Source organism: Canis lupus, chromosome 5 (assembly GCF_011100685.1).
Source record: "Canis lupus familiaris isolate Mischka breed German Shepherd chromosome 5, alternate assembly UU_Cfam_GSD_1.0, whole genome shotgun sequence".
Lineage (NCBI taxonomy): Eukaryota > Metazoa > Chordata > Mammalia > Carnivora > Canidae > Canis > Canis lupus.
Genome location: NC_049226.1, coordinates 65,785,666 through 65,842,870, shown reverse-complemented (window position 1 = coordinate 65,842,870; position 57,205 = coordinate 65,785,666). Strand labels below are relative to the sequence as shown.

The 57,205-nt window shown below is 57.6% G+C and overlaps 2 protein-coding genes and 1 long non-coding RNA gene across 3 annotated transcripts; 1 reads left to right on the top strand and 2 right to left on the bottom strand.

Moving 5' to 3' along the window:
• Positions 1–1,711: 1,711 nt before the first annotated feature.
• LOC119871920 lies at positions 1,712–5,243 on the bottom strand. Its single transcript, XM_038538089.1, has 3 exons — positions 3,405–5,243; positions 2,916–3,007; positions 1,712–2,384 (listed from the first exon to the last, which is right to left on the bottom strand). Exon 1 carries the CDS (start codon positions 4,408–4,410, stop codon positions 3,463–3,465), a length of 948 nt encoding a protein of 315 aa, XP_038394017.1. The 5' UTR covers positions 4,411–5,243; the 3' UTR covers positions 1,712–2,384; positions 2,916–3,007; positions 3,405–3,462.
• Positions 5,244–15,512: 10,269 nt separating this feature from the next.
• On the bottom strand, positions 15,513–45,757 carry SLC7A5 (solute carrier family 7 member 5; the record flags this gene model as incomplete). The annotated part of the gene is given in 10 exon segments (NM_001284482.1): positions 15,513–15,804; positions 16,899–17,076; positions 18,818–18,967; positions 20,198–20,294; positions 20,690–20,793; positions 21,704–21,827; positions 22,249–22,293; positions 22,800–22,905; positions 33,188–33,313; positions 45,278–45,757. Coding segments are annotated over 10 exon segments (1,458 nt in total). The 5' UTR covers positions 45,750–45,757.
• A 270-nt stretch (positions 45,758–46,027) lies between these two features.
• Positions 46,028–53,437, top strand: LOC106558833. The gene is made up of 3 exons (XR_005358923.1): positions 46,028–48,089; positions 51,142–51,253; positions 52,484–53,437. It is a non-coding gene; the product is annotated as an uncharacterized LOC106558833 (long non-coding RNA).
• The last annotated feature ends 3,768 nt before the right edge of the window (positions 53,438–57,205 follow it).

The following is a 57,205-nucleotide window of genomic DNA, read 5'->3' as shown; positions in this document are numbered from 1 at the left end:
TGTGGGGCCTCCCACTGGTGACCCTGCATGGGAGCCACAGCAGAGCAGTGTGTGGGTTCAGCCAAGGGGATCCTAGCCAGGCAAACCGAGCCGTGGACCAGGGGCTGGGAGCCCAGCATCCACGAAGGGAAGGAGGCAACTATGCCCCCTCATGCCAGCCAGTGCCCATTGAACCACAATGAGCTGGATCTGTCCTTCTAGGCTGGTCCCGAAGAGGCTTGATACCAGAGGCTCCCAGTGAGGCTCAGCCACCTTCTCCGAGCCGGAGCCCTCATCTCTGACTGGCCTGACCAGGGCAAAGCGTCTGAGTTCCCTAATGGTCTGAGACAAGGCTGCTAGAGAAAGGATGTGATTCTTCAGGGGTGACAGGCACGGTCTGTCCCACACCGGGGACAAACCAGGACAGAGTACAGGGTGAGGTGGATAGGCTCCTGTCATGTGGGATCCCAAGGCTGGGAACCCAGCGGTGTGACCGCCCGGGATTTGCGCCAGGCCTGGGCTAAGAAACGTCAGGGCTTCTGTCTCTCACTGAGCTCTGCACCGGGGGCTTATTGCAGGGGAAATACACCTGACAAGATAACTTCGCTCCGGGGAAACAGCGGTGAGGCCCACTCTGTGGGGTTAGAAGTCCATTTAGGAAGACCTCGGTGCGCACCTGCCGTGTGGCCGACCCTGAGTGGAGGAGAGATGGCAGGTGAGTGCAGGGAGGTGTGCGGCGGAGCAGCCCCCACCTGCTGGAGCTCATGGGATGGGGAGCAGCTGGCCTGGAAACTGGGGAGGGGAAGGGCCTGGGTGCCGCCCGGGGCCTTGCTTCTGTGGGAGTTATTTCAAGAGCCACAGGAAGCTGCACATGTGACTGGATGTGCCTGGTCCTAAGAGTGGGGTGTGGCCCAGCCCTGCCAGCTGTGGGACCTGTGGGACCCGACACTCCGATGGTTTGAGGTAATCTGGATGGACCAGTCCCACCCTGCAGGCAGCCTGGGCCATGGTTTCTGTCTGGGTCTGCGGCTCGGTAATTAAGTCACCTAATTGATGTTGGTCTCGAAATGGAAGCTGCTGGAAATCACTTGGGCAGCAGCGTTAGCACAGCACAGCCCCACAGGACACCTCAAAGCTTCCACACATGTCACCTCTCGGGCAGGCCCATGTCACTCAATCCCCTCAGCAGCCCCAGGGCGCCACCCTCATGTTTGGGTCACAGAAGCCTCCAAGAACCCCTGCCCCGGCCTCCTCTTCCTTGCTGTCCTCTGTCCAGATTGGTTGCTCTGGGCTGGTGGGTGGGGGAGCGGAGAAAGAGGGCCCCCGATCCGCGTGCTTTATTCGCCACTCGCCCGTCAGCTGTTGTTTGCAGGAAGGGTCGTTTGGCTCCAAAGTTTAAAGTCTCTGCTCTCGATGTCGTTCGTGGTCACGTTTCCTGAGATCCCAGCCTCACCTCTGTCCCCAACACACACACACACACACACACACACACACACACACACACACCCGCCCCCGTCTGGTTCGAGCTCCTGGGTGGGCCCCATCTCCCATTGGTGGACATTTTACCAAATGCCAGGGATGTCTGCATGGACAAGATTGGAAGCATTCACTCTGGGAGAGAGGTCAAGGTCAGTGCTGACCAGCAGTTCCCTGGAGTCTGTGCTGGTTAAATGGTGCCACTGTCCCCAGGAAAAAGTTCCCATCCAGCCAGAACCTCAGAATGTGACCAATATTTGGAAAGAAGGATATTGCAGATGTAATTAAGGTATGGATCTCAGATGGGCCCTGAATCCAAGGACGGTGTCCTTCTAAGAGAAACCAGAAACACAAACACAGAAACACAGGACCGGCCACGTGAGGATGGAGGCCATAATCAGAGGGATGCGGCCATGAGCCACGAGGTGCAGAGCCAGCCCAGCTGCCGGTGACAGGAAGGGCCGCGCCGGAGCCTCCCGAGGGAGCATAGCAGCCTGTGGACACCTTGATGTCAGACCTCTGCCTCCAGAGCCCGAGCGAGGTCGTGTCTGTGGCTGAGCACGCTGTGTGTGCTGCTTCGTTACAGCAGGACACGAAGGCAGAGACCATTGGGGGCCTATGTGTTCTCCCCACTGTGAGCAAAGAAGCTTCTCCTGCGGTCTGTGTGAGCGACTGACCACGTAGGCCACCCCTGGATGCAGCTCCTGACAGAAGCGATCTTCCTTGGGGACAAGGTTTCGTCTGCCCAGAGCCCGTCCCTGGAGGGTCCGCTGCACACGAGGAAGCAGGCCGCCCTTTCTCAGCCTCCCTTTCCACGCAGAATCTGTTTATAATGGATTCATCGGGCGGGACTGTCCAGCAGGCCAACTTCACCCACAGTCGTGCTGAGTGGGAGGCCGGACATCCTGGAGCAAGATGAGTCCAAGGCCCTGTTCCAATCCAGAGAGTTATTTACAAGCGGGACGTACTGAACGTTCTCTCTGTCACATCAAACATTGCCTATCCTCACATCTTCTCCTAGGGAGTGTTTAAACTAAACACTTTGTAGTGGCTTCAATCCAGACTTTCAGTCTGGCCATCAGTGCCCAGTCTCCGTGTGCTAACAGTGCCCCATGTCCCCCTGCCCCATCTGGGGTGGGAAACACAGAGTCCCTGATGAAATCCCAGGCTTGAGCCATCTTGCTGTGGAAGGCACTGGTCAGAGTTTCCTGGAGCTGGAGATCTTGAACAGCACCCATCCTGCCAACCCTACCCCGCGTCGCTCAGACTTTTAACAGAAACTCCTGGCTGCGTCCAACATTTGCATCTGTTCTGTAATGGTCCCACCAAGTGCCATCTACCTCCTGGCTCTTAAAGCCCCTGGTGGCTCCACCCTTTCAGTCTACTGTGGGGTGATGTATCTTCATCCCTCAGAACCCCCCCAGGGGGCAGAGGGCAGGTCAGGCTTAGGTGCAGCTCACCTGTCCAGACTGCCCTTCTCTCTCAGATGCCAGGTAGGTAAGAGGTCGGCTGTATAAGAGCCCCCAGGACGCCGCGTCCCAATCCCCGGAAACTGTAGAACATGTTACAGAGGGAAAGGAATTTTATGTATGTGATTAAGTTTAGGACCTTGACAGGAGGAGATGGTCCTGGGGTATCCACGTGGGCTCAATGTCATCACAGTTCCTTCTAGAGATAGGAAGTCACAGAGGAGCCACCTGCCATGCCACCAACTTTGCATTTGGAAGAGGGGCTATAAGCCAAGAAATGTAGGTGGCTTCTAGACGCTGGAGAAGGCAAAGACGGGTCCTGCCCAGGGCTTCTAGAAGGAACCAGCTCTATGGACACCTGACCACCCCTGAGTCAGACTTCTGGCCTCCAGAACCACAAGTAGTGAATTTCTGTCTAAGCCACCAATTTGTGGTAATTTGTTTCAGCAGCCCTGGAAAAGTGACAATGTGAATACATACCTGTGGAATGAGCAGGTGCATATTTCCTTTGGGGTTGATTTTCTGCCGCCCTCTTCTGTCATGTAAATGTGTCATCGATGTGTTGTGCACGCTCTGTACGCAGCTCGTACCCTTGGAGTTCAAGGCTTGATGGGATCCACGAGGTTGCTGCCCTGGAACCAAAACCAGCACGTGACCTGCAAGCGGAAGCACCCTCAGGACCTCCCCTGTCCTGGCCCTCCTCAGGCAGGTCCTGGGGTGAAGAGTAGCCGCCCAAGCTCACGCCCACCTGGAACCACAGAATGGGACCGTATTTGGAAGCAGGGTCTTTGCAGATGTAATTAAGATACACTGAGGTCCTGCTGCAGTCGGGTCGGCCATGGATCCAAGGACGGGTGTCCTCATAGGGACAGGGAAGTTTGGACACAGACACAGAGGAGAGGCCTCGGGAAGACAGACTCCAGAGGGACACAGCCTCCAACCACAGGACTCTGGGAGCCCCCAGGAGCTGCGAGAGACAGGAAGGTCCCTCCCCTAGGGCCCCGGGGGAGCCCAGCCCTGCAGATGCCCCTGCCTCCAGGACAGCAAGGGGTAAATGTCTGATGCTGAAGGCCCTGCTTCTGCTGATCTGTCCCAGCGGCCCCAGGACCCTGACACAAAGCACCACTACTGCCTTCCACACAGATTCACTGATTCTGCCCCAAATTTCAGACTTTCTGGGAACAGGATGGTGCAGTAGGCAGCTCTCAGGGCAGACTCCTTCATGTGGCACTCCTTCACGTGGGCCCTGCTTAGCTACAGCCCATAGCTCCTTATCAATGTTTATTGTGGCGACATGTGACCATGATGTCTCCTTTCTGGGATTCACAGTCTTGAGGGCAGTTCCCGGTTTGGGTTGCTGGGCCCGGAATGACCGCAAACAGTCTCGCACATGCCCTGTGGTGCATGCGTACCCAGAAGTAGGGCTGCTGAGTCGCAGGTGAGAGCAAACACCACCTACACGTTTCAAAAGAAGGTTTGAACTCATTTACATGCCTTCATAAAGCAAGGTATGGAAATGAGGGACACGGCTGATACCGGACATTGCCCGTCCTCTTAGCCGAGAGCCAGGAGCATCCCACACAGAAAGTACACTGGGGGAGGGCAGGGGTCAGGAAGCATTGGTGGGGACCCAGGGGAGATCTATCTGAATGGGGTTTTTACCGCCCACAATGCCCTGAGAGACATGTTCAGAGCTGGACAGAAGTGGTCCAGATTGCCTCTTAGAAGAGGTAGTGATTTGCACTGTGCCCCTGCCTGCAGCTGAACAGAAGGAACATCAGGACATCCGCAGAAGCAAGCCCCGTCATCTACAACGTTCCCAGTGATGGTCCCGAGCTCCTCAAAGTTCAGTGAGAGATGCAGATTTTTCTCTGGAGTCGAAGAAGGGAAGCAGGAACCAGCAGATGGCAACAAGGTGGGGGAGCTGGACACCAGCTCCCGTGTCCGAGGAGCCAGGACCTCGTGGAGCTCTTGCTGTGCCCCGGGGTGGTATCATGCACCCCATTTTCTCAGACTCCCTGGCCTTCCTCAGACTTCTCGTGTGCACATGGGATCGGTTTTCTAGTGAAGGCAGAGAGCAGGAACCAGTGCAAGGCAGATAGACCAACTCCTCTTCCTCCCGCGGTCCTGACCATGGCCCGTGTGGCCCCTCTCCCGTGGGTTCCCAGGAGGCAGGGTCTGATGCAGGGATGTGAGGTGAGGGCTGCTGGGGTGGCCTCGCTGGGCAGAGGGAGATGCTGAGCTGCACGTGATCATGACGGAAGCCTCAGCTGACCCCACAGGAGCTTGGGGCTGAGATAGTTGCAGGAATCTTCCCAAATTGGGGTGGAGGGGCTGCGGAACATGTCCAGCCACAGTGCATACGGCTGCCTGCAGAGAGGTGAGTGGACCTTCTGGCCAAGGGCAAGTCTGGGAGGGTCAGCAACCACTTGCAGAGGCGAGGGCCAGTCCCGACAGGACATCTGGGCCACGCCAGGCAGCATCCGTTCCAGCAGCTTGAACCACTCCAGGCGACAGCACCATCACGTTGGGCAGCTCCCAGAGGTGGTGGGAGCTTTCATGGCCATGTGGATGGTACCTACCTCAGCGTCCTCGGTGTGACTGTTGTGCTCAGAGCCACACCGGGAGCCCTGGCTTCAGGACCCCTCAGCGTCCAGCAGGGAAGCCACAGGAGCTCAGCTGATCTCTGCTGTAAGGGGAGCCCAGAAGGAGGGGTGCTTCTGGCGACCGCCCTTCTGGGCCCTGCCCTGAGTGCAGGTGGTCCTCCTCATGCTGTGCTCCCCATGTCCGAGGAAGGGAGCCTTCCCCAGGAAGGCTGCACGTCCCTCTCGGGGCTCCCTGAACCATGTGCCCCTTGCTCATGAAGTGGGTGCTGGGAAGTGGTGTGTGCTTGCCCACAGGCCTCTCTGTCTCCTGGGGTGGGGAGTTCAGGGTCCTGGAAGGCAAGGCATTTCCTAGAGTGGAAAGGGGGAGGAAGTAGGAGGCATAGGCCACTTGTCTCAACCCTTATCACCCAGGAGATGACACGTGGAGAAACAGCCTCTGGGAGAAGCAACGTGCCCACAGTTGCATAGCTGGAGAGTGGTGTGCTTGGCCCCTCTGGGATCCTGGGAGGACCACCCTGCTCTATTCTGGAGTTTACATCTTAAGGTCTCCAGAATATCCAATATCCAACACGTTCTTACACATGAGCAATGAAAAGAAACCAAAGGCAATTCACAACATCCCAATAAAACTGAAGCAGTAGAGAGAAGGCTCTGCATCCAGGGAGCAGCAGCGGTGTGCCCTGTAGGTGGGACGAGAGTAGGACTTCATAGGGAGGAGGCGGGGAAGAGCAGCTCAGTGTGGAAACAGCATGTGCAAAGGCCCTGAGGTGTGTCCCAGGCACAGAATGTTCTAGCAATAAAAGAGGGCCATGGTGGACTGGAATGCAGAGGGAGGGGGAGGTGGTTGACCAACGTTTAGAAAAGTAGGCAGGTGGCTGATGTGCAAGGCCCTGGGAACATTTAAGGCGTCAGATATGTGTCATAAGGCCCAGCATTATGTTCTTTTTTTTTTTTTAAAGATTTTATTTATTTATTCATTCATGAGAGACACACACAGAGAGAGAGGCAGAGACACAGGCAGAGGGAGAAGCAGGCTCCACGCAGGGAGCCCGACGCGGGACTTGATCCCAGGTCTCCAGGATAAGTCCTGGGCCGAAGGTGGCGCTAAGCCCCTGAGCCACCTGGGCTGCCCCAGCATTATGTTCTTTACCCGTTTGATGCTGGGACCTCCCACATGTTTACCCGAGGCAGGGGTAGAAGTGGCAAACAGGGCTCAGGACAGAAACTGGCCGCACCCCAGGCATCCCACAGCCCACAGATGGAGAGGTGAACTCACTAGCTCCTCCAGGGATGGCAGTGCAGCCTGAATGTAATATCCTGCTGCAGGTCTGTGTGTCTTTGGGGGAATGAGGATCCATGAAACCTGCAACCCATGTGCCTGCCAGTCTAGCAAATCCCACCCCCCAGATCCCCCTGAAAAATCCAGGTCTGGCCCTCATGGTCAGATCGCCTCCTTTGTAGGAGCTCACACACTGTCCTGTGAATCGGCTCTGGGTGTCTCCTGGCCTGAAAGACCCGCATGTGGTGGTTTGTCCAGCCTCCCCGTTCCCTCTGTAAGGGCAGCTCAGGGGCTCCAGCTCTGCTCCTCCCGGCCTCTCCAAGAGGTTTCTTCTGCGCGTACCCTAGGATGCACCCATGCGAGCCTGCCTTCCTCAGGGGCCCCTGTGTGCTCTGCGTCCTGCTGAATAGGCCGCAGGACTCAGGAAGCCTGGGAAGAGACCTGGGATGGGGCCGGAAACCTGCTCTCCACACATATCTGAGGCTCTTGCATACATTAGCTATTCAAAACTGTGCAATTAGCAAAAACAATCAGATTTTTGTGTCTGGTGGAGAGGATGAAATCCTAGCAGGGCTTCACTCTTACCAAACTGAGGGTTTCCCACTCTCTCACTCTCTCGCTCTCTGCCTCAGTTTCTCCATCTGTAAAATGGTCACGGTGCAGCCCTTTGACTTTCTAAGTCTGTTACTCTAACTCACGGTAGCCTTGGAGATGTGGCCAGTTTCTGGAACCATCTTTGTCGTATCGCCAAGTGTATCAAATCACGATGAATCAGCCGCACACGAGCAAGCCATGTCAGGGCTGAGAGCCGCTTGGGGAGAAGGTGGAGGAGTCGGCTCAGCGTGACTGCCCGGGACAGCGAGGTGGGGTCTCCTGTGTGGACCTCTGGAGGTAACCCCAGCTGGAGCTCCACAACCCTCTCCTGGGGTGCTAGGCAGGTCCCCAAGAGGTCCTGACCTGCCTGCCCCAGAAGACCTCATCATGGTGGAAGCAGAGGTGCAGAATCAACGAAAGTGGGCTTGCCAATGTCTCAGACGCATCTGGTCCCTGACGAGTTCTCAGAGCCTCGGCTGGAGGAGTCAAGCCTCAGGAGGCAGGGTAAAGGCTCAAGGCAGCAGGTGACTCCAGGACAGTGCGCATACGTGGATGCTGATCCTGATTACCGTCAGTCTGGGATCCACCAATACAAGTGAGTCTCTGTCCCCTGCTTCCCCCCATCATGCTGGGGCCCCCTGAGCCTCACATCCAGCACCTGATGATCGAGGAGTTCCTGGCCGTGGCTGGAGAGAAAGGGATGCCAACACCCTGTCCTCACATGGCAGTGGGGGGGGGGGGTCCTGTGGTCTTTGGGGGACATCGGGCATGCACAGTGAGATCAAGGCAGAAGCCCGGCAGCAATGTGTCTGGTGCACACTTTAAAAACTGTCTGGAGGGATCCCTGGGTGGCTCAGCAGTTTAGCACCTGCCTTTGGCCCAGGGCATGATCCTAGAGTCCCGGGATCGAGTCCCACATCAGGCTCCCTGCGTGGAGCCTGCTTCTCCCTCTGCTTATGTCTCTGCCTCTCTCTCTCTCTCTCTCTCTCTCTCTCTCTCTCTCTGTGTGTGTCTCTGATGAATAAATAAATAAAATCTTAAAAAAAAAAACTGTCTGGAAAGTGCACGACCCTTCACCGCATGATGAATTTGCCAGATCAAGCACAGAACAGTGCAGGCATCTAGAGAGGCTGCTGGTTTGTAGACGCTCATTTAGAAAGTCTTGTTTATGTGAATTAGCGAATCATCCATGAGATTCAAGACCCGCAAGGAGCCAAAGGGCACAGGGCAAAAACCCATCTTCCTGCCGCATCCCCGGGACCTCCAGTTCCCCAGCTGGAGGATCCCGCAGTCGGTGATTCTTCCATCCTCAGGGAAATACATTTGTATACTCTTTACACCTTTTCTTTCTTTTTTTTTTTTTTTTTTTATTAAAGTATTTATTTGACAGAGCACGATTCAGGGTGGTGGCAGGGGGAGAGGAGAGGGAGTGTGGGGCTCGATCCCAGATCCCTGGGATTGTGACCTGAGCCAAAGGCAGACGCTTCACCGACGGAGTCACCCAGATGCCCCTCTCTCACCTTTTCAATAATAATGCTGGCACACCGTGTCCGCCGTTCCACATCTTGCTGGTCTGCTTCATGATATGTACTGCTCACAGGCTGTACAATTCACCACGTGAAGAGCACGACTCAGCGGTTTCTGCGCACTCACGAAGGTCGTGCCACCACTGCCACCGTGGAGGTGAGAACATGCTGCTCCCTGCAGTCTGCTGTCACGGCGGCATCCTACCCCACAGAGTGCTTGAGCTCTTCCCACACTGGCTTCCTATGGACCCACCAGCACTTTCAACACACCCAGGAGAGATGGGGTGGCCTTGACACCCATTTCCTGCTTCCCTGGGGTGTGTGTGTCTAATTTCAACCCCAAACACTCATTACGCTGGGAACTTTGCTCATGCATGGGCTACTGGATAATGGGGGATGGCGAGCGGCCACTACGTCCACTCGCTGCATCTGCGCCTTCTGTAGCCAGCGGGAGCCCGTGAGGAGGAAGGCAAGGTCGGGGCCTCCGTGTGTGCAGCCCCGTGAAGGGGGTTGGCAGTGGGGCACCACGGGAGAGGCTACAGGTGGCTGGGGAGGGGTCACATGCCCAGGTACGGAGCAGGACAACCCTGTCCTCATCTGGACGCTGCTGACCTGCAGGGAGCCTCCCACCCTGGACAGAGGCTGATGCTGCCAGGCTCTCTCCCTCTATGTTCTAGAAACAGCTCCTGGCCAGGGACTGCCTCGCCTACGACTAGAGGACACTCAGCAGCGACGAGGATGGACACTGGTCCTTGAACTCCCTCTGTGCCTTGGCACTGATGAGCAGAACTGCTTGACACCCCCCCACACTGTCCACAGGAGCTAGATGGCCCCCCCTTTTTTTAAATAAAAGATTTTATTTATTTATTCATGAGAGACAGAGACAGAGAGAGACAGAGACAGAGAGAGAGAGGCAGAGACACAGGCAGAGGGAGAAGCAGGCTCCATGCAGGGAGCCTGACATGGGACTCGGTCCCGGGTCCCAGATCCCAGGACCACGCCCTGAGCTGAAGGCAGATGCTCAACCGCTGAGCCACCCAGGGATCCCCTAGATGGCCCTTAACCAGACCATGGCTTCCCTTCCTCCCCAGACCCCGGCCCTGGGCCCCCTCAGGGCTAGCCAGCAGACAGCATCCAGGTGGGGAACCTGCTCTCCTGGCCCCCACAACTCCTCTGCCCTCTGCCCACACCCACCTGGGTCCCTCCAGGAGAGAAACCCTGGCCTGTCCCCCGAGCTGGAGCAGGGCTCTTTTCCAACTGCCGCAGCCCAGCCCTTCCAAATACAGTGTCTCCTTACTTAGGCCGGTCATGGGTTTTACTGGACGAGTTCCTCCCTGTGGGATTCACAGCCCAGAAACCAAACAGTAGTGGCTTCCATGGGAGAAGTCTGGGCTCAGCCTCACCCCCCAACACGGCTCTGTGAGCGCAGGACAGAGCTGTCCACCTGGGTGCCAGAGCCCGAGAGATGTCGCCACAGCCATTTCTGTAGAGAGGAACAGGACGGGGCGGGGGGGCAGTCACATCTGGGGACACCCTCCCGCTGCCCTGGATGCCCAGGAGGACCAAGCTCGGCCTCTGGGAAGCCTGGGCGAGTGTTCGCGGCCACAGAAGTCAGCCGCCTGCTTCTGTGACGTGGAGGTGGCTCAGGAACTGGAGTGGCGGGGCTGACCTCGGGGCCTGGCCTCACCCACACGCCAACTTTCCCAGCCTCAACTGGGAGCTGTGCAAGGGCTCGATACGGTGGCCTCCCCCGGGAGGGACAGGCAAGCCTGGCTGGGGCCCACAGGAGCACAGGGCGCCTCGCTACCTGCTCAGAAGTGTGGGGACCACAGGATGGCCAGGCACAGACCCACGCCTCGACTTCAGGTCCCAAGCCCTCCTTCGAGGGGGAAAAGCCTTCCCAGGGCCCCATGCCACTGTCTAGCCAGCCTGCAAAGAGGCTGCTGAGGTAAAGGAACCTTCTGGAACCTTCCATGCCCTCTCTGACCCAGGCTGGATTCGTTCTCCTAGGGAAACTGGTAGAGACTTGTTCTGTGAGCGATCTGCTCACCCGGGGCTTTGCATGTGTGCTCTTAAGCCTTTGACTTGAATCACACAGTTGAGCTCCTGCTTACAGGATTAAGCCACCCCTCCGGCTAAGAGAGAAGGATCTGGGTCTTGCCTGAACTGGATCCCGAGAGGTACAGAGGGCAGCACTCTGCCTGCTTGGCATGCAGGAATTCAGAACTCTCTGGCTGCCGGGTGAAGGGCGCCTGGGCCCCAGGGATACCTCGGTGTGGGCAGCCCCTGTGTGTCCGCCTGATTCCATGGGGTCCGCTCCAAAGGACGTGGGCTCGCCCCCTTCCATCTTCATCATCCCTGGAGGCCGTTATCGGGGGGCGGGGGGGCAAAGACTCACGAACTCTGGAGGCCACCGAAGTGCAAAGTATGCTGTATTGGGGATGCCCAGGAAGGGTCTTTGTCTGGAGCCAGGCACAAGCCCAGAGGGAGCACGAGGTGGAAGTGCCGCCCCCTCCCTGGGGTCCTCGTGACACCCCGGGGTTCCCGAGCTCTCCCACCTGGCCCAGGGGTCACCGATTGCCTCCCACTCGGCACAGAATCCCCGCTTGGCTAACCTCTCTTCCTACAGCAGGCCAAAACCCACACTCTGGTTCTGCCAAATTCCACGGGCAAGGGTTCCAGGCTCGTCGCTGCTGGCCTCATCCCTGCCCCAACTCCCTCACCAGCTCTCCATGCGAGCGAGCTCGTGGTGATCTGGTGAGTCGGCAGGACGTCCTAGGAAGTGGGGGACCTTGAGGAGTCTCCTCGCTTCCCCACTGCTCCTCCAAACGCAAACACGTTCCTCCCCTCGCACAGCGGCCAAGGGGTTGTCGGCTGTGGCATGGACGCGCCCCAGTCCCAGGCTCGTGGGCCTCTGGCTCTTCTGGCTCCTGCCTCAATGACCCACTCCCCACTTGAGTCTCTGCCCACCCATCACAGGAGGAGCGGCCCCCAGTTGGCTGTGGGGGTTGAGAACTATCCTTGGCGGTGTCAAGACCGCTTCATCGGCAGCAGGGAAAGGACCCCTCGTCCTGGGGCCAGGGCCACAGAACAGGCACAGCGAGGTTTCTTTCCCACTTCTTGCCTTTCCTCTTTTCTGCTTCCCTGGGAAGGGAGGTAGGATTTCTGAGCCCTCTTGGACGTGTCATGGGCTCCCTGGAGCAGACGGGGTGGGGGGGTACCGTACCTGGTGGGAGTGTGGGTGGTCGTGGGCGCCTGGCCCCAGGGACAGGGTGGGAGGGTGTGGGGGGCAGCAAGGCTGTACCCGGGGCAGCGGCCCCCTGCCGGCTCCACTTGGCAATCCCTTCTCCCACTGGTTAGCTCTACCCCTACTTCCCCCAGCCCACATGTTTTGGGGTTCAGTATATAGGGATGCACATGTGGGGCCAGGGTCAGTGCATAGGGGTGCACACACGGGGTCAGGATCAGCACGTAACGGTGCGCACGTGGGGTGGGGATCCGTGTGTAGGGTGCACACACGGGGTGGGGATCGGTGCGTAGGGGTGCACATGCAGGGCTGGGACCAGTACTTAGGGGTGTGCATGCAGGGTCGGTGTGTAGGGTGCACACGCAGGGCCAGGGTTGGTGTGTAGGGGTGCGCATGCAGGGCCGGGATCAATACCTAGGGGTGCGCACCCAGGTCATGACATGGTAGGCCCTGGTGCTCTCAAAGGCAGCAGTCCTGGGGACCTATGCTCTGTGGCAGCTGCGGGTGGCAGTCCCCGCCAAGCCTGTCCGCAGGCTCTCCTGCCTGAGGCATGGAGTGGATGGTCCTACCCTCGCCAAGGTTCAGGCTGTGGCCACCCCACAATGCCTTCCCCCACAGACCCATCCCGACTCTCCTCAAGGCCCTGTTCCAGCTCAGGACAGACTGTGCCAGAGTTAAAGGAGTGTCGTCTGTTGGTCTGCATAAGGCTCCCGTGGCCCTCAGCCCTGCTCCACTCTGGGGCCGGGAGATGCTCATGGATGTTGTGGAAGTGAGGGAAGGGGCTTGGCCGTCCCTGCCAACCCCAAGCTGGCATATGCCTTCCCTGCCCTCCCAGGGCTGGTCCCCAGCAGCAGCCACAGTGCGCTGCCCGCAGACTGGGCCACGCGCTCCTCCTCCTCCATCTCGACTTCAACATGCTTGGAAGAGGCAGATCCCAACTCTGGCTCAGCCCCTGCTTCCTCCTGGTCATCACCACCCATCCCCAGGCAGGGGCTGTGACCACAGGCCACCGTGTTGGGCCTCCCACGCTGCCCATCCCAAGGCCACGTCAGTGGAGGAACAGGTGAGCCAAAAGGTGCACATCACTGCTTCTGTGGGGAGAATATCCAGATCATTCCTGCACCTGGAATTTGGCGCTTAAAAAAGGACACAAAAGACCACCAGCAGGACTTAAAATTCTGATTGTTTTTCTTGAAAAACAAACGAAAAACTCTACACACACAAAAAAAAAACCCCTGAACTCCCCACCCTGCACCAGCTAAGTGCAACAAGTTAGCCACGGATGGGAAAAGAGAGACGTTATGCCACACACGCCTTTATGCAGCAGGTGTCCTGGCCATGCTGCTATAGCCAGGAAGCACAGGGATGCATGGGGACGCCAGGACCACGGGACACTGTGTAGCAGCAAGGATGGACGCCAATTCTGCAAATAAATATACACGGTGCCAACAGAAGCCTTAAGTCAGTGACATATCAGGTCAGGATGAGACAGCAGAACCACTAACAAATGCTTGCTGGTTATGATGGTTTGCTTTAAAAAAAAAAAAAAACTAGTATGCCCGACAAACGTTGAGTACTCGGGACCCCTGTCAGTAGAGAGCGGTCAGAGGAGTGGAGTCTCCACCTTGCCCAGATTGCCACCATGGAAGTGTCGCCCGGTGTCTGCACGGCTCCTTCCAAGGGGCCCTGGGCTGGGTGGGGGGCAGCGGCTCCAGGAACTGCAGCCTGGACCGCCAACCCGCCTTCACAGCATGCTGCAGAACTGCCCGTGAGCCCTCAGTGCCCCCACCTGGTGAGAAGGGACCCCCGCCCATCCCTGCAAGACTGATGATGCCCCACTTCCCCACACCCGCCTACAGGAGGCTGGGGCGGGCCGCCGCAGGAAGGCTGCCATGGTCTGGCTGGGGCCATGGGGCTCCCTGCATTCTTCCTAGAGCCAGCCCTGTGCTCTGGCACAAAGCAGGAGGGACAGCTGGCCGGCTTCTCAGCCTCCTGAGCTGCTTTCAGGTTTCTCTGGGCCCGGCAGGTCACATGGGGGTCCCGGAGCCCAGAAGGAGGGCCGCAGGCCATGCCAACGCTCACGTGGCCCTGGGGACAGCAGCCTCTCTGGTGGTAGCCTGATGTCCAAGGGCTCAGCTCAGTGGTCAGAGGACAGGACAGAGCCACCCAGCACCGAAGATCGGGGCCTGGCAAGGTACACTGGCCTCAGCTGCCCACCCCCGGAAGGAATGGGAACGACAAAGACAAGCCTGAGGAGTCACAACAGCCTCCAAAGCAGGTGTAGTTAGAGTGGCCCCAGCTTCCCAGCAATGGAGTCAGACCTGCGGAGGGCCGTGCAGTGAGGGCAGCACCCCCACCAGGAGCCGGAACCAGTTCCTGGTGGTTTGTTGGGCTGCCGGCCAGCTGGCAAGGCCAGGGAAGCCCATTAGGGGTCATGGTGGCTGCCTTTCTTATCTGGTTTGTCATAGAAGATTTTGAGTGTTGAGTCTCTGCCTGGAATAACCATAGGTCAGTCCCAATACCGGACGGAGAACAGTCCAGAAGCAGTGCTACCCACAGCCCACACCCAGTGGGCACAGGGGTTGCCCGAGTCTTCCTGCAGTTGTGCCCTTGCACACAATGGCATCCAGGATGGGATGCATGAGGTCAGAAGCCTGGTGTGTCCTGGGTGACCCAGGGCTAGCCTGGGAGCTGGTTCTGCTCTGTGGTCCGGTGGCACACACGGGTGGGAGCTCAGGACGATCCGGCTGCCCGTGACCTCTGCTCAGGGCCCCCACCTGCGTAGACACCAGGTGCAGAAAGCCTCCGTCTGCTGAGCTGGGGACAGTGTCACTCTCTGAAGGCAGCTGTTCTGGTGACTTTCTCTTCTCTCTTCTGGGGGTCGGGGAGGGGTCTACCTCTGGGTCTTTAAGGCAAAGAGATCTAAGTCCCGAGATTAGTTTCACTAAAGTCACTACGTCTACAACAACAAAAGAAAGCCAAGCGCTTGGTCTGGGCTGCTGTCTTGTCAGTGCATCTCTGAGGTCCGCACAGCGAGGCCGGAGTCCTGGTTGCTCTGCTCGTGGGACCGGAGTGTTTGGTGCTCAGAAGCCCTCACTCCCTGGGTGACGTGCTGGGCCGGGCACGGTGCTCTGCACCAGCACCTGGTCCCTTGACACATATCACACACTGCAGGGGGTGTGGGGGGACAAAACTCCCCCTACTCCTTCTCATTTCTTTAGAAAATAATCTCTTGGTAGCATCAACTTGACCCAAAATTTAAGTTAAAAAAATAATACAAATAAAGGTGGGGAGGAAGAGGGCCCAACATGGCGAACAGTCAGTCTGTGGAGGGTCGGGGGCCTGGCCTCTTCTTATGCTCATGGAGGTAAGGATGGAAGTTAGCTTTCTAGGACTGAACTCGTACCAGTGTTCACTGTGGCCCCAGCCCCCTGACCTGGTGGAGGGACAATGAGGGGCGCTCAGCTGAGCTGCCTGGATGACAGGACCAGAGTCGCTTTTCAAGGGGGTATGAGATGTTTTAACAGGATCTTTGCGCATTCTCTTTCCGGCAGCTTCCTGGCCCTTCTTGCTTACGTCTCCTGAGGCACCACCTGCATGAGCTTCTGGCACAGGACCGTCGTGGAAACTGTGGGGGGACAGCGAGTTAGGTCAGGGGCACCAGTGGGGGATGTGGGCTGTAGCTCACCACATCCCCATGGCCACATCGTCCAGGGCTGTAGGTGCGGCCAGAAACCCAGGGCTATATGTGAAAGCTACTGAAGCGCACATGTGCCCAGGGCCCGTGGGCCTCCCCGCCGCTGGGTGCCAGCCTGCACATCTGCCCCGACTGTGCAAGTCACCCAGCTGGTGTGGCCGAGGAACCTAGCAACAGGCAGGCTTGGGCCCATCCCCGAGCTGTTTCAGAGCCCAGGGCCCTTCTAAGGGTCTGGGCAGACACCAGGTCGGGCAGCTGGCAGGCCCTCCTCAGGATGACCGCTGCTGGCCCATGGTCCTGCAGAGGGGCTAGAGCAGGTGCGCGAGTCCCAGGGCCCAACAAACGCCTGTCATGCACAGACTGCAAGTGCTCACTCACTGTGGGCGATTTCAGGAGGGAGGGGGTTCCTTGCTGTGGCGTACTCTAAGATGACCGACAGGCAGGTGCCCATGAGAATGCGGGATGGCCACCTGGTGTGCACTGACCGGGGCGCAGCCCACAGACCCCGGACTTGCCTAGGAGCCTTTCACTTCAGACATGATTGCAGGAAAGGGTCTTAAATGGGACTTGTCAACGGAGCCCAGGACTGCACTACCAGGATCCTTCACTGTCCTCTGCCTTTCTAGGTCAGCCGGCTGTGTTTAAGCTGGCGACAGACGGTGGGGTTTCATTACTTGGCAAGAGCAGCCTGGTTCTCTGGAATCCCTTGTTTTGAGATTAGCTGGTGCCAAGCTGAGCGTCTTATCCCTGAAATACGCGGGCCAGACGTCACTGCCAAACACACCACAGCGCCCTAAACCTCAGTCAGCACAGTCAACGCCCGCTGCCCAATTCCAAAGGCTCAGCCTCACTGCCGGCCCCTCGGCCAGGGCCTCACAGCCACCTCTCGGCGACCCTGGCTGACCCTGGGACCTGCGCTGCTCCTCAATGGAGGGGATAGATCAGAGCTGCAGAGAGCCCTGCTCTGGGGCACGGCATGGAGGGTCCCAGAGCAGGAACGGAGGGAGGCCCCAGCAGGTACTCACAGATGCCCTGGAGGAGCCACTTGGGCTTGTTTTTCCACCAGACCCCCAAGAAGTAGACCGGCAGGCCACTGAGGATTATGGTGAAGCCAATGCCACACTCCACGGGGGTCTTCCAGAAGGAGACGGCGATGAGGAACAGGCAGGCCAGGATGAAGAATACTGGGAGGGCCAGGTTCACCTGGGGATGGGTGGGGGGGACGGGAGGTTGGAGCTGATGCCAGGCAGCCCGGCACCCCCTGCCCACACCTCCCACTGTCTGTGGTCACAAGTCCTGTCCACCCTGCTGAAAGCTCTGCATCTCCTGTGCCCTCGCCGGAAGCATCTTCTCCCTTGGGATCCCCGGGATACAGGGTGTGCTCCCTGCTCTGAGCCACTCCTACTTCCTGGCCGACCTAGGAAGGGCTCTGACCTCCAGGGCCTGTTCCAGCCTTTGCTGGCTCCAGCCTGCCTGGTTTTCCGAGTGGACCTCACCTCGTTCTCCCAGCATGTGCCCTGAGCACTTGGAGCCGGGCAGTAACCACTCAAAACACAGAGGGTGCTGATGCATGAGGGAAACACCCAGCTCAGTCCCTGAGGCTTCCCAAGGTCAGGGAAGGTCAGCCTCCCTGGTTCCATCCCAGGGTGGAGACGTTTGCCCAGCACCCAACCCACGGTCACCCAAAGGAGGGGCCCGGCACTGCTGGGAAGGCCGTGGCACCCGCTAATAACACAGCAGCACCCGCCTCCTCAGAGCCCTTGTGTGGACAGGCGGGGCCGCAGTCTGCACACCACAGGCACACGGCCCACCCACAGAGTTCAAGGCAGAGGAGCGGCGTCTGCTTCCCCATGCCTTCTGCCGGGCAGGCTCATCTCCACATGCAATCAGTCTGTCTACACGCTGGTGTCTACACACCGGCAGAAAGCCCAGGGGATGAAGGATGAGCAAGGGTTCCCCGAGGTCAGCCCACAGGGCATGCCCCACCTGGCCCTACTGGGACAACACCCACCACAGCCCTTGCTAACAAGGGGACAGTGCCCAGCTTGTGTCCAGGCTGTGAGAGAGACAGCGCCCACCACAACAAGGGCCACAATGACCCAGGCCACTGAGGCTGCCTCGGTCTCCCCAGAAGAACCCCTGCTGGACCCCACTGGTCTCTGTTGAGAGCTGGGGGGAGAGCCAGGGAGGAGGCTTGTGGACAGGTGCCAACTGTGAGGAGCCATGCACCAGAACTGGACAAGGGACGGGGCTGTTGGCCAGTGGCCACTTGCTGGCCATGGTGTGCACGTGGGGCTGTAGCTGACCTCTCAGCAGGAGTGCAGGCTTCACCAATGCCCCTTCTCAGAGAAACAAGGTCACCCTAGGGCCTAGGGAGCTGGGCCCCAGTATGGAGCTGACAAGGGCCAGCACCCTTCTTTCTTCTGGGCTGGCCAAGGCCAGGGTGGGCACTGAGGCCAGCTCCACCTCCGCCCACCTGTTCTCCCTCTTGCCCTGGCACCTGCCTCTCCCCCCCCCCCCCCCCCCCCTGCCCTGCGGTGCTCATCACGCATCCACCTGGCACTTTCTTACTCACGTCTTCTCCCCTCCTTGGAATAGGAGCTCAAGGGGGCCAGGGACACAGGGATCTAATTTGTTCTTTGATGACCCCCAGCACTTAAGAAGTTCTCGATAATAGCCATCAGGTGAACTAGGTATCCCTCTGTCTAGTTCGAACACAAGTGTGTTCATGTGTATCTTGCTGGATCCTTACCAGGACATTCTGGAGAAAGTACCCTGACCGCTGGTTTGCACTGGGAAGATGCGGGCTCAGAGGAGGACAGTGCCAACCCAGGACTCTGGTGGACACTCAGACTCTGTTTCTGGGGTGCACAACTCTGCCGAACCCTTGACCGGCCCTCGGTGTGCCGTAGCCCGTGCTGCCCCGGATCAGCCCACCCCTCACCTTGATGGGCCGCTCTAGCTCAGGCTTCTTGTAGCGAAGCCACAGCATCCCGGCGATGGCCAGGGCCACACAGAGCCAGTTGAAGAAGCTGAAGAAGTTGATGACGGAGAAGATGTCTCTGGAGAAGGCGTAAAGCAGGGTCATGATGCACTGCAAGATGAGAGAGGGGCCAGGTGAGGCCTAGGTGGGGCCCAGGAGCAGGGCAGCCTTGAGGCAGGGAAACCACGCTTGCTCACTCTTGTTCTGAAGGGGAGGCCTGGTCTGAGCAACACTTGGGCTCTCAGAGAGCACAGCCCCGCAAACAGGATTCAGTCGGTGCAGAAAGGGAACACCCAACCGCACGCTGGCTGCAGCGTTACTGTGACACCACGAGCTGTGGCACATTCAGGCACTGCACGCCATGCAGCGGTTTCAAAACTAAGATCGAACTCTGCAGCACCTTAAAACTCAACCAAGAATCACTGGATCCTTCTCTCTTCAAGAGGGGCCAAAGCCCTCTGTCCCTGAGTTGGGCTGTACCTGTGGACTTGCGCTCCTAACACAGAAAAACACAGTAGTGATGGAGCGTGACTTCTGAGGCCAGGTCACAGAAAGTGTGGTGGCTTTCTCCTTTTGCCACCATCAGCTGGCACACTCTGGGGCGCCTAGCACCATGTCGTGAGGACGCTTACACAGTACCCATGGAGCCACATCCTGCAGCAGAGGAACTGTGGCCTGTGGCTGTGTGGGGAGCCATCTGGGAAGAGGCACCTCCAGCCACAATCGAGCCTTCAGTTGGGACAGCATCCTGACTGCCATCTGGATCTCCACCTCATGGGGAACCCTGCACCAGGGCAGGACTCCCAGAATCAGATAACAGGCGATTCCCCTTTCCCCCGTGTGTGGGGTGCTGTGCTGCAGCGGCAGAGAGCTCCTAACACTGCGTATACCCACACAGACAGACGAAGACGGGCAGAAGGAAGGCACGTTGTAACGTGATCTCACACAAAAGCGGAGGCTGGGTGTGCTGTGCACACCATGAACATGCCCACAAAGCTCTGATATGTCTCTTCAGACAGCTTTTGCTTCACACACTTCCAGACTGTTTAGAGGTCTTTTGTTTTACAACCACTGCGCATAGTTTTTGGAATTAAAAAGAAAAAAAAATCCATGAAGCACAAGGTGAGGAAATGCTCACACTAATTATCTGTGCATCTGTGCTGGCCTCAGGTGGACAGTAGGGGACAGGCTTCATGGGGAGAACGTGCAGCCTCCCTCCCCCGGTCTCCTGCGGGGGAGCCCCTCAGACAGGTCCTGAGGGACATGCCCGTCTCCTGTTTCAACCTGCTTGCATTCCCCCGGGGACAGAGGACAGGATGCCGGACAGTACCGCTCGCTTACCGTAAACACAAGGGAAGGCATGGGTGTCAGCAGCTGTGGGTGGATCATGGAGAGGATGGAGGGCAGGTGGCCCTCCCTGGACCCCACGAAGAACAGCCTGTGAACAGGAGTGGGCATTCAGCCTTGCCACCATGCACCCCAGGCAGGGCAGGGAGTGGGAGGGCCCAGGCCCAAGGGCTGGGCTCCCTCCGGGGGCTTCCTGGCATCCCTGATGGGCTCGGCTGGCGAGGGGGGAGACTCAGCCTTCCTTACCTCCAATCCCCCTGGGCAGGGTTTTGAAATGAACCCATGAAAGAGTCCAGAAGGACACAGCTGTGTCACCTCTGGGCAGGGTCCGGGGGTCAGAGTAGAGTTCATGGTTCCCTCATTTCTGTATTACTCAAACATGACAAAACAAAATCCAGAGCACACATGAGAAGGCAGTGTGTGTGCACTGGCTACCCACTGCGACAGCGGAGCCTCCCACCTCCCAGAGCCTGGGTGACAGCTCACCTAGAGGACGTGAAGAGGGACCCGTTGACGGAGCCGAAGCAGGACAGGCCCACGAAGACAGGGATGATCCAGGACATGACTCCCAGGTGATAGGTCCCAAAGTCCTAGGCAAACACTGAGCATGAGCCCCGTGGCCCTGGGGCTCCCCAGCACAGGGCTCCATCTTCACCTGGACGACAGGTGTCCTCATAGCCTAGCCCTGGCACATTTCCATCTGCATGGCTTCCTACATGCTCATCATGAGACGTCTACACATGGAGTGACCCCTGGGGGTCTGGACTTTAGGGGGCAGCCCCAGAGATGGGACTTTGTGTATTAGCACAGGGCCCTGAGCCTCACTCCCTGTCCACACTCTTGGGCACTCCTCACCCTGCTATATGCCAGGCTGGCCACGGTCTCCCCCCATCAGCACATCTGCTCCAGAGGGGAAGGGGTGCACTGCTGTCCCTGGCTGAGCTCCTGGTGCCCTCCCAGAGCAGGGCTTGGTGTTTATCCAGAAGATGGAATGGCTGGTGCTCCAAGAGCTGAGTCCACCAGCTCTGGGGCCACCCGGCTTGGTCTGAGGGCTGACAAGGCACCCAGCCAGCTGCCTCCATGGGGCCTAGGTATGCTGCGCCCCGCCGCTAAAGCCAGTGTCCAGAGTGTCCAGCAGAGGAGGCTCAGGATGCACCCAGGCCGCAGATGGGACAAGGCCACCCCGCTGCCCCTCCCATGCTCAGGGCTGGAGAGACCTTGCTTGCCTGGATTCACTCTAGGCCCAGCTGTGTTCAGGGCAGGACCACCGCACATGCTGACCTAAATCTGGCCTGGGGAGGCTGGGCACCGACACTCTCAAAGACCCCATAAGTCTCACATGAGCCAGGGTGAGGAACGAGCACCCTACTCTTTCTGGGGGTTGGCAAAATACAGTTCGACCCCTCCGAGTAGGGTGTGGTTCGTGGATGGGAGGGGCCGGCTCAGAGGGGGCAGGTGGGCCTCTCAGTGACCTGGCTGGGCTGGCAGGTGGCATCTTACCACAGCCACAGCCTCTGACGTCAGCATCTGCTCTGTGGACAATGTGGTGAAGTAGGCCAGGTTCGTCAGCACGTACACCAGGGTGACGATGGGGAGGGAGATGATGATGGCCAGGGGCAGGTTTCTGGAAGGCACAGGAGGGACACATTATCAGAAGGCAGCTCGGCATGCAGCGGGACCAGATGCCTCTAACACACGGTGGCTGGGTCCTGAGCCTCACCGCGTGGGGAAGGTGGTGAGTGGCGAGACTGTTCCCGGCCCGGGTGAGTGGCTGGAAGCTGGCAGGTGGGTGGCTGGGTGACCCTGGGCCAGCAACTCAAGCCCTCCAGCCTTGTGCCCTGATCTTGCAGGGGAGCCTTGTTCCAGGTCACGCGGCCACCGTGCGGCCAGTGTGGGGACAGAAACCAGCGCCCTGCCCTAGCATGGATCCTAACCCCAGAGCCCCCGGAAGGTCTTGCGCTCGTCTGAGGCAGGGCCCCTGGGTGGCCCGGAGACTGAACCAGGCTCCCTCCCTCCCTCAGAGAAGTCTCTGTTCGTACCCATACCTGTAGGGATTGATCATCTCCTCTGTGACAAAATTCAAGTAATTCCTGGAATTGAGAAAGCAGAATTTAATTATACGTCCCTCCCACCATCACTGGGGGGAAGAACACAGATCCCACGGGGGCTCCTCCTGGCTGTTCTGGGCTCATGGATGGGGATCCCCGCACCCACCTCCAGAAGCCCCTCGGGGAGCAGCTGGGGACACAGGGGACAGGAGGCATCATAGCAAGGGCTGCAGACAGGCCCCTCGCTCCTGGGGAGGAGACGTCAAGAAGCTCCAAGCCCAGCACTTCGCGTCTAAATGCTTTATGCACGTCAACAGAGGTCTGTCTATAGGGACAGCTTCTCAGGGGCCCAGGTGCGCTGCGAACAGTGCCCAGGGCTGCCCCGCACGCCTTCCGTGCTCTTCTGGGTTGCAAATGGCTCTAAGAGGCTTTCCCACCACGCTCCGAAACTGCCCACAGATGGCCAGGAGACCGGATTTTGGGATACTTCAGGGCCCACCCACCATGTGTGTCCCGAGGGCCAGAGACCCAGACATTCTAGAACTTACCATCCCCCATAAGCAAAGAGGCCACTGTACAACGCCAGCACAATGTTTCCCACGTCCAGCTTGGTGCCCTCAAACGAAAACTTAGGATCCAGATTGGACACATCACCTGGCAAAGGCCAAACAGACAGAAAGGAATGCCGGGTTAGAGAGCACTGCAAAAAGGTCACACCACAAATTCTGGAATGTTCCTGGAGCAAAATACAGTCACAAACAAAAATGCCAGGGTGAAGGCTTTCCACGGCAACAAATTGAATGCACCTGCTGAGCCAGCTAGCCACAGCATTCCCAGACTTACCCGGGGTCAGGAGCAAGCAGACGCAGGTGAGCAGGATTCTGCTGTGACCCAGGGGACATGACCCCCAAGAGGCCCCTAGCTCACCCAACACAGGGAGGCAGCTCCACAGACCCTCGGCCATTCCAAGTGCTAGCCGACCGCCCAAGAGCTGGGGGATGGGATGCCCCAATGGGCCAGTGCAGGGGCATGTATGCGTCCACCTGTGGTTCATGCAGGCAGGAGCAGGGGCTGATCAGCCTTGGTCACACTCCCTGCAGAACCCGTGACATGTGTCCCAGCTCAGGGGCACCCGGGCTCGAGTCTTTGATTCCCCTTAGTGCTGGGAGAATCTTGGGCTGCTAACCCCAAACCCAGGCTCCCTGCTTATGTGACAGAGCTCAGAGTGTGACCCATCCGCAAGGGTCAGCACGGAACTTCCTGAAACCGACTCAGATCTGTCCCTGGACACGCTGCTCCTGAGAGACTGAAGTGGCCTGAGGGGACACAGGGATGTGCCTCTGGGAAGCATGGTGTCTGCAGGGACATTCAGCGCAAGCACCTCCCAGACAGCTGTCCCTGGGGGCATCGCAGCCTCAGTCCTCCTCCTGGGCAGACGGCACCAGGGCCCTGCACAGCTCCGCCCAGCACTCTGCTGACCGTTTCAGCCAGGAGCGGCTCAGGTGCCCCCATCTCTGCCCCCACCCTCTCGTGGCCTCTCTGCTGTGTCTCCCCTTTGTGTCTATCAGAACACGTGACACTGGATTTAGGGCCCACCCTGATTCTTCCCACAAAGACATCTGCAAAGACCCTTTCTCCAAATAAGGGCATAGTCACAAGTCCCTGGGAAATGGGTGTGTGTTCACACCCGACCTGGCACACACAATGGGAAATGTGGGTGTTGGGAGGGACTCTGGCTACGGGGGTTCTTTCTGTGGCTCAGCAACACTGTCCATAACATGGCTCTGGACGCTCAGGCCCAGAAGCCCTGGCTCCATAGTGAGGGGCCAGCCCCACACCTTTTCAACACCTGGCTCCCCTGCTTGGGATGGCTGCAGCAGGGACATGTACATGAGATAGCAGGTGCCCAGGGACACAGCCAGCCCAGCCCCTCAGCCCACCTGCTAGTGGCCAGCCTTCCAGGCACACACAAACCTGGAGGGGCTGCATGCTTGGTCGGGTGCGGATCACTAGAGCACTGCAAAAAGGTCACACCACAAATTCTTCAGGGCTCTGGATGTGAAGGTCTGTGTCCCCGTCCAGCTGAGAAGCCATGGGCCCAGGCTGGGCTGGGGCTCGGGGGCCCCACACGGGTCATTGTCACCCATGGTGGGTGGGTCTGTAGGACCCTGGGGAGCCCAAGGCCTCCCACTTCTCCCAAAGGTGACAGCCTCCTGTTAACCCAGAACAGGACCCGGTGGCAATATGGGAGGAGGTTTGCGGAGGGGAGCATGGAAGGGAGCTTCCCATAAAGCCCTGTCATCTTATGCAGCAGAAGCCTGCACTTGCAAAGCAGCTCAGGTCTCCAGCACACAGTGCAGTGGGGAGGGGCAGGACGGACCCCAGAATTCTTGTTTCTGGATCTGCCTTCCTGTGGCATTCCCGCCCCCGCCCCGAGCTTGTTTGCCCGGCCACCACAGGTCAGCTTATGCCTTTGATCTCAAATCTGAGCTGGGAAGTGGACATGGGACCTGAGAGGCGCCCAGCCCCCACTGCCCTGAGGCCATGGTCTCATGATGAGATGCACAGGCCCCGGGGTGGCCGGCACCTCACCCAGGCGCATGGGACCTGTCTAGGAGGCCCAGGTCCTGGGACTGCCTGGTCACAGGGTAGTCAGCAGCCTGGGTGGCCGGGGGCGGTGCAGAGAGCTGGCTCAGGACAACATACTCTTCATCCAACAGCACCCAGAGCCCCTCTGGGCTCCCTCCTGGTGGCTCCCCCATGGAAACAGGCCGGAATGTGCACTCCCTCACACCTGCAGAGCACTGCCACTTCCCCCGGCCTTGTCCACGTACGTCTACTATCCAACAGCTAGAGAAACGGTGGCTCAGGCTATCTGCCCTGGGGCTGGGCAAGCGCCCACGTGCATGGGATCCAGGACCACGACTGGAGACTCACCTCGTGCTTGAGCCCGAGTCTACACCACCCCACTCCTCCCAGAATGGCCTGGCTGCCCCTAAGAGTCTGGAGGAACCCGCTGAGACGGCTCCCACTCCCCCAGACTTGCTGAGGACTGCAGGTCCGAGTCCCACAGCCACTTCTGGAGCATGGGAGGCTTTCCACAATAAAGGCCCCTCCACGTACTACACGGGTGTCTGGAGCCTATACTTTCTCATTGATCTACTCCATTTCCTACTGAAGTACACCTCTATGTATCCTGTCTGTTACTCAAAGTAAAGTTTTTTCCCCCATATGTAGTGATATAGATTTTGGTGCAGCTGTTAAAACTGGCTCCCACCTGAAGTAGTGACACTGTGTGTGCACATGTGTGTACCGTGTATTCACGTGTGTGCACATGTGGGTCGGAGACATTCCATGCAGAGGGATGGCTGTTGCTTTTGTGGCTTTGGGGTTCCACCAAAGCCTGGTACAGGAGATGTAAAACGTGGGTGCCCAGAGGGTCCCTGGCTACCAGGGGTACAGCACTGGGGCAGGGATGAAATTCAAGGCGTGTAAGAAGCAGGTGCTTTCAGCCTCGAGAAGGTCTGTGCAGCCTCAGTTTCCCGCAGGCGCTACTCCCACTGTGGCTACCAGCTCAGAGCTGGGACATACACAGTCGTCTCCCTGAGATGGTCATACTGGGGGTGGAATTCCTGATGTACAACAGTACTGTCTACATTTACAGCCTGATTTTACAGCATCTAAAACTCCAAGAAAATACTAGCTGCCCTGACCAAACACAGATGGAAGGATCTCCCTGGGGGCCTCAGCCAGTCCCCTCCCAAACAGCCCACAGAGACTTCTACTCCTAGGACAAGTGTGGCTGGGCCATCTGCTGGGACCTTCCCTGGTCATCTGAGAGCCCATTACCTGCCTGCGAGGTGCCCCAAGTCCTTTGGAGGAAAGCAGGCAGCCAGGTGCACAGAGGGACCACACTCCCAGACCCTGCAGCACTGAGCGTGACCGGTAGACCCAGTTTCTCCCCTGGCGTGGGGTGAGGGAACATGCAAAGCTCTGCCAAGGATGTGGCTGCCAATCAACCCTCTGCCAAGTTCCTCTGGGCTGTCACTCACCCGATCATCTCCCATAAACGCAGCATGCCGCACCCTAGAGACAAGGGAGGGATCTGCAAGTCAACTGTCCAGAGGGGGAGGCACACATGCGCCCCTGCAGGGCTCCTGGGTTTGTTCAGACTAGCCTGTGTTGGACACCAGCCCAGAAGGGAGGACCATAGCTTCTCCAGGCTCCTGACCAAATGCCGGCCAAGCATGCTGCCCCTCCTTCTCGAAGGCACCAGGGAGCAGGCACTGGGTCTGGGTGGCCGCTAAGAGACAGGGGCCACGCCTGCCCTCGCTGCCCTGGTGTCCTGCTGGGGCTGGAGCCCTAATTGCAGGGGGGCTTTAAGGAGGTTTGCAGAATTGGCAGGAGGGCCCACCCATCTCCAGGCTGGCTCCAGCGAGAAGCGGGTGAGGCAGCCACACCTCTGCTTCATGATGGGTGTTAGCAGCTGTGCCTTGCCCAGGGCCACTGAGGTGGTGAGCAGGGGCGCAGAGGAGACGTGGAGCCCTCCTGGGGGAGGGCAGGTTCTAAAATCCACGTGTAGTCCCAACCACCCACCTGTCCTCTGCAACCAGGGGGCATTTGGCGATACCTGGAGACACCTGGGATTGTCAGGGCTGGGGTGGGGGTGCACTGGTGCATGGAGGCAAGCAGTGCTGCTCCACTCTCTGGGATGCAGAGGGCAGCTAACCCGGATGGCAGCAACACAGGGCAGGGCTCTGCAGCTCTGGAGGGTAATGACACATGCTTGGCCTACAGGCCACGGCTCCCACAGTCGGGGTGCATCGGACACAGATGAATGACAAGTCCCCCGGAAGGCCACCGTGCTCCAAGCTACCCTGTAGCTCTATGTCACTCCGAGAGCAGGCAAGAATATGATCGTGATGGGCAGAGAGAAGTTCAGGTCCTCCTGCTGGCTTCAAGAGTGGGGGATAAGCACCTCAGGACCCCACAGTTTAACGGAGTCCCCTGTGCCATCACCCCTTGTCTGGGGCTTCTATGCAGACCTCAAAGCTACCTCTAACCTGCTGTCCAAAGAGAAGGGAGGTCAGCTCAGGGTGGGTTCCGACCCTCTGCTCACCTGCATTGCAGGCAAGTGCCCCGTAGCCCCCGTACCTTCAAGTCTGCCTCTTCCAGCCCTAGAATGCAGCCACTGACAGTACTCTCCCAGAAGGGCCGCGGGAAAGGGAATGCCAGTGCACAACCAGATGCTGGGCCTGTTGGCAAACTGCAATGTCACAGCAGGGCCTGCCTCCCGCCCACTGGGACCCCTTTTGAGAACTGGGGTAATTGGGGTGGGAATGCTCCAAGGCCCCAGAGGACAGTCTCGGGGAAGCCAGCCCAAATTCCTGTGTCACCCAGACACGGACCCAGGAACCATCAACGGGTGTCCAGCAGCTCCGAGCACGTGGGGACAGGAGTGGGCCTTCTTCCCGCCCAGGGAGCGTGCCAGCCCCATGGCTGCTGACTGGACCAATGCTCCCCACAGGGCCTGCCTGGCCTCTCTACATGGGGGAAAGGCCTGGTCTGATGCTCATCAGGGCTTCTCCAGGGCCCCTGGAGCCTGTCAACGTCCCGATCTGGAGACGGGCGGTAGAGGCAGCAGCAGCAAATCCCAGAACCTTGGGGCTGGCGAGGCCCCAACCCACCCACTGCTTTCCCATAGCCAGAGCAGCCCTGGGGCACCCCTCCTGGGACAGGAACACTGTGAGAAAGTCAGCCCCAAACGGGGGAATATCCACCATGCTGGAACCTTCTGCTTCTGGTCCCACTCTATCCCTCTGGGGTTCCATGGGACACTCATTTATGTCATGAGATGTGAACAGGGTCCCCCCAAGAACTCGTGTCAACCTGGAACCTCTGAATGTGGCCTGGTTTGGAAACAGGTCTTTGAAGATGGAGTTAACGTCAGGATGTGGAGATGAGATCACAGATGAGGAGAGGGCCCTGAAGCCCACGACTGTCCTTACAGGATATAGGAAGGGGCCACAGGGATGAGCCAGAGAGGTCCGAGAGGTGCAGCACAAGCTCGGGGACCATCAGGAGCTGGGCTGACAAGGAGAGATCCCCCAACGAATTTCAGAGGAGTACAGCCCTGACATTGGACTTTCGTCCCCCAGAACCATGAGGATACAACAGGACATTGTTTGCAGACGGACCCCCGGGCCTCACTCACCAGGTCAGACTTCGTGGTTTCCACTGTGTGTGGATGTGGCCAGGACAAGGTGTGGCCTGGATCCTGCTTTGCAATCACCAGCCAAGGGAGGAGGTGTTTGGCCTCAGGCTCCTGCTCTGTAGAATGGGCTGTCATGTGTGGGACCACAGGCTTTGGGGCTCTGAGTCCCACCTGGCGAGTGAGCTCTGTGTGACTGGTGCTCTAACAGGCTTGGGCAGCCAGTATGGCGACGGGTGTCTGGTTCTGTCCTCGGAGAGGATGCTCCTCTTTCCCATCTGCCTACCCCGGGTTGAACACTAGGTGTCTGCTCGCTGCCCGTCCTCTGGCTCTGCCTGATGTCTGCCAATGGTAATGGGGCAAGAATCTGGGTTTGGGGAGGTTGATGGGAGGTCAGTGCATGCTCACCTGTCCAACACCTGTCCCTGGAGGAGCTGGCCCCATGGAAGCCAGCAAACCTCCAATTCAATTGGAAAGGGCCTTCTCTCCCCGGGAAGGCTACAGGAGACCCCTGAGACCTAACCGTGCCCAGTGCAGGGCTCTGGCCACCACCCACCATTCCCCCTGCACTTCCGTCCGCCTGGCTGGCTGCAGGGCTGAGCCGAGGGCCGCAGTGGGAAAGAGCCCAACTCTCCTGACTGATTTCATGCCGCAGGGCAGCACAAGCAAAGCATGTGATCTCAAATCTGTTATGATTCTGGATGCTGAATTAGTGCAGAGGCGTGCACAGGCCCAACAAAAAAGCTTCAATTAAAAATTATCAAAGAACAGAGGCGCCTGGATGGTTCAGGCAGTTGAGTATCTGACTCGTGATCTTGGCTCAGGTCATGGTCTCAGGGTGGTGGAATGGAGCTCCCCCTCATCAGGCTCCGTGCTTGGGCGGCGGGGGGTGGGGGGTGGGGGGAGTCTGCTTGGGATGCTCTCTCCCTCTCCCTCTGCTCCTTCCCCTGCTCACATTTTCTCTTTCTCAAATAAATCTTTAAAAAAAATTACCAAAGAACATCCAGGGGAAGAAACAACCAAACCTGCCTCGATGTCTTCCCACGGTGGCCCTGTGATCTGCTGCTCTGGATGGACACTCAGTGAGGAGCAGATAGGCCACGGGGCACCAGCCACCAGGTGACGACCCTACCCTACCCCACGGCCCCATCCCTGCTCCTGGGACACAGGTGACCAGTGTGGAGAACCAAATCCTGGCCCTACATGGCCCCCTGCTAGAGCACCCTGCAGTCCCAACATGACCCCAAGCCCCTGTGAAATGGGCTCTGAAGTCCTCTGCAAGGGGAGACCTAAGATGCCTGTCCCCTCCCTCAGAGAGTCCACTTCACAGGGCTGCCTGCTGTAAGGGCTTGCCCCTTCCTGTTGGGCTGTCTCCTGTGCTCCCCCAATTCTGAGATGACCCTGTCACTTTGGGACATAGGAGATAATCAACAGGGGGTTCAGGAGCCTCCTCTTGCAGTGCAAACCACACGCATGTCTCCTGGCGATTGGGGCCAATGTCCCAGCAACAGGGTGAGCTCATGGGAGCTGTGCATGGCTTGGGGGCAGGGACCTGGGGGGCAGGACTGCTTGATGCACAGAGACCTGGCCTCCCACGGCCTCCTTCCGCAGAGGATATCCTGCTGAGACGCAGTGTGGGAGGAAGGAAGTGCTCTAGAGGCCGTTTTTATCTGTACAACTGGGCAGTCCACACTGTAACCACTCTCCCACCGATGCTGCAGCGAAGCAAAGCCACAAGGGTGCCATTGTGTGTCCTCTGGCAAAGACCTAGGCAGAGGGACGCACCTTCCACACCCCACTCCCATCTCTGGTCTTGGGAACAGCCTGACCATAGGCTGTGGCCCCTGTGGGATATCCTAAGTAAAGAGGTGACAGATGTAAAGGGACAAAGCAGGGCGAGGCAGCTGGCAAGTACAAGCCTCCCACTCTCTCTGCCTGCTTGTCTGCAGCCTCCTTGGCCCAGCCACCCCACCCACAGATCTGAAATGCTGACCTGAGCTCTGTCTCCCTTTCCGAAAATGCTGAGCAAATCTAAACACCTCACATGGCGCCAGGCCTGCATGCCCGACACTGTGGGCACCCCTACCCCCAGCCACAGGGCTGCTGAGCTGCTCCCACATCAAGATCCCAGCCTAGGGCCATGCAGAGCAGTCCCTTTGTCCCCGACTCTGTGCCTTCATCGAGCTGCTCCCTCCCACCTCAAGTCCTGGTTTGGGCTGGCGCCCCATCCGCCTGTCTGAAATTCTGTTCATGTGCCGTCTGGTATCCCCACCCCACAGCTGAGCTCTGGCCAACAAGGCCAAGTCCTAGTTGGGGCTCAGTGTAGCATCACACTCAGGGCCTCAGAAGGTTCTGGTGAAAGATTGTGGGAAGGACAAATGCAGATTGCTCATGGGTCTCAAGGGAATGAGCCCAGCAGAGGCCCAGTGGCTGACCGATGGCCAGCTGGGCTCAAACCCCCCTGCAGCCCTCGGGGCCCACGGGTGCTCGGTGGGGGAGGAAGACCTACCCCCTCAGTGCCAGGTGGAGCGGGGCAGCCAGGGTCTGTGCAATGATGTGGCATAGTCAGAGGGTAATCTGAGCAGCACTGAGCCGCACCCCCATCCCAAGGGTCCGGGCCCTCCTGCCCCAGGGATACAGCAATGGGCAGCTGCCCAAGGGGAGAAGAGTCAGACCACAGATTCTATTGGGGAAGGAGGTCCACGGTGTGTCCCCAGAAGGGAAGGCATTCATCTGAGATCAACACAAATCTCCCCAAGAAAACCAGGAGCCATATCCCATGTTCAGAGAAGAACTGCTTCAGGGGAGGATGTTTTCGACAGCAACAGAATGATAAACATATTAGGTATTCTAGTTGAACAAAAGCTCTTTGCTATCCCCAGCAAAATTTGTTTTTACAAAAGTCAGGTCACCCCCTGCACATTCCTCATCAGCCTGTAGCTAATCGTACTGCCCGAGCAAATACCTTCGCAAGCAAACCTTCTATCAGATGACACGCTTCCTGGCTGCACAGTCTTGTCCGCCAGGTCCTGCCCGGCCAACCTCTTCATGGCGCTGCAGGGTTACTTAGCCTGACCAGGGTCCTCAAGACTCGAGAGATAAGCAGGAAGACAAAGTCTTGTCTCCAGAGGACACTGGACCCTGGAGCCGTAGAAAGGCACTTTGGGTGCTGGGGAAGCATCCGGAGCAACAAAGGCACAGACTCAGGCCAGATCCCACCCCTCTTAGCCCTAGGGTCAGCTCACCCAGGGCAGGAAAGTAATCTAACATGCTCCCAGGCTGAAGGTCAGCTCCTGAAGCAGTGACCTACCTGCCACGGAAAGTGGTCTGGAAATCAGGTGGAACTCTCCCCTCGATGCTGATGACGATCATGGCTCATGGGTGCTGGGTTCTCGTTAGGTGCCAGAGCCAAAGCTTCACATGTTTAAATAATCAACAGAGCCCGTCTGCCCGAGTTATCTGGATTCTTGCTTCCATGTTACTAGGTCAGTGTAGACCGGCAAGTGGGCTTCTCTCCCGCCCAGTGGGCCTGTATGTTCCTGCATCATGAATACCCCCCCATTGAGGCCCACAGCCTGTGGATGCTGGGTTCATACAAAGTGTGGGGCCCCGCATGGCCATTACAGCAAAGGGAGGAGAGAGCCTGGAACCACAGAGCAGATTTCTGGGTATCAGAGGCAGACGCCTGGAGGACACCGCAGATACAGGCCATCACGGGTTTTGCGCCCACTCAATTCATAGCAAGCCAGCACTGAAGCACGGGAAGAGGGTGGCTGGGGTGAGGATGCCCACAGAGGCCGTGTGGGGTCCCCAGCACAAGAGGGGCACACAGCCCTGTGTTGGCAGGGGATCTTGGAGGATGCAGACCCAGCCCATGTCCTGGCTCTTTCCACAGGAGCTGCTCTGAGCTGCCTCTGAAACAGGGTGAAGCAGCTAGTGGCACCACTGCAGAGCTGGGGGCACAGGATATGGGAAAGTATGTAGCCTTCCCATACCCCAGGGCTCTGAGAGCACTCAGGGACACAGAACGAGGCCGTGCCTCTGCATGTCCCCCCCACACACATGGCTGCGCATCCTCATGGTGACCCTCTGTGAAGGGGCCCTCAGAAGGTCGCCTGGTGCCAGCCCCCGTGGGATCGCTGGTCTGTGAAGGCCAAGCAGACGCCCACCCTGCTGGAGAAACCATACTTCCATTCCCAGCACCGAGAGGACGTGCTGCCACCAAGTGCCACAGCATGGGTGACCCACACAGATAAGACAAAGTGGTGGACCATGGGGGAAGGGTCAGCATGGCCCAATGCTGGGGCTGGGATATCCTCCATCCTCCCCAGGGACGGCCACACTTCGCCCAACAGGCACTGAGATTTGTGCTCCCATGTGTGAGATCTGCCTCGGGAACAGTCCCATCCTGCCTTGCTCTCCATGTGCAGGATGCAGCCCTGAGGTCCCTCTGTGAACCGCCGTGTCACCATCCTACCCCTGCCCTCCTGTGTGGGTAGGAGTGGCGTTTGTTGGGGACAGGGTGGGATTTAAATTTCTGGGTGATGTTTAGCCTCTGTGATGTCAGCACCTCTCACCGGACAGTGTCACTGGCTTGTGTGAAACCCCGCCTGCTGGCACGGCAGACTTTTGGCCAGGGGCAATGGGGCACGGGGACCACCTGCCTCCCCCAGCCCAGCAGGGCTGCACAGGACACCTGTCAGGGCGCCCAGAGCTTGCACTCACCCTTCCCGATCTGGATGAAGCCAAGCAGAATGATCAAGGCCAGTGCCAGGAGCTTGGCGGCAGCGAAGGCATCCTGGACCCGGGTGGCGGCCTTCACGCTGTAACAGTTCACGGCCGTGAGCAGCACTGTGGAGAGAGGGCAGCAGTAAGCTCCGTGGGACGGGCCACAGGGTATGCGGGCAGTCTGGCGGGGGGCAGCCCCCCTAGTGGCTCTCCCTTCTGGGCCTTGTTCTGCTATAACCGATGGCTCTCCATGCTCAAGGTCAGAGGCTGAGAACCACACTTCTTGGCTCAAAAAAGCTATGATCCCACATGCCCCTGGCTGCTATGAAGAGTTTTAGTGAAGGAATGTGAGCCTCCCACTGACCCCAGCCACGTCCTGCCCCACCCCTACCCCACCTGCTGCACCTCAGAGCCACTGGACAGAGCTGTGCTCACCAGGCGGGCACCTCTCACCATTTCAGCACAGCTTAGCTGTCCACACAGCCCACCAGGTTCCTTTCAGTACAGAGAACCTTCTAGAGTCCCACAGGGGAGACCGGTGAGGAAGGTACTGTGTAGCATGAACCCATTCCATGAGCCAAGAGGGGGTACCGTGGGGGCAATCGTGACACATGAAACTGGGACTGCAGGGGAGGCGGAGCCCAGGGTGGGGGTGAGGTGGGCCCAGCAGGTACAGGACAACAGGCCAGCTCCCTGGGCCAGCTCCAATCCCAGGGCTGTTTGAACAGCAAATGCTACCAACCAATCACAGACGGGGGGGTGGAGGGGGGTGGACATGGGGCTGGGGGTGCAAGGGGGCACAGTGGGCCACTAAGCCGAGCTCCACACATGCCCGGACACGCACAGGCAGGCCCCCCGTGAAACCCCCAGGCCCTGAGCCAGAGCAGAGCCATCCATATGCTGATGTGTCAGGTGAGCAGGGACTGTCACAGCCACTTACAGTGAAGCAATTCTGTACAAAAGCAAAGGCAACAGGTACGTGACACCCAGACCTTCCATTCACTGTTTCTGCCTGGAGCGCTCTCAGGTGCTCTCTGCTGCTGGAAGGCAGGTGCCCGCCATCAGGGGAGTGCTCACACCAGGAAACCTGCCTTTCTGGGAGGCTGGGACTGACCCTAACCGGCAGGCTGTGGACCTGGGAAGGACCTGTCCACGGGCCCCCCACACCTGCCACTTCTCCAAGGGCCACCCTTAACATAAGAAACTGGGAAAGTCTGCACGTCTCTTCTCTTTTCACGCAGAACGGACCCAGGACCGGCAGACGCCAGGTGGCTTCTTTCCCCACCTAAATAAATGTAATTTTACAATTTGAGGAGTAAGACCCAAAGAAATCAATCTGCACTGATGAACTGGTTAAGACCCGGCAGTAGGAGAGGCAGGTAGAAGCGAAGCAGGAAGTCTCCCAGAGTGCTCACCCTGCCACCTGCTTATTGCTCCAGGAAACAGACTGACACCTTAACAGCACCCCTCCCCCGCTGCCATGCTCCCCGGCGGCTCCGGGCTCTGGCTGATGCAACGGCTGACCACGACTGCATTCTGCCCTGAAAGTAGTGGCTTCCAGCTGCCACGCCAGAGGTGAAATACTCAGGGGTTCCCTGCAGTGGGAGTGACAGCACATGGCCCGCCTGGACCCGGGCTGCCTGGACCCCGGCTGCGCCCCTGGGGCTCCAAGCCTGTGATATGCACCTGCCAGGCGTGCAGTAAAATGAGCTGCCTTGGGTAGGTGGGGCTCCAGAAATAGGAGCAAGCCTGGCCAGGAAAGGCTCAGATGAGGGGCTGATGTGCGCGCAGGGCAAACAGCACGGGGACCGTCACTGTGTGGCCCCCAGGGAGGGGGCACATGCTCAGTCCAGGCCCTCAGAACCAACGGCGACATGGCTGTCCTGTATAAACCATGTCAGCACTGCCACTCTCGGCACAGAAGAGAAAACGGAGGCTCAGAGTGGCCCCCTGTCCCAGGGTGTTAGGGGCAGACCCTGGACTGAGATGGAGGCCTCTGGGGTCCCTCTGACATCCCCACAGTGATCGCAGTGGAGGGCAGGCAGAGGAGAAGTAGCAGAATTCCTCTTCCTAGGCTTCCAGGGGAATGCTTGCAGTCCAGTGCTACTGGTCCAACCTGCCGTGTTGCTGGGATCGGGATGGAAGGGCCTCGGGGGGCCTGTTCCTTCCTGCCACCCGATCCCAAGGAGCTGCAGCACAGCAAGAGGGCGAGGCTGGGGGCTTTCTGGGACAGCCTCAAACTTCCTTATGGGTGAGCCCTCCCACAGGGGCACAGATGCCTCTGGCCCTTCCTCACCAGGCACAGGTGGCTAGCACTCTGGACGCAGATGCGCCTCTGGCAAGAGGCCTGCTCATTGCATCAGTCCCCCATTCATGCCTCAGGGAGGCAGGGCGGCGGGGGAGGCGTTGCCTGTGCGCTGGGAGGCAGCTCTCCCCCGCCCCGCCTGCTGGCCACTCTGCCCAACGCGGCTTCCGGCAGGCTGGTCTCCTGGCGGCACGCTGCTGCTGCCGCTGCCGCTGCCACTGCCACTGCCACTGCCACAGGCTCCAGGAACAGCACTGTCAGCCCTGCACAGCCAGCTCTGCCTGCCACCTCCAGTCCACGTGCTCCTCTGGGGTCTTTCCACCCCTTCTCCCATTTCACAGAGGACAATTCAGGTTCCTGGAAGGGGAGCAAGCTTGCCCAGAGCCCCCAGCGCATGGTCTGTCCTACTGTGGTGCCCACAAATGCTGCGCTCGTCCTAGTGGTCGTGGGCCAGGACAGAGGCCCAGGGTCCCTCCTTTTCCACACCACTGCCGTCCAACAAGTGGTGCACACCCCGCCCATGCCCAGACCTGACCCGCCGTTCCCCTTAAAGCACCCTGGGCCCTGCCCAGCAGGTGGCAGGGAGCCTCTGTTCACTCTGACGCAGCTGCGACACATTCAAAATAACCAAGTCACAGACAGGCAAGGTGGGGCGGGGACCCGGCCACGGAACAAGCGGGGGAGAACCCTGTAACACTCTATTTCTTTTATAAAAAGAAGAACTGAAACATTTGATGAAACTTTAATGTTCACTGACTTTGGCCAATGAATAAACAAACGCTTTAGTATCCTCCACGGTATTCCTTTCTCAAAAAGTTTCAAATTGAAATATAATCTTAAGTAAATAAATGCATTCATCAGGAGCCCACTGTCTTCTGGCCTCAGCAGAAGCTGGTTGTGCATCTTGGCTGCCTGGCCTGCAGCTCCCAGACCTTGACAAGATGCCTTCAGGAGGGGAGGCTCTCTCTTGTTTCTGATGGGGACACTGGCATCCTGGGGGTAAGGACAGGTGGTGCTGAGGGCGAGCGGTGTTGTCATGGGCCCTCCACGCCCTAGGGACAAGGAGAAAGCTCCTGTGCTGCATGAGTGGGGTGGACAGGTAACAGCAGGGCACGGGCCCTCTGGCTGACAGAGGCAGAGGTGCTGTTGGGAAGGCTCCCCACACTGGCACCCCCAGATAAGCTCACTGTGCTCCCATGTGGTGACAGCTGGGGCCAGGTCGATAAGCTGGCGCTGGGCTGCCTGCGGACCACAGGGGCAGGCTGGCCCGGGGCTTGCCTCACTGCCCTTTAGGTTTGTGTGTGTCCCATCCCCATCCTGCTGTGACCTGGAACACCTCGCAGCTAGAGGAGCACCCTGGGTAGCCTCAGCAACACCCACCACCATGGTGTGGACCTTGACAAGATGCCTTCCCCAGCCCCAAGCGTGGGGTGCCCGGCGGTGCTGCCACGGGTGGTGCTTGACGTACGTGACTCAGGACACCCCTCACAGTGGCTTCCCCATCCCAGGCAGGGCCCCCATGCTGCAGACTTCACAAGGGCACAGCAGGGCACAGAGCAAGGTGCTGAGCAGGGAGGGCACACTCAACACCGGCACACGGGGCACCAGCCACTTCTGAGCCCTGGCCTCTGCCTCTGGGAAGGCAGTTTTCTGAACAGGACTCAAAGGCTCCCTCCCTGGCCTGGCCGCACCTGATCTCTCACCCCCGAGCACTGCCAGGTACCCCAATCATCCACCACAGACCGGACTTCTCCCAGACAGCAGCCTCGTGTTGAATGTACTCACCCATGGGGGCAGGGCTGACAGGCAAGGGGAGCCTGTTTTCATTTAAAAGTACCAAAACAAAACACAAAAACCACACCAAGTGAGGGTGAAATGCTGACGGACGTATCGGACCCTGTAACCAGGGCTGTGCTTCCTCAGGACTTTGTGGATGCTGGTACCCAAATCAGCAAGGATCTTGATAACAAGAGCAGTGCACGAGTACCTGACACAGACTCACTCTATCATTCAGTGCCTTCGGCACAGCCTGGGTGGAAGGCTGACCCTACCCCCTCCGCTGACTTGAGGTCAAGCACACCAGGGGAAAGGTCACAAGTAAGCCCGACAGAACCACCCAACACACAGCATCCAGGTGCTGGCTGGTTCTTACTGGTCCGGAAATCAGTCCAATGCCCCCCTCCCAGGGGGCTGCAGTGATGGAGCCCACCCCATCCCAAGGCTCTGCAGGGACTGTCCACCTTGCCACCCCCACCCTGATGGAAGAGCCCAAGGGTCAGAGACCCCAGGCCTAGAACCTCACTGCCAGAGTCCTGCTTAGGAGCCACTGGAATGGGTCTCTCTAAAAAGGGTGCTTTCTGCGTATGATTTTAGGGCAAAGACAATCGGGCGTGTGAGCGATGCCACCTCACATGGGGCAGAAGATGGCCAGATGGGGCTGAGATGGCAACAACAGGCAAATGAGCGCTGTCTGACCTAGAGCTTCGCCAGCAGGGCGAGGAAGTGGCCCCCCAGCAGCACGATTCCAGGAGGCTCCGCCAGCCTGGTCCCCCAGAAAGCAATGCCAGCTGATGGCTGTGACCTAAGCGGGGTCCAAGCGGACCCAAGACCCAGGCCCAGGCAACCAGGCAGCCTGCCGACCTGGAGCCTGTCCCCCACGCTGCCCCAGGTCAACATCACAGCGCTCACTCTATGTTTAGACCCAAAGCCTTGGTGGCAGGTGGGCAGGCTCCTAGGGCAGCAGCCAGGGGCTGTGGGCTTGCTCAGGCACCGAGCAGAGGCTGGCACGGCCCAGGCAGCTGGCAGGGCAGCCACCAAGGGGGGGTGCTTGGCTGCTCCGCAGGATCTTGTCCTGCCTTCCCCCTCCTTATGCAAACCCACCCAGCACACGCAGGGGCCCGGAGAGTGTGGGTGCCCAGTCATCAGCACCACCTTCCTGCCCCTGGAGGTCCTCTGGGCTCACCATGAGCCCCCTCCGCACAGGCAGCCAGACAGCCATGATCATCTGGGCCTCCCCCACCGAGCACACCATTCCAGGAACAGATAGGATCTCACACTCCCTGGCATTCCAGAGTCCCTGAGGGCCTTGCAGGACCGTTGGTGGGGCCCCACCCCATAGCTTCTGATTGGCAGGCCTGGGTGGGGCCTGAGCGTCTGCATTCCTAACTGCCCCCAGGGACACCCGTGCTGCTGGCCCAGAGAGCCCATTTGGAGAACCGGAGGGTGACTTCACCTTTGCTGGCTGCAAGGCAACAAATGTCCATGACCTGACGGTACCCCAGAGCACCTGACAAGGCCAACCTCCCCCCTGGAACGTGTTAGAACACGGAGCCAGGTCAGGTCGACGGCCCTGCTCCAGACCCACCCAGGGGCAGGAAGTTGTACAGACAGGGCCCAAGGCTCCCTCAGCCAAGAGGTCACTGCCTGTGGGAGAGGCCGAGCAGGAACACTGGCTCTCGAGCCCCCTGCCCCCAGTCTTGTGGATTCACTGCTTCTCTGTGCAAATTACTGGTAGGCCAGTGTCACATTTTCAAATTCCCCACCACCAGCCCTGGCACATGTGTCTCCATATTTTTTCCCATCTTTAATGTGACCACGGAGCTCACCAGGCCCGGAGGCATTCACATTCAAGGGGCTGACACATTCAAACACACCAGCAAGGGGTAGATTTCATCAGCTCGGAAAGCCACCAGCCAGCCGCCCGAGTCCTGGGGCAGCAGGAGACCCCGCACAGAGTGGCGTCTGCTTCATCAGGCTTTTCTGAGGCACCAGTCCTGGAGAGCAGGACTCAGGGACCACCTGCCCCAAGAACGGCCAGGACACACTGGAGGGTGAGCCCCCTCCTTGGCTCTGAAGTCACCTCGAGTCCTGACATGCTGTGTGATGCTGGGCAGGTTACTCAGGGTGTCTGAGCCGGCCTCCGCATAGCTGCTGGAGGAGTGAATGAGCACATGAACGCACTGTCCAGCACCCCACCAAGGGCTCCTGATAAACCGACCAGTCACTGCCAAGCGTGAAGATCTGCTCAGGACAGACCAGGCTGTTGCTCAGGAGACTCGGTGCTTCGGGCTCTCCCCTGTGGCCCGGAGACTCCCTCCCCACTCCCTCTGCTCCTCCAGCAGTTTTACTGAAGAAGGAGGAAGGAAAACCTGCTGTGGTCACAGTACCTGCGGGTTGAGGGAACCGTGGAGCATCCAGTCTCAGATCCTCATCTGCTAGTTGGGTAAATGGAGCTCAGAGAAGTTGTCTGACTCGTTGAAAGTCACACAGCCCCAGGGACTTACAGAACCTGAGGGCTGGGGACAAGGCCCGGGACAGAGCCCCACCCAGGCCCCTGCAGGATGTGAGTCTGTGCTGTGCTGAAGGCCGAATCCCATGCCAGCCCTGGGACGCGGCATGGATGACACGCGAGGCTGGCCATAAGGTCACAGTGGGCCTCAGGCCCCTGTTTCCCTGCAGTGCCTCAGTCCTATACCGGCTACATTTTGAGTAACTGACAATCAGAGACAATCAGCTGGTCTCAGCAGCGACAGTTGTCGGCCAGCAACCAAGGTCAGGGTAACTTAGAGCACAGATCAGGTTGCGAATACCGTGCTCCCTCCAAGAGCCCAGAGGGGAGGTGGTGCCAATTCCTCACATGGCGGGAAGGGCGGGTGTGGCCCCAAAAACAGCCCTGCAGGGAGGGAGGTGTGCGGGGACAGGCAGGGGCGGGGGGGGGGGGGGGGGGTTAGATGCCTCCCTATGGCACACGGGCGCTGGAGGGCCTCCCGGGATAGCCATCCTCCAAGCAAGAATTCACCATGTGCCAGGAGCCAAAAAGCTGTTGGACTGGACAGTGGTCCGGGAAAGGGCAGGGTAGTTCTGTGAGCGGGTTAAAGCCCGGGGTGGGGACAAGTGTTCTCTGGGGAGCACTGTAGGCCAGCAATCCAGAGAGGGCCCAGGCAGGTCACGTACCCTAGGGGTGCAGAATCACATAGTCCCCTGGTTCCCAGCACCTGCTGTGGGTCACAGAAGGCCAATGGAGCTGGAGGTCAGCCTGGGCACAGAAGGGGTGTGCCAGCAGGCAGCTGTGGCCCTACCCTGCCCCAGAAGCTCCTCTGCAAGGTAAAGATCTAGATGGAAAGAAAAAGGAAAGACAAAAGGCTCCCCAGCCAGCTGTGCATAAGGGGTCTGGCACCCCCATCCGGGGGACAAGCCTACACTCTTCCCAAAAAGTCTTGGATGGGACAAACCTCAGATCCCCACATCTCCTTACCTTGACTGATGGGATGCCTGGATGTGGTATCCAGGCGTGTCCAGGACACCCCAGGACCCTGGCATGGGCCACTCCCGCCAAAGATGCAACCATGAGTCCCCACACGTGTGATGACAATAGGCAGTTCAGCAAGCACAGTCCCAACTCCGGGCCCTCATCCCACCACTGCCTCAGTTGCCCTGGCCATAGAAAAGGGATGACAGCACTAGTTTCAAAGGCTGGGGCAGGAGCATGTGAGGAGAGGTGTGAGTCCAGGCACACACGCCAGCTGAGAGACGCCAGATCCACTTCTGCAACCCTTGGGGGGTGCGGGTGTGAGATCCCCTTGGCCATGTACACTGTGGAGTTAATATGCCTGGCACACATTTCTGGGCCGAGTCTGCACATTCCATCGGATTACCAAGGGTCTGTGACCCAGGGAGAAAAGGGTTAGACATGCCCACCCAGCACGTCCCGTTTCCTTTGAGGTCACGTGCTTTTGTGAAGTCGCCCCAGGCCTGAGCCCTAGTCCTGTGATCAGCGTGACCTGCCTGGTGGCCAGAGCACGTTCTCGTCTGGCTGGGAAAGTTGGATTTCAGTACTAATGAGTGGGCTGTCGTCTGCACTTAGCTCACAGCTTGTGACTCTGGGGTCGCCAACAACTTGGAAACACCCGAAGCCTTTGCCTCGTGCAGAGAGGGGCCCAGCCCTGGCGGCTGGCAGGCATTCAGACTTCCTGAACCAGGAGGCCCAGGGGTGGACACATTGTGCAAGTGCCCCACACCCCTAGGAGTAGAAGACCACCTGGTGCTGATGGAAAAGACTCGGCAGGGGAGGGTACAGCCCTGGCCTCCCCTCCCCCTCTGGTCATCACCCAACGGACTGAGCCTCACATCGGACTGAGCCTCACATCGGCTGGCCCCAACCCACAACCAGCCAAAGCCACCCCGATCTGTGCCCCTCACCTACAGGACAGCCAAGCTCCTGCCCCGAGGCGGGAAGGGATGACTTCTTGTGTGACAGGCATTTCGCAGCTCAGACCCCAGCCCCAGAGGGAGACGCTGGCATTTGCCTGTGGCTCGTTCCTGCCCTCTCTCCATTCTCTCTCCCTCCTTCTTTTTGCTAAACCAGAGAAGAACAAGTTCTAGAGCAGCTCAAGATGTGAGAAGTGAACAGCAGAGGGTGGCGTTTAGAATAAATCGCAGCCACTGTGTGGCCAGGGCCCCCCATGTGCCATGTCCTCAAGCACATTGTGGTCGAGAGTCCTCGCAGTCACCCAGGCAGAGCTGTGACCAATTCCCACTTCACGGATGTGGAAACTATGCTGAGAGGTCCACGCGAATTTCTGGGAGCAGAACCCAGGTCTGTTCACATGCAGAGCACAGGCTCTACCTGACAGCAGGTAGAAAGCATCTAAGGTCATATGTCCCCAGAGGAACCTCCACCCCCACCACACAGGGATCTGCCCGAACCAGGGGCATGGTGGGGTCCTACCCACTTGAGGGGAGCCTTGGCAACCCCATCTGTCTCCCATGAGAAGGCAGATGAATGTGCTTTCCAGACCCCACAAAGGGCCTCCACCCTGAAGGGGACCCAGAGCCACCAGCAGAACAACCCGAGTTCTACAAGCACCTGGCTAGTCTGAGCCGTGACTGTCCCAGTGGGCCCAGTCGCACCCCACACACACCCAACAGGGAGAGGGGACAGGAGGGCAGGCGCCCAGCCATCTGCAGCCACCTGCCTGACCCCTCTGTGTCTAGGATAGGGAGTGACCATGAGGGACATGGCCCTTTCCGACCCTTGTAAGGGCCTCTCTCTTGACATAAAGGACCCAAGCAGGTTTCTGGACTTGGGCCAGCTGGCACTGTGTGCTCCTACCGCGGGACCCATTTTATGGAGAAAGCTGGCCCAGGAAGGTTGGATACACTGAGGCTGGCGAGAATCTTGATTCCAGTCTGAGGGACTTTTGCCCCCAAATAAAAGCCAGCATCATCAGTTTCAAGCAAATGCTACCAAGTTTTTGTTCAGCGATAACGTAAGCTATCCCATGCCCAGTCCCATACAGCCATCAAGATTCCCAGAGCAAGTTTTTCGCATCTTCCTGGTGGACTGAGAAACACGAGAGCCTCATTGCCATCAGACCGACAAGAACAGGGCTTTTGGGATGCCTGGGTGGCTCAGTGGGTGAGCGTCTGCCTTTGGCTCAGGGCGTGATCCTGGGGTCCCGGGATCGAGTCCCACATCGGGTTCCCTGCAGGGAGCCTGCTTCTCCCTCTGCCTATGTCTCTGTCTCTCTCATGAATAAATAAATACAATCTTAAAAAAAAAAAAAAAAGGACAAGGCTTTCATTCCCATTTGTTTTACCAGCAGGACCATACCTGTTTCAGAGCACCAATTCTTAAGAAGCAGAAACTGGTGGGTTGCGTCCAGGGCACTGAAAAGACCAACCAGCAATTGAGAACTTTGCTCTAGCATCCCTGCGACTGGACACAGGAAGGCGTGGGCCACCAGGACCCCCATGGGGCGCTGTGGGGCCCGGGGCCTGTACCATTGTGGGGATGGGCTCCCAGGAGAGGGGGTAGAATGCCCTTCCTCTTAAGTAGAAATCCTAGAAGCCAGCTTTTGTGCCATACTTAGAGGACACTCGGAAACTCTTCTGTGGCTCCTCACTGCCTTCTCAGGCACCCCAACAAGTGTGGGCCTACCTCCCTGGGCATCATAACCTCTCCCCGTGCCCAGTTCAGAACAGCTCTGAGTTCTGTGAACCTTGGACCAGCCTCTGTTCCCCAGAGAGTGAGGCCCTAGGCAAGCGCTTACCCTTGCAGACACCGAGTCCCTTTCGGTACCTGAAAATCTTTCCATCAGAGAAAGCCACCCATAACCCACGTCACACACTCATAAGGTGGTTCAGGGAAAAACAGCCACAAAGGCTGATCAGCACATGGAAAACCTCACCCTTATTCACAACTTAAACTGGCAGGGGTACTGCCAACATGCTCCTGGCCAGGCCCAGGAGTGACACAGTGACATGGGGGCGGGGGGGGGGGGCGGCGGGGGAAGGCTGTACTTACTGCAGTGCCCCTGCAATCTGTCTACTTAAACCCCAAAGTTTAAACAAGGAACTTTTTTTTCCCCCACCGCTCCAAAAGGAACTTATTTTTACAGACTAAAGAACAGGGCTTTAAAGACTATCTGTTTCACTACATACTGGACACAAACATTAAATCATATTATAACACAATAGTATCCTAGTGAGTCATTTTCCCTTTAGAGGGGCTCTTCCTTTCTCAGTTCAACATGTCGGCCCATAAAACCCTCATCCCCAAGCCCCACCAGAAAGCAGATCAACCTCCTAGGTTTGGACAAATGTTTTTTCTTAAGCTGAGATCCACTTCACTGAGACCGACCCAAAAAAGGCAAATAATGCTCCTTCACCGGCGTGGCTGCTCTGTTCAGGGTCTCGGAAAAGCGTGTGATGTGAGGCAGTCAAGCAGAGCTGCACTGACTTTCACCACTTCATCAAGTGTGTGTGCCCCCACACTACCATGTGGCTCGTGTGGGAAGCTCGGTCCACACACGCCCAAATCCCCACAGCACCAGCAGGCACTGCCGATCAGAAGCCACTCCTAATAACTACATGGTCCCTGAGTTTTGGGCTGGGACCCCAACCCTACATGTAGCCCTGCTAGCTCTGGACCTATATGCACTATTAACATTCAGGCAAATCCTCACATCAGGTGGCAGCTCTGAAAGCAGGACACTTCCATCTTGCAAGAGTCCTTAGAGGTTGGCCAAGGGGTCGGTGTAAACAGTGCCAACAGCCAAAAAAGAGAAGAAAATCACACGACGTTTGGTACAAAAGATTTTTTTTCCCCCTGAAATTCCACAAGCAAACTGTTTTTGCAAACCATTGACAGACAGTTCACCAGGACGGTATCCACCAACACACCCAGACCATGCCCATCACTAGCAACAGGACGGGGGGCTGTTTTTAGTACAATGTGGGACCTCCCCCTGAAACCCACCCTCCGCCCCCAACACTCAAATTTAATCTGCAGCCAACTGCACCCCATCTTTTACTACTTACTCTGACACCGCTGCCTAAAAGAGCACCCCCGAATTCTGGCACTATTGGTTTTGTACCAGCCAGCCTCTGCTGATCCCTGATAAGCCCTTTTCCAGGGCCAGAAATGAATGATTTTTTTTTTTTTTAAACTACAATTTCGGTCTGAGCAGTCGGGCACTGGGACTCTCAGGCAGGAAATGCGCTCTTCATACCGGCACGGAGGCTCCCAGAAGGCAGGGGATGTGAGCTCAGCCTCCCCGTCCACACGTGAATGGAGAAGGTGAGGAAGTGGAGCACCCCCCACCCCCGCCCCGGACTGGGGCAGGGACCCTGCTGACTCACCGCCCGGCTCCCCAGAGGAGGTGCCCGCCGATGAATGGGCGCCACGTGGGCCGCGCCGGGAGGCGGCCGCCGGCGGCTCGGGCCCCCGCCCCGCCGACCCCCGCGCCCGCGCCCGCGCCCCCACCCCGGCCGGTACTCACGCACGCAGAGGCAGGCCACCAGCTTGGCGGCGCTCTCGGGCACGGGGCAGGTGGGGAAGAGCGGCTTGAGCAGGTAGGTGGCGAAGACGAGCGCCACGATGTACTGCGAGGAGGGCCGGATGATGAGCAGCTCGATCCAGAGCTTGAGGAAGGCGGGCAGCGAGCCGTACACCTCGAGCATGTAGGCGTAGTCGCCCCCCGACTTGGTGATGGTGGTCCCCAGCTCGGCGTAGCACAGCGCGCCCACGATGGAGAAGACCCCGCACACGGCCCACACGACCAGCGCCAGCCCGGGCGAGCCCGCCTCCTTGAGCACGCCGGTGGGCGTCACGAAGATGCCCGAGCCGATGATGGTGCCCACGATGATGGCCACGCCGTTGAAGAGCGTGATGCTCCGCTGCAGGGTCACGCCCTCCGCGCCGTCCCCGCCGTCCCCGCCGTCCCCGCCGTCCGCGCGCTTGCCCGCCAGCATCCGCTCCCGCGCCTGCCGCTCCTCCTCCTCGGCCGCCGCGGGGGCCGCGGACGCGCGCCGCTTCGGGCCGGTGCCTGCCATGCCGCGCCGCCCGCCCGCCCGCCCGCCGGGCCGCACCTCCGCACGCGCGCCGCCGCCCAGCGAGGACCCGCTCCCCGCGCGGCTGCAGGCCGCTGCGTCAGGCCGTACGGCCGCCGCGCCTTTATACGCCGCCGCAGGCCCCGCCCCCGGCCCGGCCACGCCCCGCCTCGGCCACGCCCCCGGCCCGGCCACGCCCCGCCCCCGGCCTCTGCGGGTACCCGCCGTTTGGCTCCGCGAGGTCTCCTCTCGCCTGCTGCGGTGTGGCGCCAACTTACACCTGCTGGCGGGGCGGGGGGACTACAGGAGGTGTGTGCGCGCCCCCCCAGGCCCCCGCGAGGCCGGGCCCGCCTGCCCAACCCCTGGCTCCTGCCTGCCCCTTGCCCGGGCGCTCAGGCCGGTGGGGCGCGCTGAGCCGCGGTAATGGGCGCCCCGGCCCGGCCCACGCCTGTCGCAGACCTGGGAACTAGGAGCGCGTGGAGAACCGCCCCTCCCGGGGGAGCTGGAGCTGTCCAGGCGGGGCCCGGGGTGCTCCTTACACACAGCACCACTGAGCGCAGCGCCCAGAAGAGGGAAGGGCCAAGGCCACAGCCTGAGTTCCTAAGGGGACTCTCCCTGCCAAGGAGCAGAGTTCAGGCCATGCAGCTTTAGAAGCAGCGACCTAGACTCTGGGAAACCAGAAATGGAGCTCGATTCTATTGACTTGAAGGGGCAGGGGTTCCTGGGAGCAGCCCCCTGAGGACCCTGCTCCCAAGTCTAGCACAAGTTCAAAAGCAGACTGTAGGGTGAAGCGTCCTTACTCTGTTTCCTCAAGATGAAAATGGCTGCAAGGTCCCAGGTCACCATTTACCCTGGGCCTGGAAGCAGGACAGGATCCCCAGTACTTGCTGATGACGCTGACATGTGCACAGGGAAAGACCAGAGTCCCATCATCCCTGGGGAGTTTAGCCAGGGCGCATCACCCTGGACTTTCCTCCCCTGGACCACCAGCGGATCCCCCAACACGGTGGCCGAACATCCACTGCGTTATAACTAAATGAAATCCCAGCAGCTGAAGGGTCACACAACACAAACGTTCCCTGGCAAGACCCGTAAAGTGGCGGCTTAGGGGAAATAAAAATCTCTCCGCTCTTGCTCTTCCTGCAGTCCTTTCAGAGTGGGCGGGCCTGAACGCGGATGGCCAATGGCCCAGCAAACTCACTGAGCCCGTGTGAGGCCCCAGGTGCTGTGTGGAGGCAACAATGTGCACAGACTGATTAGAGCCATTTTGTAGCTGAGAAACAGGGCAGGCTGGGCAATGCAGCTTGTCTGACCAGTAAGTGGGCTGGGACTTGTCCTTGGAGGACCCCTGAGCCTGTGTGGACTTCTAGCTCTTATGTCACCTTCCTTCCTGTGGTTTATTCATCTCCAGACTGTTGCTAAATTTCTGTTTCTGTCACCCATAGTAGCTAAAACTTGACCGTGTCCGAATGGGCTAGAGTTTCTCTAGGAAGGCGATCACGTGGCCGAGCTCTAAGGCAAGGTCCCAAATAACCTCGCCTACATCCACATAGCAGGCCTTTCAGGATTTGTCCCCTGGGCCGGCGCTGCACTGGACTCCAGGCACACGATGGGGCGGGTCTCCAACAACAACCAAAGAGCCGGTCGATAATCACACGTGGAACTGCAAAACTACGGCTGTGATAAGCCAGTGGTGCTGCCAGGACCTGGAGAGCTGGTCAGGAGGAACCAGACGGGTCCGGTTCAGCTTTCCGGGGATGAGAATTAACAAGGGAGGCCGAGGGACCCACAGGTGCACTGGTGTCTTGCCTGTAGGACTCCTGAAAAGATGCAGGAGACATGACTTCGCAAGTTGAGTTATAACACCCCAGCAGTGCTTTCAAGATCCTCTGGGATCCCAGGATCCCACGGTTATGCAACACTGCCGATTGGTTTTCATTTGATAACGTCCGTGATTTCCTCCTGCAAATCTGCTCCCACGTGTTTGAGTCTCAGAGTTCTCTAGCAAGTTGAAAGGTCTTAAAGTCCATCACCCTGAAATCCGACTCTAAAATCTTAGCAAAGAGTGCCATCTACTGGTGGCCCGATTAAAGAGCTAATTTATTAAAAGCTGTGTTGTTTTTTCTCAGGAAGGCTGGTGGGGAAAATATCTGGAACGTTTCTACAGAGGAAAGTTGGCTGGAGTTTCTGCCAAGAGCCTTAAAGCCCTGTGCCCTCTACCTAGTAATTCCACTTCTGGGAATTTCTCTAAGGAAGTAAAGAGTAAGCTATATTTTGGCTACACGGTGGTTTATTATAGCTTTAAAACATAATCACCAATATTGGAAATAAACCAAACATCCAACAGACTTGCTTTTGTAGATGTTGCTGTTAACCACATGGTGGAATAGAGGGGAACCATTAAATATAAGGATGTGAAGGAGTCTTTTTCTGGGATGTCTGGGTGGCTCAACTTTTTCTGGGACGCCTGGGTGGCTCAGCGGTTGAGCATCTGCCTTCGGCTCAGGTTGTGATCCCGGGGTCCTGGGATTGAGTTTCATATCAGGCTCCCTATAGGGAGCCTGCTTCTCCCTCTGCTTGTGTCTCTGCCTCTCTCTCTGTCTTTCATGAATAAATAAAATCTTTTATTTTATTTTATTTTTTTTAAATCTTACTTTTTTTTAATTTTTATTTATTTATGATGGTCACACAGAGAGAGAGAGAGAGGCAGAGACACAGGCAGAGGGAGAAGCAGGCTCCATGCACTGGGAGCCTGATATGGGATTCGATCCCGGGTCTCCAGGATCGCTCCCTGGGCCAAAGGCAGGCGCCAAACCGCTGCGCCACCCAGGGATCCCATAAAATCTTTTTAAAAAGGAAGAAAGAAAGAAAAAAGAAAGAAAGAAAGAAAGCCTTTTCCTGGCACAATCTAGTCTTGATTTACTGAAGAGGAGGATGGGATATGACACTCTCCAAAGCCCCATTTGGGGGACTCTTGATGTGGTCTGGCTAAACTGAGGCTTCACTTCTATTTTTTCGAGATCTGGGAACCTGCCATTTTGGAAGAAGAGCAGTTCCTGTTTCTCAGGTATAGGGTGTAACCAGGCCTCAAGGCTACTGCTTGTTCTGGGGAGGAACATTTCCCAGGGCCTCTTGGAACAGGGAGGATTGGCCTTGAAGAAAGCATACGCTGTGCTTGGGTAGGGCAGAGCTGCATGTTATTATGATCCCTTTTGGGTGGCCTCTCTGTCCTGTTTGGAGTCTCAGAGGCACTGGTGCCAATGCTGGGAGAAGAGAACCCATTGCAAGCCCCCTGGCTGCTGGAAGACTGACTGGACGTTGGGCCAAGATTGTAGCCACTCTGTATACTCTTCCTGCCTGCTCTTGGCATCTCCAAAGCTGCCCTGGTGGCAAGATGCAGGGGTGTAGGAAATGGGAAGTGGGAAGGGGCGGGGGAATGGGCGAGGGGAGTCAGAAGGCACAAACTCAGAGCGGTAGAAACTGGCAAAGATGGGGGTCAGCGAGGAACTGCAGTTAACAAGACTGGTAACTATGTGAGGTGACAGGTGCGAGGTAGATTTGCCGTGCGGTCACTCTGCAGTTTATACACTTGTTGATTCCTTACACTGTGCACGTGAAACTAATACAGTATACCTGCAATCCTATCTCCACAAACCTGGGGGGTGGGGAGGGGGTGGGGGATTTCACAGCAGCAGTGTGATCCTTGCGCTTTGGGCTCAGGCTCCTGAGCTCACCCCCACGCCCCACGTCTGCTGGGTCACCAGCTCAGGGAGCTGGGCAAATCTGGCCCCTCCCTGGGCCTGGGTTTCCCATGCTCCCAGTGGGGATCAGAGCTCCTACTACAAATGAGCTAATCTACATCGAGCACTAAGAACAGTGTCGTTACAGAAGAGCAACTCCGTAAGTAGTAGCCACCAGGAGTGGTGATGGGTCTGCAAAATGGCTAATTTGATCATTTAAACCCTGACATGGTGACAGCAGCCATCTCCTGGCAGGCGTGCACGCGTAGGGGTCAGGGGGTTGTTATGAACAACAATTTCTTTATATTTCCCTGTTGTTTCTAAACTTTCTACAGTAAGCATATACTTCTTCACGTTCTCAATCTTTTTTAAAGGCCTCATTTCACAGAGCACCAGGTTGAAAGAAAACTTCCCACGGCACACACATGAGCAACTTCCGAGTTCTGGCTCCCTTGCAAATCCAGCTGCATGCCACTCTGCCATGCCTGACTTGCGACTCCTCCGTGGGGGAGGTGGGAATCTATGGGAAGTCTCTCTCCCACTCACCGGGCTTCATCTCCAAATTGCTGGTTTGCGGGCACACTCCTGATGCTTTTGGTCTTGGGAAAGGTTTGGCCCCCTTGCCCAGGGAGAGTTGAATGGCCTTACAAATCTTCAATCACCAGAAGTGGATTCAGTGTCTTTCACAAATATTCCCAGCAAAGTCATCGCCAGGTATGCTTCACTGAAAGCCAGCCTATTGTCCCTTCAGGGTAAATAAAACTTGCAAAACAGACACGTAGGGTGATTTTCTGCCTTGCAGACGGAATCTTTGCTCCGATGGACAAGGGGCTCACTTTGTTTACAGGGTTTAAAATGCTTACTTGGCACCCTGGGTGGTACTCATCGGTGCCCCTGCTTTTAGCTGATTCAGATGACACTTGTTTCACCGCATGCAGCGTGGCCAGGGGCCTGGCTTTAAAAGGAGCCTCCAGGGGATCCCTGGGTGGCTCAGTGGTTTGGCGCCTGCCTTTGACCCAGGGCGCTATCCTGGAGTCCCGGGATTGAGTCCCGCATTGGGCTCCTGGCATGGAGCCTGCTTCTCCCTGAGCCTGTGTCTCTACCTCTCTCTCTCTCTCTCTCTCTCTCTCTCTCTCATGAATAAATAAAAAATAAAACATAAAATCTTAAAAAATAAATAAATAAAAGGAGCCTCCAGCGGTGTGCCTGGGTATTCCCCAGGGGATCAGCTTACACATCTGTAAAACTGGGGAAGCAGTAACACTTGTTTGGGGGTATAAATGAGATCAGGCGTATACAGCAGGTCACAGCGTGCCAGAATGCAGCTCAGTAGCCGCCCGCCCCGATAGGTTAACCTGCATTACGATGCTGCCTGCTTCGAAGCCACAGCAGTGGGATGGCAAGCCCGCAGAAAGTTGGAAGCAGAGGAAATTAGGTGATCCTTAGCTAGTGCCATGAGAGTTTGCTTGCCGCTCCAGGGTTGTGCTTTCAGTCGCACGCACAGCGGGGTGGGCCTGGGCATTTACACTTCTATCAGATCCTTGCTCTCCTTTTGAACTCATTCTTTTTCCCAGGAAAAAGCGGATCCAAAAATCCTACATTGATGTGGAAACTTGCCCCCGTTGTGCAGCTGCCCGGTCTGTGTATTCTCAATCCCACGAGAAATATTTGTGTCCTTTTCACAAGGTAAGTGTCCTTTCTTCTGGAAATTTGTTTTTAAAAGCCATGCTTTTGTTGCGCTCAGCTGTTCATTTTTCCTGTCTACACGCTTGAAAAGGCAGGACTGCCCTCAGTAATATCTGAAACGAGGTTCTGAGTGGATGTGTGTGTGCACAGCGGCCACATATTGAGTGCCTGGCCCGGGCCAGGACTTGTAGACGTTGTATGTTATTTAAGTTCTGCAACATCGCGAGGCCGTGTGTGGCTAAAGAAATAAGGCCCAGTGAGTTCAGTAAGTGGCCAACCCCAGCTTCAGCCACCACAAGGTGGGTCTTGGGTGCTAGCTAGGCCTCTGTGGCCACACTAACTCTACCTCTTACACGGGCAGCCCTACCACCTGCACTCCAGGCCAGACGGACAAGCACACAGATACTTCCAGTTTATGGGCAGCATTATTTCTGCTGCTCCTGGTGGCTGCCTGCAGCTCCGTTGTCCTCAGGTGGAATCATCCCGCACTCTCGAGGAGGAAAGAACTCCTGACCTCCCTTCCCAGAATCCTTTTGGCTTCATTGGAATGCTCAGCAAGGCCACCCAACTTTCTCAAGTTTGTAGATGTGGAGCTGGTCCCAGTCTTTGTAGCTCCAGATGGCATCCAAAGCCCCCGGGGAATTTCTGAGTAACAGCATCAAAGTTAGAGATCATAGGGCTGGGTTTTCATTTAGGGCACAACCCAGTGAAAAAATAAAAAGTTTGCCTGTGTTTCAGGCATCGGTCTTCCCATCGGCCACTGGGCTCATGCATACGTCACTTCTCAGCTTTGTTCCTGAGCTTGGCCCTGTGGATGCGCTCGGAAAGAGCGCCTGCTCTTGAGGATCACGCAGGAGGCCATAGCAGGGATCAGGGAGGATGAGTTCGGGCCCACCCGTCAGCAGATAGATGGGGAAAATGTCAGCCGCCAACACATGGACGGTGAAAGCCTCGTGCTCAGGGAAAGCAGCAGGCTCGCGGGCTTGTACGGTTCTGTGTGTGTGAGATGTGCAGGGAAGGCAAATGTACAGACACAGAAGGTACTGCAGCTGTGGGGGGGCCAGGGGATGGCAGTGACTGCTGATTGAGGTGCTCTTTGGGGGTACGAAATGTCCTGGAAGCAGATAGACGTGCTGCTTGCATGACGATGTGAATGTGCTAAATGCCACGGAACTGTCTTTAAACTAGCTAATGGCCAACTTTATGTTATGTATTTTTTTTACCTACAAGAGAAAAGAGTGCCAGCCTGGACTTGGGGGCCCTGGGTTCAGATGTGGCCTCTGCCACTGTGGTTAATGCTGCACCCAACTTTGGAGATTCCGTTTCTCTTTGTGAAGCAGGCCGGGTGGGAGGAGCCGACGGTGAAGCCCCGCATCCTGCATCCCCGCAGAGCAGCAGAGGCGGCGAAGATCAGAAGATCAGCGTCTCACTAGAAAGGTGTGCCTCCAGGGCCTTGCGGCGGACCGGCTGTTGGGGTGCTGGGCCTCCAGACTCTGATTCTTTCCCAGCATGTGCTGGGCTGGAATGTGTGTCAGAGGAAACGTGGAAAGAAGTGGTTCTACACTCACGCATCTTCTGATGTGGTCACTCGTCTGGGTGTGGTCACTTGCCTGGCTACAGCTCCTTGTCCAGGTGTGGTCTCAGCTGCAGGAATGTCCACGTCAGGCAGCTGATGAGCCTCTGGAAATGTACCTCTCTTGCTCGCTGCAACGTGTCTCCCCTCCTGTGACCACTGACAATTAAAGGAGACCCTTTACACTTGCCAGCAACCTGATGGCCTATAACCAGCTGGTGTCAACAGCCCCACCAGTCTCTGGCACAATTAATCCCCCAAACCCTTGACCACCCAACCACTCAGGTCTTCCCCCCCTCCAAGGAGTCTGGGTTTGGGACTCTGGGCTTCTCTTGGGGGTTTATCCCAAAGGCCTGGGTTGACAAGTCAGAACACTGACTGGACATTTGGGTCCTAGTCTGATTTCTTCACATGGATAATATGCAACTAGTGTTGGGCATCTATCCTGCATGTCCTTGCACGGGCTCATTTGGGACATGGCCCCCCACCTTCTTTCACTGACACCAGTTGAGTTATATCCTCCTGGAACAATAGACAGAAATCCTACCCACCAATACCTCAGAATGTGATCTCATTTGGAAATAGGTTATTGCAGAGGTATGGGAAGGTGTGATCGTGATAGAGCAGGGTGGCTCTGACCCAGTGTGACTGGTGTCCCAGCCTGTGAAGACCAGACACAGTGATAATGAGGATGGCTGAGGACCACTGCTGACACCAGAGGCAGAAGAGGCCGGATGGGTCCTTCTTGGTTTCTGAAATATTTTAGAAAGGGTGGGCACCTGTGCATGGGCCCCCTCTCTGACCTGGTCGGTCATGCTAGTCTGTCAAGGGTGTAGGGAGATCCAGCCCTAACCCGTCCACATGGCATCCCCACGGGGTCCTTGACTCACGGAGCCCCCATCGGTCCCCATGGGCCCAGCTCTGCGGGGGCTGGCCTTCCCTGTGGACACCAACGGTGCCAGCAGCTGGGAGAGCAGTTCCATGCAGAATCATCTTCTGGTAGAAGGAGGGACAGATGGACGGAGGCTGTGCTGCCCTGTGTGGGCAGGGAGGTCCTGCTGGGGACACAGATGTGAGCTTGCAGGGTCTCCACCCTCCTTAGACTGGCCACCTCCAGGCCATCACACACCCTGAATTTTCCTTGATTGTGGAGTGCAATGGGGGGAGGAGGTAACTCCCAGTGGTTAGCCCGCCTCCAGCAGCCAGCTCAGGCCCACAAGAAGGAAGTGGCAAGGAGAGCCATCTTGTTCCCATTGCTGCTCCCAGCCAAGTGGACATGGACAGTGGCAGGAGGGTCTGGGCTGCTTCTGGCCCCCACACCAGAGCAGCTTAGGAGGACTCAGGCGGCCTTAGGATGAGGCCCTGCCTGCTGGGCCCCAATGCCGCCCCAGTTCCCGAAGGTTGGGCCCCTGGGGCTGGACCTGCCTGCTGGGAGTCTCACCTCAGACATTTGCACCCTCCCCATGCAGCAGTGCGGTGCACACATGCGTCCATGTCACTGCCCTCGGCCCTTCCAAGATTGTAGAAGTGAGTAGAAAAAGGGAAAAGTCAATTGAAAGTGTTGCTCTCACACCTTGAGGCCATGGAGGCACAGTCGGAGCTGCAAGGGGTGGGGGTCCCTCCACCTTCTCCCCTTGACCTCTGCCCCCGACTTCCAGGCCAGCTGAGCAAACCCTGTCCTCTGAGCTGTGTATCATTGCCTTGACCATACCCTCGACACCCCACGTTTTCTGGCTCTTACAGCCAGGGTGGTGGAAGCCAGAGCAAGAACATCTGCAGCATCCAGGGCTTCCTGCCCCCGTTGTGGCGTGGGTCACCACAAGGCATACATCTGGAGCATGTGTGACATGCGCCCCACTCTGTTCCTCTCCTCTCTCCCCTTGGGGATGAACTGCACCTTTGCATGCCCCCCCAAGGCCCCTCTGGGTCTGGTCCCCTCCATCGGATCTCTGCCCTCCCCAGCTGCTACTTTGCCCCTTGTTTACAGCATCCAGACATGCTGGTCTCTGCTCCTCTAGAACTTTCCAGAACCATCCTTCAGGATTTGCAAGGCTCACCTCTTCACCTCCTGCAAATCTTTGCTCAGATGTCACCTCCTCCATGAGGCCCACCCTGACTGGGCATCCGACTTCCTACCTCCACCCTGCACTTTCTGGAGCCCTGGTCCAACTCTAGTGTCTTCCACACTTGCTTCTCACATCCCCTGCCTCTGTGCTGCCTTCCCACGGATGCACGCTCCGCGGGGGCTGGGCCCGGTGTGCTTTCTTGTTTTGTTCACTGACATATCCCTACTGTCTTGCTCACTGACTGGTACATGCTGGCAGGAGGGGTTCAGTAAATGGTTGGAGAAACCGCGTGTTTGGAGTTGCGGATATTGTGTGCAGCCTGAGCTGTATGCCTGCTGTTTGATGTCTATACCTTTGATTTGTGTTTATGTGTTCGGGGACCTTGAACACCTGTAGGGTGGTCCCTCTGAATTCCCAGAATTCAGTAAAAGGATCAGAAGATTTCACTTTACTTAAAAAGTTTCCCTGTTTCAATGCTACTAAAAAAAAAAAAAAAAAAATCCCAAACTGACAGGAAATTCTGACAAAGTATCACCTTGACATTGAAAAAACACACGGCTTTAATCTTCAGTGCAACAGTCGGTGAACATATCTTAAGTATGGCGGAAACAGAAGAGCTTTCTTCCTGTTGACATACATTCTGACACTTCCATGGACTTGGGGCCAGGCATCCCTACTGCTCAGCAGCAGGCGTGCCAGCTGACCCTGTGTGTTAGTCAATGTGCGGACAAGCGGACTCTCACATTCACCTGCTCCCACCTTGCCCTGGATTGTGGGGAGAACTCACCCTGCATCCTATAACCTGGCACTAAGCAGTACAAGGGCTAGATGTGTGCCTCGCACGTAGCTCTTATAACTCTGCAGAGTCTGGAGGGATTGACACTCTTGGGAGCCATGGTTCTCAGAGCTGCTCACTCAGGCTACTTAGCTCTTCCTCTGTGTTTTGGGGACAGAGGCCACTGGGCAGATGCCACACACACCAGGTCAGGTAAAGGACTCCGAGCTGAAAGATAGATTTGGGGAGGTGAGAATTCAATTCCGTACTTCAGAAGTCTCCAGAAAGATATTGTTCACCACCCTACACAATGCTTTCTATGGTGAGAGCCAGAAACCTAGGCTACTTCATGCTGTCCCTGCTGCTCCCTGCTGCTCCCTGCTGCTCCGTCTTCTCCATGCTGTCCATTCTGCTCCATGCTGTTCCGTGTATTCTCCGTGTTCTTTCATGCTGCTCCATTCTGCTCCATGCTGTTCCGTGTATTCTCCGTGTTCTTTCATGCTGCTCCATTCTGCTCCATGCTACTCTATCCTGCTCCACGCTGCTCCATGTCTCCTCCATTGTGCTACAGGTCTTCTCCATACTGCCCCATGCTGCTCCATGCTGCGCCATGTCTTCTCCATGCTGCCCTTAGTCTTCTCCATTCTGCTCCATTCTGTTCCATATGCTCCATGCTGTTCCATGTTTTCTCAATGCTCTTTCATGCTATTCCATGCTGCTCCATGTCTTCTCCATGCTGCTTCATGTTGCCCTATGGTATTCCATGCTTCTCCATGCTGCTGCATGTCTTCTCCATGGTGCTCCATGCTGCTGCATGCTGCTCCATGTCTTCTCCATGCTGCTTCATGTCTTCTCCATGCTGCTCCATGTCCCACCCCCACTTTCTCCCACATCAATAGGACATGCTGTAGGCACAGAGGAGACAGTTCTCTTGGGAGGTGCCAAGGAAAGAGTCACTGCAGAAGAGGCACTGGGGCTGAGCCTTGCTTGATGGAAGTTTATGAGCAGAACCGGGAGGGGAAGCGTATTCCCAGGAGAGGGAACAGCATGACCCAAGGCACTGAGGCAAGAGCATGTGTGGCTTCCATGGAGATAGCAGGCAGCACCTGGGCTTTATGGGTTGGAGCTCCTCATTTAGCCTCCATGAAGAGTGTTTATTCTGCACTGCAAATCAGCAGGTAGGTGAGGATACCACCCTCTCAGGGAAGCCAGCTGTGGACCAGCTGACACACATGAGAACACCTCATCTGAGCGCCCCATCCGAGCACAGGGGTGGAGGACTGCAGAGAGGCCCGCAGTCAGGGCAGAGGCTGAGCAAGAAGAGGAGGACCCATGCAAACGGTCGTGGGACAGCAGTCCAAGCAGAGAGGACCCCACACTCAGGGGTAGCAGGGAGACCTAGAAGGAAGGAGTGGCATCAAGAGGCAAGTGGTGCAATTCTGGCCTGGAGTGAGGCAGTCCAGGTGCAGCAGCACCGAGCATGGGGGATGGGAAGAGGATCTGGAGCAAGGATCCACAGCTGGAGCTCTGGGGCCTCC

Coding starts and splice junctions, on each gene's coding strand:
- LOC119871920 (XM_038538089.1), bottom strand. CDS start 4,410: ATGAGTTCAAACCTTCTTTTGAAACGTGTAGGTGGTGTTTGCTCTCAC.